This window comes from Ictidomys tridecemlineatus, chromosome 4 (genome assembly GCF_052094955.1).
Source record: "Ictidomys tridecemlineatus isolate mIctTri1 chromosome 4, mIctTri1.hap1, whole genome shotgun sequence".
Lineage (NCBI taxonomy): Eukaryota > Metazoa > Chordata > Mammalia > Rodentia > Sciuridae > Ictidomys > Ictidomys tridecemlineatus.
In genome coordinates this window covers 14,212,202-14,273,149 of record NC_135480.1, presented here as the reverse complement: position 1 = coordinate 14,273,149, position 60,948 = coordinate 14,212,202, and the positions used below count along the sequence as shown (strand labels likewise).

General features: G+C 40.6%; 4 protein-coding genes and 1 long non-coding RNA gene across 8 annotated transcripts; 2 read left to right on the top strand and 3 right to left on the bottom strand.

Annotated features, from left to right (window-relative positions):
- Positions 1 to 212: 212 nt before the first annotated feature.
- LOC144377026 (uncharacterized) lies at positions 213 to 6,385 on the bottom strand. Its single transcript, XR_013437558.1, has 2 exons — positions 6,040 to 6,385; positions 213 to 534 (listed from the first exon to the last, which is right to left on the bottom strand). It is a non-coding gene; the product is annotated as an uncharacterized LOC144377026 (long non-coding RNA).
- LOC120889972 (olfactory receptor 9Q1-like) lies at positions 2,960 to 28,784 on the top strand. 4 transcript variants are annotated; one of them, XM_078045985.1, is made up of 5 exons: positions 2,961 to 3,147; positions 3,538 to 3,625; positions 20,453 to 20,645; positions 22,043 to 22,162; positions 24,412 to 28,784. In XM_078045985.1, exon 5 carries the CDS (start codon positions 24,425 to 24,427, stop codon positions 25,358 to 25,360), a length of 936 nt encoding a protein of 311 aa, XP_077902111.1. In that variant the 5' UTR covers positions 2,961 to 3,147; positions 3,538 to 3,625; positions 20,453 to 20,645; positions 22,043 to 22,162; positions 24,412 to 24,424; the 3' UTR covers positions 25,361 to 28,784. The 4 variants fall into 4 exon arrangements, with proteins under 4 accessions (XP_077902114.1, XP_077902111.1, XP_077902113.1 ...); XM_078045988.1 differs by lacking the exon at positions 22,043 to 22,162 and having other exon boundaries at positions 2,960 to 3,147; XM_078045987.1 differs by lacking the exon at positions 3,538 to 3,625.
- LOC101974682 (olfactory receptor 9Q2) lies at positions 25,372 to 36,960 on the top strand. Its single transcript, XM_078045984.1, has 2 exons — positions 25,372 to 25,836; positions 35,383 to 36,960. The coding sequence occupies exon 2, from the start codon at positions 35,736 to 35,738 to the stop codon at positions 36,678 to 36,680; it is 945 nt and encodes a 314-aa protein (XP_077902110.1). The 5' UTR covers positions 25,372 to 25,836; positions 35,383 to 35,735; the 3' UTR covers positions 36,681 to 36,960.
- Positions 36,961 to 44,462: 7,502 nt separating this feature from the next.
- LOC101974401 (olfactory receptor 1S1) lies at positions 44,463 to 45,449 on the bottom strand. Its single transcript, XM_005331675.2, has one exon. The coding sequence runs from the start codon at positions 45,447 to 45,449 to the stop codon at positions 44,463 to 44,465; it is 987 nt and encodes a 328-aa protein (XP_005331732.1).
- A 10,593-nt stretch (positions 45,450 to 56,042) lies between these two features.
- Positions 56,043 to 57,082, bottom strand: Or10q1 (olfactory receptor family 10 subfamily Q member 1). Its single transcript, XM_005331674.3, has one exon. It carries the CDS (start codon positions 57,080 to 57,082, stop codon positions 56,123 to 56,125), a length of 960 nt encoding a protein of 319 aa, XP_005331731.2. The 3' UTR covers positions 56,043 to 56,122.
- Positions 57,083 to 60,948: the final 3,866 nt, after the last annotated feature.

The following is a 60,948-nucleotide window of genomic DNA, read 5'->3' as shown; positions in this document are numbered from 1 at the left end:
AGTGGCTTACAGTATCTATGTTTCTTGGTTAAAATTCTTCAGAGAAGAAACATGAATCAACTGACCAGTCTCAGCATTTATAATGTCCATCGCGATCATGCATTCAGATAAGGTCTGGGGCATATGACACGAACAGGGTTGCGCAGGTTTGATGTGCCTTATATATTTTTCATAGTGAGAGTCATAAAAGAAATAGACCATGCCTGGGGGTATCAATTCCAAACCATGTTTATTATACAAGCATTCAGAGTTCAAGTCCCTGATGCATCACACATCTTTGAAACCTGCCCAAAGTTCACCATAGATCTCTTGGAACGCTGCTTATTTCTAGTCATGGGTACACCGAGACCAGACTGGTAATAGCTTGGAGGAATTGAGAAATCTTCAACAGCTTCAACAGACCCTCAAACCTATAATAGATCTTCTTATTGTAGGTGGCCAGCCATGAGCCACTTATGAAGGGTGCATATACTTTGAATTTTATTCTGAAGGTGATGAAGATGTTGGAACAGGGAAAAGACATTTCAGCTTTTTCTGTAAAGAACGGACAGAAAGGAGTTTAAAAGTGAGAGTTTGAAAGCAATTGACAATAGTCTAAAACATTTTGAGAACAGCTGAGCTAGGATGGTAATGGTGGAGAAGGAGGTCAGGTTTGAGATGTTTTCTGGAGGTAGATTTAAGAAGATTTACAGATAGTATAGCTGACTTTATTTTTTAAAGATAACCACACCAAAGATACATGCACTCATACTCTCCTTGCAATATGATGTTGATATATGCCTCCATTGAGATGTGAGGGTTTATGATCCTTCCTCTCAAAACCAGGCAAATCTTAGCAGGTAGTTCAATCAATAGAATGTGGAGGAGGGGACATATGTGAATGCTGATGCTAGGTTTCTAAGATGGTTTCTGTCTGGCTCCCACTTTTGCCCAAAGAACTCAGTCACCATTTTGTGAGGAAGCCTATAGTACATGAAGAGGCCATGGGAGGAGTGTTATGGTCACAGCCCGGATAGTCCTTCAACTGTAGCCAGATATGCAAGTGAGTGAGTTAATAAAGTCCTAGCCCTTCTGCATGGTATCTGTGGCCTTGCTATGTACTGTTTGAATCCCTGAATCCAAGAACCCATGAGTGAGAATAAAAATAATTGTTGTTTGAAGCCATTGAGTTTTGGAATAATTTATTATGTGGCAATAGACAACCACAGATTAAATGTTGAATATACGAGAAAACAGGGAAGAACTGGATGTAAGGATTTTGATCAGAGGGAGCAGAACATTTTTTGTTTTCATTTTCAGTGCACTGTCGGTACACATTATAGTGAGGTTCATTTAAACATATTCATAAATGCATATAGCGTATTTTTCTCCATTTCAGTCCTCAGTATTATCCCTTCTTTTTCCCTCCTTTATCCTCCGGATCCCCTTACTCTATTCCATTGGTCTTTATTCTATTTATTTTTAAATTAGTGCACTATAGTTATATATAAAATTAGAATGCATTGGGATATGTTCACACCTGCATATAGCATAAGTTGGTCAGTTCTCCCCCTTTCCTTTTCCTTCCCCACCTCCTTTTTCATTGGTTCCCTGCTTGTACTGTACTGTTTCCCTTTTATTTAAAATATTTTTTAAAAAGTGGACTCATGTGTTCTCCCTGGGAATATGAGGTTTGAGATAGTTTCCCCCAGTACCCTCTATTCACACTGCCCTTCCTGTTTCTTGAACACAGCATGTTTACTCCCCTTCTAGCTTACAATGATGGAATCACCCGTCATATATTTTGTAATAGATGGAAGTGACCCTGGGTCACAAGTGGATTGAACCACAACTTTTTCTTAACTCAGTTTAAGCCAATTAGAATAATTTCCTGGGAATTTGGAAGTAGGTCGATAGAGTTAAGAGGTGTGCATGCAACTAAACCCAAAGCATCTAAACTTGGATTCTGTGAATTTATATATTCTGCACAGCACAGTAGGTAGAAGGTGGAGAGAGAGAGAGAGAGAGAGAGAGAGAGAGAGAGAGAGAGAGAGAGAGAGAGAGAGAGAGGGAGAGAGGGAGAGAGAGAGAGAGAGGAATACCAAGAATAAACTTATACAATAGATGGACAGGAAGTACTACCTGACTTCCTACAGAGTTTCCAACTGGAATCCTGGCTTGGGTTCTGAATAGACATTTTTTTTGGCACTGGGGGTTGAACCCAGGGGTGCTTAACCACTGAGCCACATCCCCAGCACCTTTAAAAAAATATTTTTATTTAGAGACAGGGTTGCTGAGTGTTTCTCTTTGATCTCACTATCCTCCTGCCTCTGGCTCCCTAGCCTCCGGAGTGTGCAACTGTGCCCTGACTTGAATATACATATTCTTATAATAAGATTTATTTTGCTTTGTACTTGTTGTCTTTGTTCAAGTTGTCTTTGGTGGTTTACAACAAAGGAGTCCCAGCTGACATATACAGTTAATCAGAAATTCCTTTCCTCTCCAGTAGGTGACACCAAGCTCAAGGTTCTTTGAAATGGCATTGCTAGGAGACTTCCTGGACACCCCGAGCTCTGCCTTACCTTATGGGGCCTCCTGGACACCCCAAGCGCCATCTCACTTGCTCAAGGTATAGACAGATCTTGACCTCATGGTGCTAACAGACAACCTGATACTTCATACCGATCATGCTGGTTTGGTCAAGGTGATTACATGGTTTACACATATTGTTACTACATGGGATCTTTTGGTTTACATCTTGGAGAAATAAGAAGATGAAGGAGTCCTTGAGGAAGGTTCCTAACAGTTATTCTCTGTAGCTGTGTAATGTGCTAACATGCCATTATTTTCACCAGTTACTGGTAATGAGGCGTCATTAGTAAAAAAAAGTCTCCACTTTGAGAAAATCAGCTTTCATCGCTGAGAAGTATTATGCTGTGTTTGAATGTGTTTATTGTAATGATACATAGAAATAGTGTATCCCTCCTAATGATGGGTTGTCAGGGTGTTAAAATTCAGACTGGCTTGCGACTGTACCGAGGATGTGATTAGTGAATACATGCTATTAATTGTTCCAGAGCAAAGCATAAGAAAGAGCCTTCCATCAGTGAGGCCATCTGTGTCACACTACGGAAGTTGGAAAAAGACCTTCTTGGATCTTTGTAAAAGGTAAGGCACTCAATGGAGGGTGATTTTAATTTCTGGCATTGTAATAAGCAGGAAAGTCAAAGGAAAAATACGGCTTCCTGTGCCAGCTGTTAGTACTAAGATAATTTGATGTCTTCCTTTTGAAAAGTACAAGAAAAAATGAAATAACAACTTCTGTTTCTTGAGCACTTTCTATATGCCCCATGAGGTTCTAATTCATCTGTGTAAGGTTGGTGGGTGTGAATGGCCCCGGGTAAGCTTCTAGCCCCTGCCCCCCTGTGTCCCTGCTTCAGAAGAACAGGGAAAGTCACATAATCTTCTCAGGATACAGTGCATATGGCGCTGTTCTGAAACATCGAAGGTACTCCGTGAACACAGAGCACATCACTTTTTCTATGCATTTTTCTTCAGGAGGAAGGCTGAGGTGGACAGAAAGTGAGGCAGAAGTCTTGGTCAGAGTCTACACGGCAGTGAGGGGGACAGACAATAAATACAATAAGTAAGTTATATGTTATTTTCTAGGCTATGCAAGAAAATTAGGCAAGACAATGAGAACAGGAAGTTTGAAATTTTAAGTGTCAAAGTTGAGGCCAAAATGCCACTTCTTAGAAATCATCTCCTCTGAATTTGCATCATGGTTTGGAAATGATTGATCGCATATATGGCCTTCCTATGGTATCCTATAAAGCTATTGAAGGCAGGAGATATGTGTGTCTCTCTCTCTATGTATAAATGTCAGTCCTGGCTACTAGGGCACCTTCCACAAGGAAAGATGGATGACAAAGTGACCGAGGGTGCAGATGGTTCCCACCTGTCCTGTGCCTGGTTCCTCCTATCCCAAAGGAGTTTCATCTGAACCTTCTTCTTTTCCTTTTTCTTGCCTGGACGTTTTGAAAGTCATAAAAAGTGCTTGTGCCTCTGATGCTAAGAATAATTGCCACAATTTCTCAGCTGCAGAGAGCTGGCCAAGGTTATGCCAACCTGCACACTCTGCCAGTTGCTTCTCGGGGAAATGAGCTTGTCCTACTTATTTTCCCCCTAGGGTTTCTCTTGTGTTAAAGATTAAAGGGAGAAACTCGATGAAGCACCTGACCCCAGAGAGGGCCAACTGGTGGCCACAATGGGCCTCTTCTTCTCTGCAGTGAATGGGTTTCTATTTTACCATCTCTGGGGAAAGGCTGGGTATTTACAAAGCGTCCGTTCTCCCAGGTCACAGGTGGCGAGGGTGGCAGCCTATGATCCATGACATCACTATGACAGAGGAAACTGGGAGATAGATGCTTCCTCCTGGGACAAGGCAGAACTGGAACTTCAGGCTCCCTCATCCTTCTTAACGATGGCCCAATAAAGCCCGTGGCTTTAAGAAATGAGGACTGAAGAGAAGCCTCAGGCCACGGTGTGCCATCTGTACAAAAGGAAACTCCAGTATCAGCAATAACCTCTTCCTGGAGACTCAGACCAGTCACTGGCTGGTCACAGGGCTGGCATAGAACACACAGACACAATCTTGTGCCTGAGCCAGGAGCCCCCAGCAGATGACTCCCAACCTGCTTCTGCTTGCATGGGGGATGCACATGTGGGAAGAAAAAAGAATCATTAAGTGAAACGTCTCGTCTCCAGCTTCCTGTCGTTAAGTGACTAAACTGTGATCATCTCTATAGTTTGTGTGTGCGTGCGGGGAACAGTGAAAAGCAACAGATGCGAGCGTGAAAGCTCAGAGATGGAGAGACTCACCCAGGATCACACAGCTTTAGTCAAGGATGGTGGTGGGGCTGGGCCAGGGTGTCCTGTCACCCCGAGCAGAGTTCACCTGGAGATCACCATCAGTGGATGACCAGAAGGTCATGAACAGAGAAAAAACAAGGAACAAAGGAGACACACCGGGGAAAGGGGAAGGGGGCTTCAGGGAGGAGTCTGATCCCATTCACCCTGACCACACCTGTCCTGTGCTGCCATATCAGCTTTTGGTTTTTACTTGTCCTGAGGACAATGGCTCTGTTTAACATTGACCTTGCTTCCAGTTTCTTTGTAAAAGAATATTATTTTAATTGTATATAATTTGACATAGACATACAATGTGGAATGACCACCTCAGGGTAGTTACCATTTCCATCTCTTTAAAAACATTTCATTCCAGCGAATACTAAGCCTTGCCTATGTGGCCCAGCTCTAGAATTCTGGCATGGCTTTCCTTAATTCATTAGCAAAATGTTCCAGCCACATTGCTTGTCACATTGAATTTTAAGAGAGTTCCTTTTCATCTGATTATTATTTTTCTTCTTCTTTTTTTTTTAGTTGTAGATGGACACGATACTTTTATTCATTTATTTATTTTTATATGATGCTGAGGATTGAACCCAGTGCCTCACACATTCAAGGCAAGCACTCTGCCACTGAGCCACAACCCCAGCCCTCATCTGATTATTCTTTTGCTAGATTCTGATCTCCTTGCCATCCTTGAACACACCAGGCATGATGAAACCTCAAGACTTTTGCACTTACTGTATCCTCTCCTACAATACTATTCCTCTAGATGGCTTGCTGTCTGGATCCCTCTAAAATCTTTGCTCACAGATCACCTTTTAATGAGATTTTCTCTGATCACCCTGTTTAAAATGGAAAACAAGCTCCCTGACATTCTTTTCTGCTGTACTTTTCTAGATAGCCCTTATCACCATCTAATATGTTTTCCTCTGGAATTTTAGCTTCTGTCACCCTACAAGAATGCAAGTTCATGAGGGCATAGCTCTCTGCTGTGTTCTCAGTGCTTTAAAAAAGTCCCTGGCAGGTGAAAGTACTTAGGAAATATTTGTGGAATAAGTGATGAATGAATAAACGTACAATGGCTTGTTAGAAATACCACAGTTCCTGGCACATAACATATGCTTAATTTCTGTGGAAGGGAAAACTCACTTTCTTCCTCCCAATAAGAAAGTCTTCTTCTCCATCTTGTCACAAATGGGCTCTTTAGGTAACAGGCTCTCCACATCCAGAATCCTCTGCAGACATTCTTAAGCTTGTCTGTGATTCCCCCAGTGGACTGTTTGCTTCTGTAGCTCCCTCTCCGTTCCTTTTTGAAATACGCCAGTCACTTCCCGTGACTGCTTTGATGTCTGTTTTCCCCAGGGGGCCTTGAACTTTTCAGTGGGGAAGGGTAGTGTGAGCCTTGCTTGCTGCTGTTTCTGTACCTTCAGTTCACTGCCTGGCGTCAGAGGACAGCAAATGAGTATCTGTTGATGGAAGGGACCAGGTGCCGCTAGCAGTGCCAAGGAGAGAGTAGAATACATTCTTTGACTTCAGGGTCCAGTGAGGGATGCTTTAGGGAAGTCCCTCCCCTCGTGCCTTGGTGAGTACATCATGTGGGAAATTCCTTCTTCTGAACCACTGACGTTTACAAAATTGTGCACCTTCTGGAGTTCCAAGATTAAACATAGAGATTCTGTTGTTTATTCAGCACAGGAAAATTATAAAACACTCCCTGGATTTCTCTATTTTTAAAAAATATTTTTTAGTTGCCAATAGACCTTTTTTTAAAAATTTATTTACATCTGGTACTAAGAATTGAATCCAGTGCCTCACACATGCCAGGCAAGTACTCTACCACTGAGCTATAATCCCAGCCCAAGGATTTATTTATGTTTAAAAACTGCTGTTCAGAAGTTTTTCAACTTGTAGGAAAGAGGTAGAGATGGTGGGTCACCAAAAAGCCTCATTCTAATAACATCATCACCACCACCACCACCACCACCACCACTATAACTTGATTTATCCTAATGGAAGAGATATGATTAAATGTAATGAGTGCACAGCCTGTGAATTTTCCATAATATACATTTTTTTAGGTATTTGGTTTCTTTTACAGACTTAGTTGGATTTTGTTTTACGAAAATCAGAATTTTTTTGTTTTAACAAACTTAAAGCATACATAAATATATAAAGTAAAAAAAAAAAAATAAGTGCGATTCCTTCCTTTTCAGAGATTCTGACTTTCAATCTTATCACCCAGGCACGTGATTAGTTTGTATGAGTCTGTTTATGCTCATTAAACTATTTGCTTTTTTTCTAAACAAAAATCATATCATAATTTACATCATTTTCTGATACTTTTCATTTTATGTTACAATTATGGATAACTCATCATTTGTTAATTTCAGGCATTCCTTCTCTTTTTTTAAAAAAATTAATTGTTTTAATTAGTTATACATGATAGTAGAATACATTAATGCACTTTGATACATCATACATAAATGGGATATAATTTCTCATTTTTCTGAGTGTAGGTGTTGCAGAATCATATTGGTCATGCAATCACATATATACATACAGTAATAATGTCTATTTCATTCTACTATCTTTCCTATCCTCACATCCTCTACCATCCCCTCCCATCACTTCCCTCTACCTAATTTAAGGTAATGCTATTCTTTCCTAGCCCCCTCCCTGCCTTATTTTGAATTAGCATCTGCATATTAGAGAAAACATTACGCCTTTGGTTTTATGGGATTGGCTTATTTCGCTTAGTATGATATTCTCCAACTCCAACCATTTACTGGCAAATGCCATACTTTCACTCTTCTTTAAAACTGAGTAATATTCCATTTGGTATATATATATATATATATATATATATATCACATTTTCTTTATCCATTCATCTTTTGAGGGACACTTAGGTTGGTTCCATAATCTAGCTATTGTACATTGAGCTGCTATAAACATTGATGTGGCTGCATCACTATAATATGCTGATTTTAAGTCCTTTGGGTACAAACCAAGAAATGGGTCAAGTAGTGGTTCCATTCCCAATTTTTTGAGGAATCTCCATATTTCTTTCTATACTGGTTGCACCAATTTGCAGTCCCACCAGCAATGTGTGAGTGTACCTTTTTCACCACATCCTCACCAACATTTATTGTTGCCTATATTCTTGATAATTGCCATTCTGACCATCATCCTTGAAACTCCAGTCAGAGCAATTAGACAAAAGAAAGAAATTAAAGGGATACAAATAGGTAAAGAAGAACTGAAACTATCACTATTTGCTGATGACATGATTCTATATCTAGAAGATCCAAAAAATTCCACCAGAAAACTTCTAAAAGTAATAAATGAATTCAGCAAAGAAGTAGGATATAAAATCAACACTCATAAATCAAATGCATTCCTATACATCAGTGATGAATCTGCTGAAAGAGAAATTAGAAAAACTATTCCATTCACAGGTCTCAAAAAATCAAAATACCTGGGAATCAATCTAACAAAAGAGATGAAAGACCTCTACAATGAAAACTATGGAACACTAAAGAAATAAACTGAAGAAAACCTCAGAAGATGGAAAGATCTCCCATGCTCCTGGATAGGCAGAATTAATGTTGTCAAAATGGCCACACTACCAAAAGCATTATACAGATTTAATGCAATTCCTATTAAAATCCCAGTGAAATTCTTCATAGAAATAGAAAAAGCAATCATGAAATTTATTTGGAAAAATAAGAGACCCAGAATAGCTAAAATCCTTAGCAAGAACAGTGAAGCAGGAGGCATCATAATACCAGGCATGCCTTCAACTCCAACTCCCATCAAAGCTGCATAGTGTTTCCTAGTAGGAAGGGATCTTCACGTGATACGGTTAGAAGTGGAATTGCTGATTGATGTGTCCTGTGACTATTCAGCCAAGCTAGAGCAACATTTTTTACAATTATTTTCTTTGCATAGTTTTGGTTCAGTTTGAGCCATAATAAACATTTGCATGAGAGTTGGAGGAATGAAGGAAATGAAGTAGAAGCCATATTCCTTTTAGGCTCTGAAGACCGGTGCAGGGGACCAGGGGATGGAGAGAAGGAGAATGTTGGGGCTCAGCTCCTACAGCATTATGTCTGCTGTTCCACCAGAGGACCATTCCCAGACTGCCGCCACTTCTCCTGCTAGGGGTCTTCTAAAGCTTTAATTCCTGGTATTTCCTGTCATCCTTCTCTCCCCAAAGTTTAAAAATACTTTTCTTATTTTTATAAATAAAATGATACTGAGTCATACATTACTTTTATGTGATATGCCAATTTTCTAATCACTGTTTACTGGTTTCTTTATCGATTATTTTGACACTTCATTTTCATATCATATTTCCATATTGATTTGAATTTCTTTTTAGTACTTCTTTTTTTTGTTACATGGATATATATTTTAATTCTACAGTAGTATTTAACTTAATGTGTTTAATTTCTGAGGCTTTGGAGTTGATTTTGGTTTCTGACAAGGCAAAGTATTTCATTAGCATTTTTAAAAAAGTCTCTATTTTTCTTATTTCTACAAATTTTGAGATGAACTTTAAAATCAACTTGTCGTGTTTTATCAATGGATCAGTTATCTGTTGCCAAATTTTTATGATTGCTGAAATTTTCAGCTGAGTCTATGGGTTGACTAGTGCTCTTGGTTTTGGCTGAGGAGGCTGACGTATCTGTGGACTGTGAACCAGGTTGTAGGTTGGCTACTTTTCTTCCAGATCTTTGGGAGTTTCCTGGCTGTAAGTTGTCCTTGGCTGGGAGAGCTGGATGCTCCTCCATGTGCTATCTCATCCTCCAACAAGATAGCTCATACTAGTCACACGGATCTAGAATTAGAGCTGCTCCAAAAAGGAGGTGCCTTGAAGCTAATGCTCAGAAATGGCATGCCATCCCTTCAGTGACAATCCATGGGACAAAGCCACAAAATCAGAAATATTCAGGGGTGGAGAAACAGACTCCATCTCTGGGAGGGCAAAGCTGCAACCACATTACAAAGGTCACAGTAGAGGATAACTCTTAACTCGGTCATTGATAAACCATCATTACAACACAACCGACAACATGAGTAGGGAATTCATTGGGATTTTGATTAGATTTGAATTAAAGCAATGGATTTCATTCTGACAGTTTTTTCCAAGATTGAATTTTCCCATTCAACAACATGGTATTTTTTCCCCATTGAGATATATATTTTTAAAATTTATTTATGATGCTGAGGATGGAATCCAGGGCCTCACACATGCCAGGCAAGTGCTTTACCATTAAGCCTCATCCCTAGCTCTTTCAATAGATTCTTAAAATTTTGTTTACATATAGCGGAGTATTTCTTATATTGTTTATTCCTAAATAGTAATCATAGTTTTTGTTACTGTTATGATTTAAATTTCTGTTCTACTGTGTTCTTTAATGTTATCCAAAAAAATATAACACAAACCACAAATATGACACACAAACATAATTTAAGATTCTTTTAATGTTAACAGATGAAATCAATTTTAATAACATTTTATTTAATACTATATCTAAAAAACTAGCATCTAAATGTGACATAAAAATTTTAAGGTATTCTACATTCTTTCTCATATTAAATCTTCAAAATCCAGCATTGATATTTAGAACTGAATTCTTTTTTTATATTTATTTTTTAATTGTGGTTGGACACAATACCTTGATTTTGTTTATTTATTTTTATATGGTGCTAAGGATAGAAGTCAGGGCCTTGAATGTGCTAGGCAAACGCTCTACTGCTGAACTACAACCCCAGCTCCTTAGAACTGAATTCTGACTAGCAACATATCAAGTGCTTAATAGCCACCTGTGGTTAGTTCTGCCATAACAAACAGCATGGCTGTAGGCATTTGTAGCTATTAATTTTTAATGTTTTTCTTTTACATAGATACCCCATTGATAGATTAGATTGTGATAACTCTTCAGCCAATTCTTCGGTTTTTCTACATTGACAATATATGACTTACAAAATTATGATAGTTTTCCAATTCATCAAAATATGTAACATTTTGTTTTATTTTTCTAATCTGTTGTGTTGCTTAGGACCTCAGAGTAATGTTGGGTCAGCACTGTGAGGGGAAGCTGCTTTGCTCTGCATATGAAGGTAGTCAAAATGTCTTCCGTAGCCTGCCATTCAGGGTGGCACTTGCCATTAATGTCTGGAATCCACTGTCCCTCATCAGCATAGACAAGATAGCTCCACTATTTTTTTATTAAATTATTTATTTATTCTAATCTGTTGTACATGATGACAGAATGCAATTCGTTTCATATTACACATATAGAGCCCAACTTTTCAAGTCACTGTACGCAAAGTATTTTCACACCAATTGTGTCTTCAAACATGTGCTTAGGGTAATGATGTCTAACTCATTCCTCCATCATTCTTACCCTCTTGCCTCCTCCCTTTCCCTCCCTCTCCTTTGCCCTATCTAAAGTTCCTCCATTCCTCCCATGCTCTCTGCCATGGCCATTATGAATCAGCATCCTCATATTGAAGAAAACATTTGGTCTTTGGCTTTTTGGGATTGAATATAGCTCTGCTATTAATTGCTCAAATTTGTTGTTGTTGTTGTTTGTATTTTCATGTAAAGAATAAGTGTTCAACTTTATCAAGTGCTTTTTCTTAAGGATGTATCACAAAGGACACGTGTTTTTCTCTTGTAATATGTAAAAACCTTCTCATGAATAGATGCTCTACTGTTGAGCCATCCTTACATTCTTGTAAGAAGTCACAAGCTTATATGTTGACAATAGTGAAATCAGTTTGCTAATTTTTATCCAAAGTCTTTGCAACTGGAGATAAAAGTGAGATTTTTGTATGATTTTATTTTGGTGTGCATATATGCTATCTCTGTCTGGTTTTGATATTAATGCTGTGCTAGCCATTATGTGCTCAGAAGTTTTAAAATATCATAGGGACGATCTATCCTTATAAGTTCCAAAGGTCGTTGGCATAAAACCCACAATATTTTGATGCCTTTGATGGAGGTAGGTCTTTTACTACTCTTCAACTCTGATGATGTACTTACTTTCCTATTTCTTTTGTGCTGGTTTAATAATTTTAAATTTTCTTGAGAAGTGAAGCATGACATTTAGACCTTCAACAGTTTTATGACTGTGTAGGGTATCTCTCACAGTTTTTATTACAAAATATCTTAAGCACACAGCTCATCCAGGTGTGCCCATTTCCCTTCTTCTGCAGAGATCATAACTACATTGAACTTGGAGCTAACATTCCCACACATGCTTTTGCTTATTCAGCACACATTTATGTCTCCATATCAACCCACGGTTTATTTATATTTATTTTAGAACTTCCCATCTGTTGGTGCCATGGTGTTCATAATGTTCAGCTCTCCAACAATGTTATTCATAACCATCATAAGCCTGATGCTTATGGGATTTATCCATACTGATACACATAACTTCAGGTCATATTTAATTTTTTGTCAATATGATATATTTGTGAAGTTCTTTCTTATAGTAGACTATTAACTCTACAAACTGTGTCTTCTCATTGCTCAGTCTTGGTGGCATTCTTTTGTTTTGTTTTATGTTTTTTTTCCCCCTCATTTGGACTGGCAATATATTCGTCTATTTTGTTGATTATTTCAAAGAACCAACTCATGGTTTATCAGGCCTATTTGAAATTTATCACATATGTCATTACTTTCTACTGAAAAATTTTAAACTTTCTTGTAGCTTCTTTTTGATATGAGTGTGCATGTGCTATTTGTGTATTTCCTTGTAATATATGTTCCATTTTGTTTGTTTCTTTACTTATTCATTTATTATTTATTATTGTTTTGGTACCAGGGATTGAACCTAAGGGTGTGTAAACACAGAGTCACATCCCCAGCCCTTTTTTATTTTGAGACACAGTCCCACTAGGTTGCTTACAGCCTTGCTAAATTGCTGAGACTTGCTTCTAACCTGTGATCCTCCTGCCTCAGTCTGCAGAGCCCACTGGGGATTCCAGGCAAGCACCACTGAGATTCCTAGTTCCATTTATCTTTTGATGTCCATATTGTCTAATAAAATATATTAAAAGGCCTACTTTGCCCCTCTTCTGTTGCTGCTCTGATTCACATATTTTAATATATACTTAATCAAGGTCAGTTATTTCTAAATAGTTTGTGATTTTGGGATGAGCTTTATTTTATCTCAAGAGTAACTGTTCAGGTTACTTCATTATGTCAAAATGGCTAATAATTTCTTCAGTTAGTCCTTTGTTAATTTCTCTATGCCTTATGTTGTGGTCAGAGAATGTGCGTCTCGTATGATTAGCTCACAGTTGAGTGATAAGTCGGCCAGGTATGGAATAGTAGATTGAAAGCCATTCTCTCTGACCTATGTAGACATTTTTCTTTCTTTCGGCTTCTATTATTCAGTATAGCAGATGAAAAATTTGATGGCAGTCTCCCTGTTTCCTTATAAATCACCCGTTTTTGTTTTTTGTTTTTCCCTACAGAAATGTGCAATGTACTCATTCCATCCTTGCATCTAGAAGTATGTCTTGTTTCAATATTGGCATCTTGACAATGTTCTTCAAATCTGAAGGCCTGAGATTTATTTTCTTAGACTCAAGAAAGTTTCTTTCTGTTATTTCTTTAATTTTATCTTCCTTTACCTTTTTTTTTTTTAAAACATTTTTGTGCCTCTTAACTTTTTTCACAATTCTCATTCTCCTTGGTCCCATTTTTGCTCTAAATTCTGCTCAGTGTAGCAGGTGTATAAGTTATAGTCTTAATATAGGTGTGTGAAAAAAACAACTTTAAAAGTTTGTTTTAATTAAACTCAGTCATTTTCAACTGGGGGATGTGGCGGGGGGAGGGGGTGGTGAAGCAAATCCTTTCCAATGCAGGGCCACTCTCTCACTTTCAGTTTTAAGCGAAGCCCATTCAGGATTAACACTTAGTTTGAAATTCTCCTTTTTGTTCCCTTCTTCTCCCTGGGAGCGCTTTAAAATTTCAAGGGCTTTGCCAATCACTCTGGCATTGAGATAGGACATTTGACACAGCCAGTTCCCTGTGCTCCCCTGTCCTCTGTCTAGATGCAGCTAGCTCGCTTTTTGTTCTTGGGCTGCTGCTGCCCATAGTCAGGCCACAGCTTCTCTTTTCAGATCCATGCTCTCCACGTTCTCTCTGCATGGCCCAGAGGCTCCTTTGGCTACCAGCACTCTCAGCAGTTTATTGCATGGAGGTGTTAGGGCCCTGTGAGGCTGTTTTGGCCCCTCTGCCCTGACACCCTTACCAACCATTGCTGGTGCGGGGCTCTGCTGGCATGTCAGGATTCTCAGCAAGGTTTGCCATTATCTTAGGAAGCAAGACACAAGCATCCCGTCTTCCAGATGCCTCTGAAAACAGGATGAAGACTTAGGTGGCTTTCTGATGATTTCCTCTGGGAATCATCCTGGGTTGAGGGATGTCGGACACTGGCTACTTCTTAAGAATCCAGAAAACACCTGTAATCTAATCAAGGTACCCTCTCCCCCACCCCTTACCTACAGATGACATGTCACTTTAACAAAGAGAATGACTCTATATACTTTGGATAATGATGTCCATCACATTCCACCATCCTTGCTAACCCCTTGCCCCCTCCCTTCCCCAAAGTACATATGTGAAGACATGAATTGGTGTGAACATACATTATATACAACCAGCGTTATCAAAAATTGTGCTATATATGTGTAATAAGAATTGTAATGCATTCTGCTCTCATTTATTTTTAAAAAATCAATTTAAAAATTAAATAACAACAACAACAAAAAAGAATATGATTCTATATAGTGTGAATTTTATGCTCAGTGGTATAATCTCTCCCTTGTTTTCCAGGATTGGTCTTTATATCAGAAGATCCTTTTTGGGGAATTCCAATGAAATTTTTTTTTGATTTTCAATATAGTCTCTCTTGCAATGAAAAACTTTAGCCTTAAGGCAATTTTTATCTTTAATGCATTAAAACTGACTTCAAAATTCTCTTGGCTCGTTAAGTCCATGATATATCAGGTCTATCTCTAAAGGGAAAGTATAGGACAGGTAATTGCTGTTTCTTGAAGCAGGGTAGTTAAATAAGGGCTAAAAGAAACACAGGGCATCGTGTGGTGGTGATTACAAGGATGACTGAAAGCCATTGCTTTAACACTTTTGAATGTATTATTTGATTGAAATTAGGGCCTCATCTTTGGAAATACTAGTTAGGTTTTTAGAGGGGACTGTGATTATTTTGTGGCACCGTCACCCCCCTATCTATTATGATTCCCAAGATGTCGGGCAGAGGGTGATGGATGCATGATTTAGAGTTTGACAGTTGTTGGCCCACCAATACATCACGCCTTGTCTCTCCTTTTGTTCTCAACAGTCGATTTCATGTTCTGTGACCTCCATTGCTGCTGGCACTGACCCTGAGGTTAGCGTCCTCAAGCAGCTGCTAATTCTTCTCTTTCTAGATGATTCTGCCCAGAGCAGCTGTGATCCCTTTCAACAACCAGGGCGTCTGCACATCTACAAATCACGTCTGTAGGCAGAGTCCCTTTGCCTCCTGTGTAACTGCAGCTGGGCTGGTCACTGGGACTCTGGCTTTAATCTGTGTATATAATGATTTAGGCAAGTCCCTCCCTGATAGGGGAAAAGGCTGTGGCCATGTTCTCCACAGTAGTGAGCCCCAGGTTGAACTTTCCAGTTTTATGAACTGAGGAACCAGGAAGTAAAGGAGGCCCCGAGGAAAGCTTTTAATAAAGCCACGTTCTTCTAATTATCTTCAGAGCTGTACAAAGTGTCCATCAGCACCTCCTCTGTTGTACCAACCATCTGGGCTCTCCTAATTATTTGCAAGTGTTCACTGCATACTAGGCATGGAACCAGGCCTCCCGAGGTAGGGAATCTTTCAACAAGGGAGTTTCCCAGGAAGCTTAGCACCAGGGAAGACAGTGAAAGACAGAGGCATAATAACAACAAAAATTTTCCTATTTTAATGGAGAGAAAGATTGACATATATTTGAAATCAAATTATGTAAAGGTAATGACAGGGAAGGCTGACATCAATAGTCAATTAACATTGGACTAGAGAAGAGCAAAATGGGATAGAAGGACCTCGGGAGACATTGCATGATGGAGTGATAAGAGCTCTCATCTAAAGAAAAGTTTTTCTTTTTTTAAATAATCTTTGAGGATATTTTCTTACGTAATTAGAAATGCTATATTTAGTTTGAACAATTCATAATTTTATTCTTAAGAGGGGAGTTTTATGTGAAATGCTTGGCATGGTGCCTGGCATATAATGGGCACTCAGAGAGGCTATTTCTGTGGTTATCACATCAGTTATTAGTGGGCTCTATATTCATTAGAGTCCAGATAGGTTTTTCTGCTGTCTTAAAGTAACCAGTTGGTGTGAGCTCTATAGTGTTTATTGAATGCACATAGATTCTGACCCGGAAGTCGGAAGAAAGGTTGAATTTGGGAAATTGTCTGGGAAATACCCTCTGATGCGATGAAGACCAGGGCATCTAACTCAACAGTGGCTTTACTTTCTATCTTTATTTGATTTTCTCCATGATGTTTTGAGATTGTTACTATTATCCCCCAACTTATAGATGAGGAAGTTGAAGTACAGAGATTTTGTGTACTTCCTAAGATTGCACAGATGGAAAATGATAGAGATAGGATTTAAACCCAAGCCATCTTAGACCAGAACCCTTACTCTTACCCCTTCTTTCTGGTAAACTCTAAGTGGCTACAGCATGCTAATTGAAAGAGACACGTGAGCTGGGTGGGGTGGTGCACGCCTATAATCCTAGTGACTCAGGAGGCTGAGGCAGGAGGATCCAAAGTTCCAGGCCAGCCTGGGCAACTTCATGAGACACCCAGTTTCAAACTAACACTAAAAATAAAAATGGGTGGGATGTAGCTCAGGGGTACAGCGCCCCTGGATTCAATCTCCAGTACCGCAAAAAAGAGACAGTGAAAAACAGAAACTGTTTGCATGTTTCTGGTTATGAAAAAAAAAAAATATGGTCATGGTGTTTTTTTCTCTGCCACTTGCCACTCTCCTCTTCCCGGGGGAGATGATTCATGCACTAACAGACATGTTTTCTGCTCCAGGATAAGGAGACATAGCAACACTTTACCAGGATTTCAGAATTGCTATAGACCACTGACTGCAGGTGTCTGTCACTCTTTTCCTTTTCTAATGGAAGTGCTCATTGCTGACTCATCAATGCATTTTTGAAGTTTGTGGGATGACATTAAACTTGTCTTTTAAGTTTATATTTCTTTCCTTTTTTTTTTTTTGGTATCAGGGATTGAACTCAGGGGCACTCGACCACTGAGCCACATCCTCAGCCTTATTTTGTATTTTATTTGGATATAGGGTCTCAATGCGTTGCTAAGTGCCTTGCTTTTGCTGGGAAGCTGGTTTTGAATTCGATATCCTCCTATCTCAGTATTGTGAGCCGCTGGTATTATAGGCATGCACCACTGTGCCCATCTTAGATTATAATTCTTTAGATTCAGGGGGAGTTACCTCTGGACCTGGTGAGGATTATAAGATGCCAGAGTTTCATCTCGATGATATAGTTTGTTGAAACTTGTGGTGGGGGGTATTGGGTGATGGCGAGCGTATGTTGCATGTGGCTCACGGAGGTTAGTAGGACATGAACATTTATGAACAACAGTGATGGCTGGACTAGTGTTCAGAAAATATTCATTTCACTCCTTTCCAATTGGGAATAGAATAAATTCCCCTCCTTCCCATCCTTGAGGATGCTGAGCTTGACCACACGACTTGCTTTGATGGATGGGACATCAGTAGAGTCGATACAGGAGATGTGTTTTGATAACGGGGCTTTGTCTGCTTGTATTTCTGTTATTGTTAGAAAAAGAACATTCCTTGAAAGGCTTGCTGATCCAAAGACGACATGCAAGCAGATCAGGAACATACTGCAGTCTGACAGCTTGACAAGGTGGCCAAATGCAGCTTAGGCAAGCTGAATTTTGCTGACCGTGAAACCACGAACGTGAGGGGGAAAAGACACTCATTATTGTGCACCACTGAATTTGTGGGTGTTTATTACACCACAGTAGACAACAAAGCACTCTGTGGTTAAATACTTTCGAGAATTGCTTCATAATATACTCTTTATTTTTGAGATTTATAAAGCATATGAAATAATGAAGTCTCTGGAAAGATAGTTTTTTAACTTCATTTAATTTTTTTCCAGACTTATTTGAACATTGAATCCTTTATTGGTATGTTAAAAAAAATCTTAGCTGACATTTGACCTAATTTTTCTCTGTTAAAAAGAGAATTTTTTTTTTTTTTGGTTGAAGAAAACACTCTTGAAAGATAGAGGCACATGGTGATTTATAGCATCTTGATAATGAAATTTAAGAACCTTCAATGCATGATCTAAATGGAAGAAATTTAGATATTAAAGATTTACATTATCATGCATAACAATATGAAAAGAATTTTAAATCTCTTTCTAGTCGACTGGATAGAAAGGAGTTTGGAAGACTTTGCCACCGGGAGAATATAGATATAAATAAAAGATTACCTTAGTAGAGAAAGAGATGGGGTTGGATGGTAGTAGGCAGGCTGAAGGTGAAGGTGAGGAGCAGCTGGTAATGAGTTCCTTCGGATGGAAATGGCCAGGAAACTTGCAGCACAACATTCATTATTCAGTTCTAAATTCCCCTCCCATCTGTGCAGTACTGTAAACCTCCTAAATTTTCTACAATATCTTTACTAAAAGTCTGCTGCCCATACTCTGTATTAATTTTAGAAAATGAAGAAAACAGATGAGTTGGGTGCGGTGGTACACACCTATAATCCCAGACTTAGGAGTTTGAGGCAAGAGAATCATGAGCTCAAGGACAGCCTGGGCAACTTAATGAGTTGTCTCAAAAAATAAAATAAAATAAAATAAAAAACGGTTGGGATGTGGCTGAGTGGTGAAGCACCCGGGTTGCATCTCCAGTACTGCAAAAATAAAACAACAAAACCCCAAACCAAACAAAAAGCAAACAGGTCATGTTTCACTCTTGGAGTGCTGTGGTGCAGAGAAGGGTGAACACAATCATGGGAAATGTGCACAAATATAAATAATGTATTAGTGGAAGCAGGATGAGGAGGAGCCATGCAAATGTAATAGTGAACCCTTGCATGCCCTCAAAATTTTGAGGAGGGTTCTAGACTTTATACTGCACAAAGGGTAGGAAAGGTAGCAGAGATGTTAGCCTGAACATTAGTTTGCGCAGATATCTGTGTGCTCTTGTGCATTTCCTGGCATCTCTTGCAGTTATGTTGAGCGCATGTGACTTGCTTCTGGTCACTGGGATGTTGGGGTGAAGAAGATCGCTTCCAGGCTGTCCTTGGTTCTCCTCTACAGTCTTCCCTTTGCTGTGTCCTGCACTAGCTATCTCCAAGTCCACCGGCTCCAAAGGGCATAGCTATGAGACTCAGCACCGCCTAAACCACACTGTGTTTTTCATGAATTAGAAATAAGTTTATTTTGCAAGTCACATTGTGTTACTGTTATTTGTTAACACAGGATAACTGGGAAGACTTTTTCATTTCGAGAGCTCTGACATGCATATGCATGAGAGTGTTCGTGATCATTAAAAAAAAAAATCCCCTTGGGCAGAAGGGGCTGTGACCAGGGCAGAATCCTCTAGCAACCAGGGTGTGCAGGACAGACAAAATGTGCTGTATGACCTGAACCCCTTTCTAGTCCTAGTCCTCTGTTTACTCTTCAGTACAATGAGGAGTCTCATTCTCTCTCTATTGCATAGGGCTCTTGTGAAGATAGATGAAGGGAATGATTTGAAATGGTTAAAGTCACTCTTCAAGTATTGATCTTATTATGTTGACTTTCTTGCATTTTTTTTTTTACACAGATTACAGAGAGAAAAGAAATGAAAATCCCTAGGTGATGGAAAGGCTCTTTCTCCAAGGAAAAGTCTGTTCCTTGGAAGCTCTCTGGTCTTGCTGTCCCATTTCAACACATTTCCCAGCACCAGTGCAACTGTCGAACCATGATGGGATTGAGGCCAAGGGAAAAATCAGTAATGCTGTGTGGCCTTTATTTACAATTTTTATATTTGTTTATCTTAGACTATATTGCATTGATTTCGATTTTTTAAAGTATCATGCTATCTTCTATACTGAGGTTTTTGTTTCCACTTTATTTTTTGCACTTGAACCAACACCTATATACTTCATCCTGAGTCCTGGACTTGACTTGCCTCATATAGGTTGAGTATTGCTAATATAAAAATTTGAAATTCAAGTTTTTGAGTACCCACCTGAGGACACAAGTGGAAAATTTCACACTGAGTCATGTGACAGGTCACAGTCAAAACATAGGTGTATTAAAAATACTGTATAAAATCAACTTTAGGCTGTGTGCATAAGACATACCTGAAACATAAATGAATTTCAGACTTAGATATGTGTCCTATCTTCTATATATTTCACGATGTACATGCAAATATTTGAAAGTCTGAAAATGTCTGATTTCTGATATGTCCCCAGCATTTTGGAATCTGTACCATTCTGAGCTGTCATCAAAGTGCCACTCATTGCATCAGGAGTCGTCCCTGGGATCATCTAACGGTGGATGTTTGGTCATGCGGATCCCTCTTCCTACAGAGCTTGTCAACATTCCTCCATCCTAGCAGACTGTCAAAGCCCATCTCTGGGTAGCCTTCCCTGATCTCCTCCACCTGTAAGTAACTGCACCCTACACTGACTCCCCATGGCGCATGATTCACATTTTGCTTAACAGTTTAGTACTTGTCATCTTGAACGATAGATGATTATCTCACCTATTTGTTTGCCTATTTCCAACAGGCAGATATTGTGTGTCTGTTTTGTAGGTGTGTTTCATTTTTTAAAAGTTTTGTTTGTTCTTTTAGTTACACATGACAGTGTATTTTGACATGTACACAAACATGAAGTATGTCTTATTCTAATTATTCTTCATTTAGAATTCTTAGCACAGTGGTGAATCGATGGACCAGGCGGCCCCATTTTCTCTTGGTTTCATTAATTGTCAAAGAGGAGATTTATTCTGTTCTTTCTCATCTTGTTTTCTTTTATGAATTGAGAACTGTTGAAATTCAATTTAGCAAAATGCTTATGGATTGGAGGTTAAAAAAAAACTTATGGTGTCAAAGAGGTGGAGAACTGGCAAAGGCCATATCAATAAGAAGAACTTGCCCAATCCCCCTCTGGATAACATCCCAGGCTTTTGTTTTCCTTCTGGTTTCATTTGTGTTTAAAGGAAAAAAAAAAAAAAGGCGTGTGGGGTGGGGTGGGGTGGGGGAGCTTAATGAAACCTCTGACTCCCAGAAAGGACAAAGAAATGACACAATGAATGCATCCTGTTGAGGTCTCTCTGCAGGGTGCTGGGTTGACCCTCCTAATTCTGTGGATCAAAGCCTTCCTCTGTCAGAATACAGCCACACTGGTGAGGGTGACAATTGGCATCCTTTGTGACCTTGCTGTGATTGGAGAAGTTAAAGCCAGAGACATTTAGTTCCTCCTGGGACTATGCAGAATTGAGATTGTTAATTTTAGACTCCACTCTGGGTATTTGTTAGGGCTTTGGGAGTTGGGACTGGGAGGGAAGGCTTCTTTCCTCCTAAGTGAGAGCTACCAGGTGCTTTGTGAGGAGTCCACGGGAGCAATAATTGTCTTTCCTTAGAGATCACTTTACTGCCTGGGGACCTCAGGGCTTTTCTAGCAAATATTAGTGTGTCTTCCTAAGGGGATATGTGTTGGAGCGGGGTGTCTTCCTCTGCCTGGAATAGAACAAAAGCAAGGGTGAAGAGTGTATCCTAACCAGACCTAGCAGGTCATGGAAACAAAGAGGAAGAGAAGAGAGTCCTTGACAGAACAGTACTGCCTAGAAGGTTCTTGAGAACCATACAGTCCAGAAACCGTCGGGCAGCTAAGGCATTATTGTCCCCACGTTGATTCATACATTGCAGGCGTGTGTGTGAGGGGGTGTGGGAGGAGAGAAGGACACTGAGGATCCAAGAGCCTGGCTCGGATCATAACTGAGCAGACATGGAAGTGCAAACGGATCCACCCCGACCTCCTGCTGTTCCGTGCACACAGGTCCCTCCACGCCCGTGGGACCCTTCTCCAAAGAGCGAAAGAGAAATGACCTTTTAGAGACTAAGGAAAAATAGTGGACAAAGAAGAGGACCAGCCAGTTAAAGCCAAAGTGGAATTCAGGTGAGAGAACTGACCTGGTTCTTCTGGTTCTTTGTTCAATTCAGGTCACCAGATCCAATTTCCTTTATTTACCACGTTCCCCAATAGGTCAGTCCAACACTGCTCTACTGCCAAAGTCTTATGCTTTAAAGATGATCAATGCCTGCTCTATCCTGTTACACTGTAAGTCTGCCAAAGGACGTTCTATCCCTTAGTCCAAAAGCCTCCACCAGCCTTCAGGTACTCACAGGCTGCAGTGCAGGCATCTGTGCTTGTTGATTTAATGGTGGGCCCTTCCTGAGTAGGGGCTGTTGGAAGGGCCCTGGGAAGCATGGGAAATCTCATTGCATGGTAAACAGCACTTCTGGGTGCAGCTTTGGCCCTAATGAGAGTTCCTTCATTTACTAGCTGTGCAGTCTTCTCCATCTTACCTAAACTCTTTTGTCTCAGTTTCCTCATCTGTAGAATAAGGATAAGAACATCTCCTTTTTCATAAAGTGATTATGGGGATTAAGTGAATTAGTATGCAAATCACATAGAGTGGTGTGTATATTGTTTTCTGTTATTAAGAGCAATAGGAAAAAAGAAAATTAGAGTTTTCTTTCTTGTTTTAGATATTGTTTTTGACAAATGCTGAATGTTTTCTCTGATATAAGGAGGCTGACTCATAGTGGGGTAGGGAGGGGGAGCATGAGAGGAATAGACGAACTCTAGATAGGGCAGAGGGGTGGGAGGGGAAGGGAGGGGGCATGGGGTTAGCAAGGATGGCGGAGTGTGATGAACATTATTATCCAAAGTACATGTATAAAGACATGAATTGGTGTCAACATACTTTATATACAACCAGAGATATGAAAAATTGTGCTCTATATGTGTAATAAGAATTGTAATGCATTCCTCTGTCATTTATTTTTAAAAAAATCAATAAAAAGAAAAAAAATATTGTTTTTGAGATAGAGTCTTACTCTGTTGCCAAGGAGGCTGGACTTGAACTCATGCACTGAAAAAACTCTCCCTTCTTAGCCTCCCCGGTGGCTGGGATTACAGGCAAGACTATATAGTTAAAAAAAAATCATTTTTTTTGGTAAAAACCAAGAAGGTTAAATATGATAACAGATATTAAGTAAACATATTGTTAGTTTGAAGATAGACATGTAAACTCAAGAATGGCTTAATGACCTTCATGATTGTTCATCAATTTTAGTTAGTTTTATTCTTAGGCATTTTCTGTTTGCCAACAGAAAAAAAGTCAATAAAATAAAAGAAAAAATAAAACTTGAACATGTGCATGGTGTCTTTCCATTTGCAAGGGGCTTCATATCTTGTTTGATGGTTTTTCTATGGAAACATGTCAAGCCCTTGCCATGTGCTGACCTCCAAGGGCCCTGCACTGACTGGAGGAGGTGACCCCAGAGACTTTAAGAGTACTCCTGAGCTGAGGTTTGAAGGCAGCCCAAGAGTTGGCAAGAACCCATGGGTGAGAAGGATAAGGTATTCCAGGCAGGTGTTCTGCCAAAAGCACAGAGATGTGAGAGAACATGGTGGGTCAGAGAAATCCTGCTAACTCAGTGTGTCTGAGAGATTGTGGGAGGGTTAGGTGTGACCATGGGTGCAAGGTCTCAGAAGTAAGAAGGGGCATAAGGAAGTAAATGGAGGAGATTCCAGGGGAGTATCCCCGTACTAGGGAGTCTGAGCAACACCCTATCCACGACGGGACACCATGGCAGGGTTTTTAACAGGGGAACGTGATATGATCAAAGTCTTAAAAATACTGAGATTTTTAACGGATGTTTCAAGAGTGCACAAGAAGTGAATCTAAAGGCAGGGAGAACAGTCAGTTCCATGGCTGCTGTTAATGCAGACAAGAGATGAAGAGGATTGGAAATAAAGGAGGACCTGCAGTCACGGAGGAAAAGGGTGGCCTCAGAGTAGGTGAGAGATGATCAGTCTGCTCCTGCTGGAGCCATAGGCAAATTTTGGCTCAGAGTGATTATCTGACTCTCAGAACTCACACAGCTCTTTGGCAGTGGAAGTGGGAGAATATGCACCCCTATTCTGGAAATGTATACCTGTATCTTTCTTTCTTGATATAATCAGATGACTCTAGGCCACGGAACTTGCTTGAAGGCTGGAGTTCAGATAGGTCATTTCTGAAACCCCTCATAGCACCTGCCATGATCTGTCCACGGTGCATGTTTAGTAAATAAGTAGACATGCAGGGAAATCCTTTTTGCAGCTTCCTAACTTGCTTTTCGTGCTTATCCCCTCAGGCACCACTGGCTCATGGCAGAGACCAATGTCACCTTAGTGACCGAATTCCTCCTGATCGCATTCACTGAGTATCCTGAACGGGCATTCCCGCTTTTCCTCTTGTTCTTGTGTATCTATCTCATCACTCTGTCGGGGAACTTGGGGATGATCATTCTCATCCGCATGGACCGCCGACTCCACACCCCGATGTACTTCCTTCTGCGTCACCTCTCTTTCATGGACATCTGTTACTCGTCCGTCACCGTTCCCCAGACAATGGCCGTGCTGTTGGAGCACGGGGCAGCCTTATCCCACACACGCTGTGCCGCTCAGTTCTTCCTCTTCACCTTCTTTGGTTCCATTGACTGCTACCTCCTGGCCATCATGGCCTACGACCGCTATGTGGCCGTGTGCCAACCGCTGCTCTATGTCACCATCATGACGCAGAAGGCCCAGCTGGGTTTTGTGTCCGGGGCTTACGTGGCCGGTCTCTTCAGCGCCTTGGTGCGGACCGTCTCAGCCTTCACTCTCTCCTTCTGCGGGGACGGTGAGATCGACTTCATTTTCTGTGACCTCCCTCCTCTGTTGAAGCTGGCCTGTGGGGACAGCTACACCCAGGAAGTGGTCATTATCGTGTTCGCCATTTTTGTCCTCCCCGCTTGCATGGTGGTCATCTTGGTGTCCTACCTGTTCATCATCGTGGCCATCGTGAGGATCCCTTCCGCTGGAGGCCGGGCCAAGACCTTCTCTACCTGTGCCTCCCACCTCACGGCAGTGTCCCTCTTCTTTGGCACCCTCATCTTCATGTACCTGAGGGATAACTCTGGCCAGTCCTCGGAAAAAGACAGGGTGGTGTCTGTGTTCTACACGACCGTGATTCCCATGTTGAACCCCCTCATCTACAGCCTGAGGAACAAGGAAGTGAAGGAGGCACTCAGGAATACCCTCAGCAGGATCCAGCTGTCCTAACCTTGGAGAAGTCTCGGGGTCACCCACTCCGTAGGGCCAGTTAGAGCAGGTAAAATGTTCGAGTGAGGCCCTCAGGGTACACAGCATAAAGAGAACCAGGACTTTCAGCACCAGGGAGAGGAAGGAAGGGAAGGAAAAGTTGGGCTGAGAAGAGAGTGGAATAAGAGCTATGACTCCCAGGACAAGTGGCAAAAGAATCTGAAATTAAATCTCGGGTCATCCAGATAGGGCACACCTCACTGGTCTGTGATTGTAGAACAAGATTCTATTCACTTTGCAAAAATTTCTATGGAAGATTTCCACTGTACAGAAAAGTTAAAGATAATCTATAGTAAGCTCCTAACACTCAGTACTTGGATTCTGTCATCGCTAATATTTGGCTGTATTTACTTCATCCCGTATGGATAGTCCACCCATTAATTCATCTATCCATCAATTCTTCCATCAACCAGCCATGTGGTTTGAATAATTTCAAGGTGAGTTGCAGACATTGGCATTGTCCTTCATCCTTATGCACCTCAGAGTCCATGCCATCAATTAGGATTTGATATTTAGATTCTATTTATTTTTAATGACTGAGTTAAGGTAGTTTGGTGGCCCAGTTACTAAAGCTGACCCCGCTGAATGAATCCTTCAGATCCTGGTTGTGGTTCCCAGGGATGCTTCACACGAATCTCTAGATGACAGCCACCCGTGATAACCTGCCTGTCAGTTGCTCTCAGCACTGGAAACACACCCTATTATTTCTTCTATCCCACCTATCTCAGCTCCCTAGTCATGTTGCAGACCTGAGAAGCCACTTGGTGAATTTTCACTATTCCCACTGTCCATAATGGTATCACATGCATGGGCTCTGTGTTCTCAGAGCTTCGGTTCACAGGGAGGCAGAGCATTGCTGCATTCCCTGGAGGGGTGGTGGGGAGGCATCCCAGCCTGTCCTGCTTCTCTGTATGCTGCACCACCTCAGGCTGCACCCAAAGCCTCCTAAAGGGTATTGGTTCTTGATCTTCACTTCTCCAAACACAGGTACCTTGCCTCAGTCAGTTTCCAGTTGCATGGGAAACTGACTCAGTCCCATCTATTCATTTTTTGCTCATTTTCTTTGATTGTTCATTTCCCAAACTCAAACTCCTTCTCTCCCTGCCACCTGGAATACCGAATAAACAAGATCCCGGTTGAACAAACGATGTGCAGAATTCTGGGAGGTGGAGGATGACGGTATCTAAGAAACAGATGATTCAAAACTCAGCTCCACAGAACAGTAACAGGATTTCAAAGTGGAAGAAGCAGATTTTATGAAAGGTGGAAGATTCAGAGAACACAGCCCCAGGGATACTCAATTTGAGATCACATAGTAAAATACAACACATAGAAATCTTCAAAGACATTATGTTTCTTTTAGAGGAAAGGATATTTTAAAACAAACATTATAATTTTTATAAGAAACATTTTAAATTTTAATAGAGTTTTGTCTGAGTATTGATGCTTAGGCTGCAAATGCATAGCTCCATCAAAGGGCGTGCTTAACATATAATTCAAGTGTCCGTGTGTTACAGTGGTAGACAACCTTAAGAAAGAAGTTGGAGATCTTTAGTTAGTCATAGGAATTTCCCTTCTTGTTATGGTTTTTATATGAAATGTACCCCAAGAAGCTCATGTGTGAGACAATGCAAGAAAACTTAGAGGTGAAATGATTGGGTTAGGAGAGCCTTAACCTCATCAGTGTGATATCCTGATAGGGATTAACCTGGTGGTGACTGCAGGCAGGTAGGGTGTGGCTGGAGGAGGTGGGTCCCTGGGGATGTGCCCTTTGGTGTTTATATTTTGTCTGTGGTGAGGAGAGCTCTTTCTCCTCGTTGGTGGTCATCCGCCATTATGTTCTGCCTCACCTTGGGCCCAGAGCAGATGAAACTGGCGGTCTATGGACTGAGAACTCGGATGCTGTGAGCATCAAAACAAACATCTCCTCCTTTAATTGTTCTCGTCAGGTCTTTTGGTCACAGCAGTGTAAAAGTTGACCCAAACACTCTTGATTTAAAAAGGCAATATTGAGTCTTGGAAAAAAGCAGTACACGGAAGAGTTATTTGCTCCCTTAGAATCTACCAGAAGGCAGGGGGTACATGATGAATGGAAAGGGAGTACCAAGAGAAGGAGTTGTCAGGTCCAAGGATGCACTTCACTGCCTCCTTCTGGTTAAATTATAAGCAGGAACTTGAAGACTTCTATTCAAGATAAAAGGGTTAAGTGAGAAGGTTGTAGGAACTTATGAAACTCCAAGTTGTAGGTAAGACTCCATTTACTTTTTTTTTTTTTTACTACAAAAAGAGCTAAGCAAAAGTTGAAAAATGCATTCTATTTATATATGAAAGGGGACATGAGGCTCAGTTAGGAATAAATTAAGAGTAGTTGATAATAGGGAGGTCAGTGGGTTGTCGCTTGGGTATGGTGTTAGTATTTCTGTACCTCTCTCTGCACATTGTGTTGAACTTATTTAAAAAATCTGTGGTTGTTTTTCTTTAGTTATTTTGATACTAAAAGTTCTGCTTTAATAGAAAACGCATGATTGCTGATAACTCATTAAAAATCTGCTTTTGAATTACAAATAGAATCATAACAGGATCCAGCAATACCAATTCTGGGTATATATTTAATAGAATTGAAATCATCATCTCCAACATCTGTCCACCCCTGTCCCCATGTTGATTGCATCCAAGAGGTAGAGGCAACCCAAATGTCCATTGATAGATGAATGGATAAAGAAAAGGTGATATATATACACACACACACACACACACACACACACACACACACACACACACACACACAAGGGATACTATTCAGCTCCATGAAAAAAGGAAATCCTACCATTTGTGACAACATGGATGAATATAGAGGACAATATGCTCAGTGATTTAAGCAAGCCACAGAAAAACCAATACTGCAGAACTCCACTTACATGAAGTATTGAACCTGGTCACACTCATAGAAAAAGAGAGTAGGATGGTGGTTCCTAGGGTCAGGAGGAACTGGGGAATTGTTTATGGGTATAGTTACAGTAAGACAAATAAGCAAGACACATAAGTTCTAGAGATCTGTTGTACAACATAGTACTTATAGTTAATGATATGATAGTGTATGCTTTATACTATGTTAAGAAGAAAGGGCTTATCGTAAATGTTCTCACCATAAAACCAATCAACCAACAAAAACAAAACAAAATACAACACAACAATAACAATAACAACAAACAACCCAGAATACAACAACAAAAAAAGAAAATCCAAAAAAGAACATGAGAAAAAGTTTGCACCTTGATTGTAGTGTTATGAGTAAATTTATATGTCCAAACTCAGTAAAATGTTTACATCAAGTAAATGCAATGTTTTTGTGTACCTGTTATAACTCAATAAAGTTTAAATTCTGCTTTTGGATATAAATGCTTAGGGAAAACCAGGCCATTCAGATCAGGAAACACCATCTACTGGGAAGTTTTGAATGTGGCTATAATATCTAAAAGGAGACGAAAAAGATCTTCTGATGTGAGAGCATGGAAATCCAGCTCAACGAGGGGATGAGGGACATAGTGCCGCACCTGCACCCTGCCTGTCTCATACCTGGCCCTCCTGTGGCTCCGCACATCACCTTCCTCAGGTGTCTGCCAAGGAGAGCTTCACTTTTAGGTTACGGACCTTTGGAAGCTGTCAAAGAAGGGGTTTGTTGGTGTCAGGTAGGGTCTTAGAAGACCCTCCCACCATTTTTCACCCACACATGAATGAGATGTTCTGAGGACCACAGTGGAAGAGAAAAAGGCCACGGTCTTTGCAGGGAAGCGCAAATCAGCAGATTTTATTTTATTTTGGTGGCAAAAGATGTGAGCAATGTGACATGATTCCGAGGTGCCAAGAAAGGGCCTAGTTCCTTTTTAAATTCCTTTTTTCCCCCAAATCCTTTGCTTGACATTTGCCTGCTTGACCTTTCCTGGAGAACGCAGGATATGGTGGAAAGAGGGCTGAGTGATGACCGCTACCAACCAGCTGTGTGTCCTTCCACAAAGGAATCTGCTAGTTCTGTATTTCATTTTCTTCGTCTGCAAAATAAGGCAGAAAGTTGAATAAGGGAATTCTAAGGATCCTTCTGTGGCCTGAGAGTTCATATATCTATTGGGGATTTTTATTTCACCAGCACTGGGGCTCAGACCTATGGGATAGGCAAACACTCCCACTGAGCTACATCCCCAGCCCTCTGTTTGGGCTTTAACTTTGATGACATTTAAGTCACTTGAGAAGGGACCTTTTTGCCAGCCACAAAAGGACTGTCTCAGAACTCTTCCCAGGGATGGGTTTGGATGGGGAGAGAACATTTGAGAACCAGGCAATTAAGTCCAGGAATGGGGGCCAAGTTCCAGGAAGGAATGTCCAGAGACAAAATTTCTACACATTTTATTCACTCTAGAGGGTCAAGCAGAAAACTTAGCAGCAGCGGTCTTTCCAATGCCTTGTTGATGGCAGATAGGATGTGAACGTGAACTTTTAAAGCACCCACAAGAGGTAGACCTTTCAGTTCTGCCACCTGTCACCTCTGTCAATCTCTGTGCAGCCACCAGCTCTGTGGAATTCCTAAAGCACAGGGCAGTGGCAATTGCTCTGACCCTCCCTGCCATTTTGTGGTGAAGATCTATAATTTTGTATTCTCAGAGCAGCATCTTTCTAATCTTGGAAATGCCCCTTCCTTAATTCTGACCAAGTGGTTCACAGGAGAACTTCCATCTCCCTAGTCTAAATACCATCCTAAATACCATCCTTCTAGTCTTCACTGATTGGCCAACATGGGCCAATCCCTGTCTCCCATTTCTTGGCCTTCTGCCATCCGAAAGGTTCTTTTTTGTTTTAATTTTGCACTATAACAACTGGTTTTCATCTTCTTTGTGGTATGTAAAGTATGGGAACAACCAGAGAGATTTTCCCCCTCCCTGATTTGTGGAAGAAGTAGGTTTAGGAAGAAAATAAAGCTGATATTCAAGAGAAAATCACAGACAAAAGAGAAATTGCTCAATTCAGGAGTTGCTGGTCTCAGTTGTACCCCAGGCTTAGCGGCATCCTGGCCCATCCTCTAAATGATGTTGAGAAATTTCTGGTGTACACTTGAAGAATTCAGGATATTCCGGTAAATTCTGTGTGTTCGAGTTATACTAGGTTCTGGGCTTCTGTCATTTGCAACTAAGATCTCATTAAGAAACCTAAGGGCTATAGGTCATTCTCCCTCATGGTCTCATTCTCCAGGCCCATAAAGTGAAGGGTGGGACTGGATTCTTGAGTTCCTTCTGACTCCACCCTTCTGTGAGGTTCAGATGTAGAGACTCTGAGAAAACTTTGAGAAACCTTATAATGAAACAATTGAAGAAACTGTCTTGGGACTATTTGCCTCTGGGAGTGTTTTGGGCTAGGGGGCAGATATGCATTGAATTGCATCAGGATGAATTAACATGATTATCTGGTCATCTTTATTTGGGGCATCTTCTTTGTTTGTGAGCAATAAGGGCCCATTGGGTAAAGTGCTGGATTATCAGTCATAGATGACACTCAACTTAATTGAGCCAACCACTAACAATCTTCCTATTTGGTGGCCTGGAACAGTTTGCCTGTGAATCGGAAAGCCTGGGTCATTTGACCTCTAATATTCCTATTAGTTCTAATAGCTGTGAGAGACTATAAAAATCCTGCAGTTCTAGAACATATAAAGCTAAAGCAGGAATACCAATAATGAATTGACAGAGAAGTTTTTGTGGCAGGATAAGTCCTTCCAAAGTCCTTCCAAGGCAAATTTATTGGTACTAGGTGTCCCTCAGCCTTAAATTGGCATGAGATCCACCCAAGTATTGATGGGGAAAGATAGTGACCATGGATCATAAAGTGAGAATTGAAGATATGTCCTTCTTATATCCTTCCTAGTATCCCCTCCAAGTCACAAGTCACAACTTCTGGGCTCCAGGGAACAGATATCCACTTGGAGCAAATCTTCTTTTTGGAAGAAGAGAGGGTTATTCTTTGCAACCAACTCAGATCAGGTCTTGGCCTTGTCTGATCTACTATGTCTAGGAAGGTGAGACTACATGTGAATAGGTGGATCCGAGTCCTTGCCATCAGCAGTGGCTGTGGTGATAGTCTGCAGAATACAGCAGGAACCCAGGAAAGTACCCAAGAATTTCCTATCACTATCTACTCACCTGTAGCTTCATGCCATCTCTAAGCCAAGACCCCTTTCTTTCCAAAAGTCTAGAAGGAAAATACAGACATGCAAGAATCCCTCAACCATTTCCAATTGTGGAATTTGGAGACCATTTTGTGAGTGTTTGCAGTATGGTATAGGAGTTAAGAGTGCTCATTCTGAGCTGGACTGCAGGATTCAAACCTTTGCCTCTTTCTGTGGGAATATTGGGTATCCACTCAAGCACTCATCTCTTATAAATGGGAGTCATAATAGTATGCAAGTCATGGGATCACTGTGTGGATTAAATGAGCTAGTGTATCCACCAATCAATCCATCCATCAATCATCTATTTTAGAAGAGTGAAGAGGCGTGCTGTATAGATAGTAAGCAGTTAAAATAGTCTTTGCTATTATTATCTTGTTGGATTTTCCTTCAAAATTGTATTCAGAGATGGAAGGAAAAAATAATCTAAACTTCTTTTACTTTACTTTTATGGGTCCTAATACAATGTGTGAAAATGTGACGAGAACTCATTTTGGAGGTTCATTTTCTAGAGCCGGCCACAGGGTGGCTGAATCAGCTTAATAATCATTTTAGTTTGCTTTTATATTAAGCCATTGAAGTTCATTTCATTTAACAGACACATGATAAGTGTATTTGTTTATGTGTATGATGTGATGTTTTGATCAAAATGAACATTGTGGAAAGATGCAATCAACCTAATTAAGTAAGTTGAATTCATTCAACTTAATTCAATGCTTCCTGAAAGCAGGGTTTCAGTTTCCTCTGCAGCCTGGGGAAGGGGTGGGTATGTCCAGGGCTGTTCATGAAGTAGAACTGAGGGACTCAGCCATGGGACCCACTTCCTGGTGGAAGAGGACACCTTTCTTAAAGGACAAGGTGGTGTCACTTCCATAGCTCCTGGGGGACCTGTCTGGAAAGGTGTTCTTCCCCCAGATTCCCTCCCAATTCCTTTCCCAGTAGGAACAATTGCTCTTGGGAGAAACCAGTCTCACAGAGACTTTAAGGAGCCAGATCCTGAGATGAATCATTAGGAGACGCTGTTTCTTAGAATAATTGCTGCTTTGCTGCTTGGCATTGGGACAGTTTCTGAGCTTCTTTAGAGTTTTACTAAAGAGCATCCGTCCTTAGGAACTCTGGTTTTGTGGGATGCTAATAAAAAAGAAGTTCTGTGACTAAATAATTCAGAAAAATCATGGTTTAGATAAAGTTGATGAGGTTTCTTAATTATAGGACTTCACCTATCTTCAAATGTGCTGTAATTCAATATGACTTTCCATATAGGAATATAGCATAATGTGGTTTCCAAGCTCAAGATGTCCCAAGACACCTGATGGTATGCAGGAGCCTTCTGTTAGTAGTTCTAAACCTTGCTGCACATTGCAATCACCAGGGAATAATGTCTGGCTCCTATACTCAGATACTCTGATTTAATTATTCAGGGGTACAACTGGGGCCTTGGGATTTTATTATTATTTTTAATTAAAAAGAATTTTTTTTTGGTACCAGGGATTGAACCCACAGGCACCTCACTACTGAGCCAGATCCCCAGCCCTTTCTATTTTTAATTTTGAGACAGGGTCTCACTAAGTTGCTGAGGGCCTCCCTAAATTGCTGAGGCTGGCTTTGAATTTCAGTCCTCCTGCCTCAGACTCCTGAGCTGCTGAGATTACAGGAACGTGCCACTGCCCCTGGCTGTGCCTTGGGGTTTTAGAAACTCCCCAGGAGATTCTTATATGCAGCATAGCTTGAGAATTACTTCCCTGAAGTTGTCTTGTGTTGAGCAACTTCCGGATGGGCTTAGTTGACAGAGTGTTGGCCTGCTTTGAGTTATTGTTTTGCCACCAAGAACCTTCCTGGTTATCTCTGTATCTAGTTTTTAAAAATTTTTCATAAGACAGAAAAACATCAAAACTCTCTCAGTGCTCCTACAAGGAAGGAAGACATCACTGGGACTTTGGAGCAATCAGGCTCTTCAAGAACATGTCTTTATTATTTTCATTTGGTTTATGGCACAGGGTTCCTTTGCAGCCTGGGGAAGGGGTGGCAGAAGGTCAAGTGGGGCAAGAGCTCCCCAAAATGCTCCTCTAGGCACTGTCTCTAGATATAGTTTTTGAGGATTAATTCTATCAGGTCGCCTGGGGTGCCCATTAACAATGTAGCTTCCTGCTCCCCATGAGAGCTGCACTGTCCCCAAACCCATCGTGTGGGACACTGGTGCTCACGTGGTAGACAAATTCCCCGGGTAGCTCTTATGCATCCTGAGGTTTCAGAACCAGAGCCCTGGTGCAGAATGTGGTCATCATCAAGTGGGTTCTGTTTCTCTGAAGGAAGTCTGTTCACAGCTCACTCGCACCTGCCTCTGTCACATGCTATCTTGTGACGCCCCACTTGCACCATCCTCTGCTTCTGCCACATGTCAACGTTCAGTCACCAGTTCCAGCCGGTCCCGGTGATGGAGAGCAAAAGTGCATGCTACTGAGACATAGGAAGGCTCTAAGGACAAAGCAGGAAGGAGGCAAGACTAGAAATGAGCCCCATCAGACCCTGCTGAGGGATGGCAAGACACGGGAGGGGGCTTTGGGAGTTTGAAATGAAAGAGAAATCTTCAAAGGTATTAGAGCCCTTGTTAGGAAGTCAGGAAATCACCTTCCCCTGGAGAGTCACCTCAGGAACCAATTAGAGGTACCATGCTGGGGCGGTGAATATAAGAAGTGCCACCAGCAGGGGTGAGGGCTGGAGAGGAAGCAGGGGGAGAAAGGCTGGTCTCCTAGCTCTGCTAACTTGGGATCGGTCTGCAAAACCTCCCAGGAAATGCTAGTGTCAGAGAGGTATTGCTTTGTCAAGGGTGAGAAGAGAGATTCCACGAAGTGAGAACAGGGGATAGAGGTACTAGAAATGACCCATGCCAATCAGGTTGCTGTGACTGTGGACACAGGCTGCACCATTGCTTACTGAAAGGGAACACAGGCAAGGTAATTAAGCCCAGGGAGGAAATGTGACTTGCCCAGGGTTTCACACTTGATGTGGATGAACCAGAACCCAAGTGTCCTCTGGATTCCCAGGTTACAGGCAGAGGAAACAGCAAACAGAGGATGAAGACACCTGCAAAGTGGAATTTGGGTAAGGACAGTTCAAGCCCAGCTGATGGCCTGCAGGGCCAACTTCTTGTCTTTGTTACTATCCTTTTCCGGTGAGCTCAGCATTGGCCTGACTGCTGGTGCCCAAGCTATTCAAACATGACCAAGGTGCTCCTGACAGCCTTGTGCTAGAACTCCATCAAGGACCTCCAAATCTATTAACCCAGACTCCTGTCCAGTAGCACTCTGACAACATCAGACTGCAAAAGCATTTCTGCTTCCTCCTGATTTCAAATTTGTATGCTGTTTATTATCAAGTTTCTTCCTTTATTAGAGTCTTTGGGAATAACTGAAAAATGCGTCTGGAGCTTTTTTAGGTGCCTAAAGGAGCTTATGTTTGCTGTTGTTTCCAGGGTTAATGCTAGTGTGTGTATATATTTATATAAAGCCTCAGTAAACCAGCCAGCTCTAATGAGGATAACAGCTGTTTGTTAAACATTCATGTTTGTAAACTGAGAATAGATTTATTCCTATAAGCAGAGCCCGTTGCTGATTGCTAATGAGTGTTTTTTTGGTTTGTGCTCTTTTGTTCATAGAATATTAATTTTCCTTCCTTAAAGTTTTCACTTGAAATTGCAAATAGCCCACATATATCCGTAGAATGCTTTTCACTTTTCAATGTGCATTTACATCTGTTTTAATTTATGCATTAGCTCCTAAGCAGGGCAGATACTACGATCACCTTTTGGCAGAGGAAGAAATTGAGGTCGAGAGAGGTTAAGTGCCTTGGTCACATCAAACAGCTAATTGGAAAGCGAGTTGCAAATACAAGATCTGACTTGTAACCTAGAGAATCACTTGCTTTCCATTCCTACTATAATAGAACCATTCATCACTTGTTATATTACCGCGAATTCCAAACTTGCTCCTATCACCCTGAGATGGCAAAGCGTGCTGAAGTCAAATGACGACATGTCAGACACTCAATTTAAGCTTTATTACTTGAAATGACTTGAACTTCTCTGGAGGGGTCTCCTCCTCTGGCTCCTGGTGAAGCGCCAAGTGGATGGCTGAGGTGAATCACACCTTGGTGACTGAGTTCTTCCTCGTGGCCTTCACTGAGCACCCCGAGTGGGGGCTTCCCCTCTCCCTGGTGTTTTTGAGCTTCTATCTCACCACTCTGCTGGGGAACGCTGGGCTGATCCTCCTGATCCGCAAAGACCGCCGACTCCACACTCCCATGTACTTCTTCCTCAGTCACCTGGCCTTCGTGGACATCTGCTACTCCTCTGTCATCGTCCCTCAGATGCTGGCCGTGCTGTGGGAACACGGCCTGGCCATCTCCCAAGCTCGCTGTGCCGCTCAGTTCTTCCTCTTCACCTTCTTTGCTTCCATTGACTGCTACCTCCTGGCCATCATGGCCTACGACCGCTACGTGGCCGTGTGCCAGCCGCTGCTCTACGTCACCATCATGACCGAGAAGGCCCGCGTGGGCTTGGTCGCCGGGGCTTATGTGGCCGGTTTTGCCAGTGGCTTCATTCGCACGGTGACAGCCTTCACTCTCTCCTTCTGCGGGAACAATGAGATTGACTTCATTTTCTGTGACCTCCCTCCTCTGCTGAAACTCACTTGTGGGGACAGCTACACCCAGGAAGTGGTGATTGTCGCGTTCGCCATTTTCGTGATGCCTGCCTGCATCCTGGTCATCTTGGTGTCCTACCTGTTTATCATCGTGGCCGTCCTGAGGATGCGCTCGGCCGGAGGCCGGGCCAAGACCTTCTCCACCTGCACCTCCCACCTCACTGCTGTGGCTCTCTTCTTTGGAACCCTCATCTTCATGTATCTGCGGGATAATTCAGGCCAGTCCTCGGAGGGCGACAGGGTGGTGTCTGTGCTCTACACGGTGGTCACTCCAATGCTGAACCCCCTCATCTATAGCCTGAGGAATAAGGAGGTCAAGGAGGCAGTTACGAAATTCTTGAGCAGATCAAAGGTTTCCAGAAGGCCCTAGCCAGACCCCTGTGAAATATGTCATTTCTCAAATGTCACCTTCTCAGGTGACATTCCTTCTTCCTGCACTATTCTAGTAAAAACTGCACCTCATTACACTCTGACTTATTATTCTATGTAATGTTTGTCATAACTGGACATACTAGATGTTTTATGTGCTTGAGATTGTCTGACACTCACTACTGGAAAGGAATTGACATGAGACAAACATGTTTTCATACCCAGGGCTCAGCAAAGAGTGGAGCACATAAAAAGCCCTCAATAAATAGTTGTTGAATGAATGAAGCTTCAGTGTCTACCTTCGAATTCCATCTTCGTCAGTCCTTAGTTTCTTATCTGCCCCATGGGTTTACTTACTTAAATAAATCTTTTTGTTTTTTTTTGAGCATCTTATGTACAAATGGGTAGGGACCATGTTTGTCTTTATTCACTAATATCTGCTGGCCCCAGTGCATTCCCTGGGACAGAAGTACATGATGAATTGGGAAAAAATATTTGGAAAAATCATGAAGCTGTCTACAAAGGAAACTTCTGTTTTGTTCAAAGGGATTTTCCAAATCCCATCATTTCTTCTCCTTTTGTTTTCCTTCTTTCTCTGTGGCTTGAAATGATAATAATAAAGACTGTAATAATATTAATATATAGCAACTAACGTTTATTCGATATTACCTTCCAGAAATAATAGGAGATTTGCTACAGGAATTACCTTATTTAATTTGTAAGATATCCTTATAAGGCACACTCTCTTATTATTCCTGCTTTACAGGTGGACGAAGCACTTAAGCTTAGAGAGGTTGAGCTGTTTTCCCAAGGTCAGCAAGCAAATGGTAGAGTGCCACTTCCACCCAGCCAGAGTCCAAGCTCTTAATTGCCATACCTCCTGTCTCTAGCTGTGATCTACTGCCTGCTCTAAATCACTCAGCCCAGAATTTATTGTTATTGTACTTTTCTTTTTCCTTTTATCTGGTGGATAAAAGGTAAAAGTCCAATCTTCTGGAAGTAGAAGGAAGTTGGCATCATTCATTTTATAGCCCAAGTGCTAGTGCTGTGTAATGTGACTGAGTGTGTGTGTGTGTGTGTGTGTGTGTGTGTGTGTGTGCACGCTCGCACGTGCACATATAGTTGTGCATGAGAAAGTGAGGTGTGCAGATTAAACAAATGGCAGCTTTCAAACTCTAAAAGGTAAAGATATAGGGGAAAAAAAACTGTGCAGGTGGCCACAACATTGGAGTTCACCTGTCAGCTTTCGTGTCTTTGCATCGAACACCTAAAAACTGCTGAATGGGGTGAAAACAATCCAAGGTTTGGCCTTGTTTCAAATATCAACTGCTATGTAAGTGTTCCCTCAACACACTGGCTTCCTGTGAGTGTTAGATGTGTTTATGTTGTAGAAAAGTCTTTGAATTTGGCATCATTGTATCCAGTTTATTATTTCTTAGCTGTAAGGCTTCAGATTAGTTAGTGCCTTTCAACCTGCTTCTCATCTATGAAATTCTACTTACAGAGCACTTACCCTGCGTGGGCTTTCCATGTATCATTTATTCTTAAAACCAACTGGGTGCTTGTGGAGTAGGAGTGTGCTGATTAAGCTCTATAACCATCCATACATATTACTAAAATGATCATCCAGGTTCCAGAACACAAAGAGCTGATCTGTGGGCCTTTTTATTTCAGAACTGTCTGGAATAGTCCCTCCTGGTCCCATGAGCTTTGGAGGTAGACACTTCTACAAGTGGAGAGTTCACGAATAATTTTTAAACTTAACTCTTAAGTTAATGCATCCTAAGCACATGCAAGGCACTATGCTAAAAGCTTTACATGAATCATTGATTTTAGTCCTAGCAACTGTAATGGAAAATAATTATTATTGACTCCACTTAGCAAAAGAAAAAAAAAAAACCCACTAAGACCAGAAAGGTAATGTGACTGAACTGACTGAACTGAAAGTACGTAGCAAGAAAGTGGCAGACGATGAAGGTTCTGCTCTGAGGCCTTTCACTCCAAAGTGCCTCCTCTTAACTGATATCTGCCTGCCCTGCCCTTTCTTTCTCCAAGGCCCCACATCCTTGAGATTTTCTTCAGAGTTGTCCGGGTTTCAGTTGCACTCTTGTTCTCAATGTTCTGTCACTGTGGGCTGCAGTGGGGACATTTTTGAGACTGACATAAATGCCAAGTTCATGAAACTTACCTAGGCACCTCCCATGGGACAATGTGGAAGGTCTGGGGGTATTTTCAGCTCCCTCAGAAAGAGCAGGATTGGTTCAGCGGAACTATGCCTACCAAAGCCTTCCCAGAAAGACCTGTTCTGTCAAAGCTTTTTCCAATAAACAGCTAATCAATATGGTGCCACCATGCAGTCACCAACCTTGCCTTCAAATCTTCTTTTTTGGGCTTAAGGAATCATTGAAGGAATTGAGATTACTTTCCAAATATGATCATTGCTATTTCTTACTATTTAATACTATGTACAAGTATAGAATGGAATATTTATGTATATATAATTCATTACTTTTGGTTCTATGATCATCAACATAAGATATATTCGAAGGATGTGTCTAAAATCCTTTCTGATTTGCTGACTTAAAAAATGGCTTTGTTGAGGTTTAATTGGCATGCAATAAATTGTATATTTAAACAATTTACCATTTGATATGTTTTAACAAATGAATATGTTCATAAAACTCTCACCATAATCAAGATAATGAATGTATACATCACCCTTAAAAGTTTTCTTATGCCCTACTGTACTTCATCCCTTGTGGCCTTTCCTACTACTCTTTCTTCACATCCCAGAAAAACACTCATCTGCTTTTTGCCATAATACATGAATTTGAATTTCTTAGAAACTTGTGTAAATTTTGTATAAAAGGAATAATGTATGTTTTTTTTCAACTAGCATGATTATTTCAAGAATCATTAACATTGTTGCATATGTCAACAATTTACTTCTTATTGCTCAGTATTATTACATCATACGATATACCATGTTTGTTTATCTATGTATCTGTTTATGGACTTTTGGGTCATTTCCGGTTTTTGGCTATTATAAATTGTCAATGGAAAACCTTTGACTAGAGATTTACTTTCCCCTCTCTTAAGTATATACCTAGGGGTAGAACGGTTGGGTCATAAAGTAGATGCATGTATAACTTTCTAGGAATCTGCTGAAATTGTTTTCCAAAGTAGTTGTATCGCTTACCATTTGCATCAACAATGCTCTCAGTGCATAAGAATTCCACTTACTCCAAATTCTCATGGACACTTGGCATGCCTAGACCTTTCTTAAAAATCATATTAAGAAAAGATAACAGAAAATCTACCCCTTAATCAATTTTAGAAAAATAAGTGAGGGAGGAGAATTCCATGAAAATAGAAGGGTGATCAGTGGAGCAGAGAAAGGGGATTGATAGGGGAGAAGGAGGGATGGGAAAAGCTCCCTCATGGGATCAAGGACCCCACCAAAGAAGACAGCTGAGGCGAATTGCTGGGATAACTCAGGTCCCCAAAGCAGCACTCTCTGAAGTGGCTCCTGGGCACATTGCAAGCTGTCTCGTTCCTCTGTGATAGTGAGTGCACATTTTCCTTTCATCAACTGTCTTTTGGATGGTGGAGTCTTTGAATAAGAGCTTAAGTGTCTTTTCATACCTGTTGGGCATTTGCGAATCTTCTTTGGAGAAATGTCTGTTGCCCACTTAAAAACATTTGATGTAAATATTTAAGTGACAAATAAAGATGGTATGCATTCAGGGTGACAGTGGGATGACTTTCACTGAGTTCCCTTTGCATATCTGCCCCAAATTAGTTGTTCATGTATGTGGAGACCTATTTCTGGACTCTATATTCCATTCCAATGATCTCTCTGTTTTTGTACCATACCACATGTTGAATACTGATGTATCTCAATTTCAATTAGTGCTAGTCCTTAAACTTCACTATTCTCATGGCCATTTCAGGTATTCTATGCCCTTTGAACTTCCATATAATTTTTAAAAACCAGACTTTCAATCTTTACAAAAAATGGGCTGGGGATGTGGCTTAAGCGGTAACGCGCTCGCCTGGCATGCCTGGGGCACTGGGTTCAATCTTCAGCACCACATAAAAAATAAAATAAAGATGTTGTGTCCACCAAAAACTGAAAAATAAATATTAAACATTCTCTCTCTCTCTCTCAAAAAAATCTTTACAAAAAATGTTTATTGAAATTTTGATTGGAATTGCAATGTTGAATAGAAGTGTGGAGGGGATATAAATTCCTGTTCCTGATCTTAGAGGAAAACTTTCAGTTCTTCACCATTCATTATGAGGATTTCTCATCAGGTTAAGGGAGTTCTGTTTGATTTCTAGTTTGTTGAGAGTTTTTTTTTTAATGTCAGAAATGGATTTTTGGATTTTTTTCATAAGATTTTATGCATCCATGAGATATCCTTTTGTTTTTTAAATTTTGTTTGTTAATATGTTGAACACACTGTTTGCTTTTGGAATGTATATTTATTCATGTATTTCTGGATAATCTATACTTGGTCAATAGTGTATTATTCTCTTTATTATGAGAGAAAAATAGAAGATATTTTCGATCATTCTTGAGTAGTTAAAAAGGCCACAGATAATATTGCCTAAAGCTGTATGCTAATTTAATTCCATTTATTTATTTAAAAAATTTCTGATTGACACATATTATTGCACACATTTGTACAGTGTGATATTTCCATGCATTATACAATATGTATATCAAGTCAAGGTAATTAAAATTTCTGTTTCCTTACCACTATTTTGTGTTTTGAGACTGCAAGCTCCTCTCTTCTGGTAATTCATAAAATATATAATAGGTTATTGTCAATTATAAAAGAGGTTTGTGTTCTGAGTTATTGACAGTCCTTTGTTAAAAGGAGAATAGAGCAAATGAAAGGAAGACATGTGAGATGTTTGTATCTCCTTACAAATCTGTCTGCAGAAGTCAGTGTCATTTTGATTTCAATGCTGAGGTTGAAAGACAGCTAGGGATGATAGCAAATTAGAAAGTATTTGTAACAGTGGATCTGAAACAGTTTTTCTCTTCTTGGAAAAATTCATTTGTCTTTCTGGGCATTATGTTATTCTGTTCTTAAAGATCAGAGTCTTCCAGGGCTTTGTCAGAATCTTTCTCTCTAGTCACAGGTGATTTCATTCAGCCGTATGTACCAAGCAGTCCTTCTATAAATACTTAATATAAAATTCCTTGCCATGCCGTGACCTACAAGACTCCACCTGGATGGGTTCCTAACCACCTGCATGGCTGTCTCTATTTCCTTCTCCTCCTCATTCTACCCTAGGGCTATCTGCTGCCTGTCCCTTGAGAAGCAACCCTGTCCCTATGTAGGTATCTTTTAAATTCACTCTTCCCTTGTCTTGAAAGTGTCTCCAGATCTTCTCTTGGCTCACTCCTTTGTTTTATTCAGTTTTCTGCTCAAATGCCTAGTGGAGGTGTCCCCCAACTCCTAATCCTCCCTACTTAAAACATGCCTTCCACCCTATTTCATTATCTTCCCCCAACCCTGCTTACTTCTGTCTGCCTTGTTTTATAGTCATCGTTTATTCATTTACAAGCTCACTGCCTCCTGAACTATGAGGTAAGAGTCAAGAAAGCAGAGACACTGCCCCTATTTCCTTCTGACTCCCACAGGTACTCATAAATTTTGCTTAGTGAGTGTTTGCAAGCTTTTTATACATGTAGATTTTATAGATCACTCAATATCCAAATATATAGATTTTTTTTGGTCTTTATAGGCATCCATCTTACATTTGCATTACAGTTAGATGGCAGAGGTTTCTCTTAATTTATTGATCAAATCACAAATTGGCTATTCTCAGGCATGGCTAGAGCAAGAGTAATATACCATTCATTTGACTGTGCTGTGCAAAAATCTTATGCTTCCTTAATGACACGAATTACTGGCCAAACATTGCCTTTGCTTAGCAATGTAAAATTATTTTTAATCTTTCTCTGGTTTGGTAGTGCTTGAGGTCATGCATGGTGAGACATTTATTCTCTTAGTCCTGTGGTTAGACGCAGAGACTGGTAAACAGAAGGTTCTCAATAGATGTTTGTTGACGATGACAAATTGAGGTCTAAGGATTATGCAAGCATCTAGATACACATCTCGACTTCTCCTCTGTGAAGATTTGTCAAGGTCCTCATAAGAGTTTGTGACTCTCTCTTCTTTCCCAGTTATCTTCTATGTTCTAATCCTAATTCTAATCCATGTTCTTGAGCAAGCTCCCAATTGGCATATGAGTCTATATCTGGCCAAATCAGCTTTCCTGTTCCTTACTCCCTGCCTTCCAGTCTCCTGTGGAACCTCAAATCCAAAGGCAATAGACAGAACAGGTCACAGGGATAGAGACCAATTTAACCCAAATCTCTTGGGGTAGCCCTCTGTGTTTTCCAAACATGAGTGCCTGATTCCTTCTCTAGAGAGGCTGGGTCAGCATGTCCAGGGTGGGTTTTGGGATGAAAGTAGTAAAACATGGCTGGTAACATTTCTTTTAACATCAGAGAAGACTGAAAGTTTGAACCTTGTTCAAAGCCTTCTTGCAACTAATCTTTATAATTGATGAGTAATCTGTATTTGCTGAGATGCAGTTGCACCAGCAAATGAGCATCAGTCACACACCTCTGAGGGTCTTTTGTGATTAACAGGGTATAATGCCTAAGGAGCTCTAGGCTTAATATTTTCCAGAACTGTGGTGGCTCATATCAGTGCTCTCTCAGGACCGTTCATGGAACAACTGGGATATTTAAAAAGCATGCCTAGGGATCAGGTGATCTCCACTGAACTGCTTTATGTGACTATCCTGATTATTTTCTTAAAATTCAGTAAAATTGACTCAGGGGGAGTTAAAAAGCCTGAATCCACACTACTGCATCTGGACCAAGGAAAAAAGGCATTGTAGGATCTAAAGATGTGAATTTTAGAAAAAATTTTCCCCAGTAACTCTGATGCACAAGCAGCCTAGACCAATCACCTTATTTTGTAGATAAGAAAATAGGCTCAAGAAGGTGAACTGGCATGCTTTAAGGTTAATAGCAACTTGGGGACAGAGTCAGGACCATCACTGATAACTTCTGTATATACATTTCCATGGTTTTCTATGGAAATAATTGAAGTCACCTGGAATCACATTTTTCAAAATGTATTCTGTGCAACACTAGTTCCACAAACCACCCTGAGATGAATTAGTTTCTGTATTATTGAATCAGTTCAGTTTTGAGAAGTGCTGCAAAATTAATATTAGTTGAAAACTCAGAGAAGTTCGCTAGTTCATAACATTTTGCCTCACTTAACTCAGACTTGCCCCAAATTATTTGAAAGTGGGAATATTCCTTTTTTTTTTTTTTTTACAACTATTAAACATCTCACTGAATAGAACTTTGGCAAACACACTTTGGGGAAAAACTACCTAGAAAACACATTAAATAAATGATTAATAGTAACTGGCTTCAAAGCTGCAAAAACTAGACTCTAGGCATTACATGTACCAACTAGTGTCTAAGTTATTAAAATTTTACACCAGAGTTTGGAGATTGCAATCAAGATGTGTGTTGTTGTTGGGACAACAATCTGTATGTGGGGTGAAGGATCTTGTTTTCAAGGTCAGAACTATCTGGGAAATCACCGACCCTTCAGAGTTGGTGGATAGGAGGCAGCTATCTGGAAGTTCATCAAAAGTTGAACCATCCCCTCTCTGTCACAAACTCTGGGCTCCATCATCCACCTGGCCGTGAAGATCAAAGGAACTCAGATGCTCATGGTATCAAAGGAAGTAACCTTCTTTTATTGATGAGCTTCCTCAGAGTTCCTTTCATATCCTGGTTCCTCAGGCTATAGATGAAGGGGTTCATCATGGGTACCACCACAGTGAACAGGACTGCCCCAATCTTGTCTGTGTCCTCAGGGTGAGTGGACGAAGGGAAAAAGTAAACCCCCACAATGGTCCCATAGAAGAGCAGGACCACGGTCAGGTGAGAGCTGCAGGTGGAGAAGGCTTTCCACTTCCCCTCTGCGGATGAGATTCTCAGGACAGCCCTGACGATGCAGGCGTAGGAAAAGAAGATGAGGGCAAAGGGGAAGCTGATAACCGATAAGCCCACGGTAAACAACACAAGCTCGTTGATCACGGTGTCTGTGCAGGACAGTTTGAGCAGAGGGGCCAAGTCACAGAAGAAGTGTGGGAGAGCGTTGCTGTCACAGAAGACCAGTCGAGTGAGCAGAAGGGTGTGTGTCAGGGCTACCAGATTACTGAGGAGCCAGGGGATGACAGTGAGCAAAACACAGAGCCTGGAATGCATGATGGTCGTGTAGGTCAGAGGGTGGCAGATAGCCACAAAGCGGTCATAGGCCATGACCCCCAGGAGGAAATTGTCGATGACGACAAACACGATGGAGAAGTACATCTGTGTGATGCAGCTCTCATAGGAGATGGATTGACTCTTGGTCTGAATATTCATCAGCATTTTGGGGACCGAGGTGGAAGTGGAGGAAATGTCGGCAAAGGATAGGTTGGCCAGGAACAGATACATGGGGGTGTGCAGGTATGAATCCAAGCCCACGGCCAGGATGATGAGTCCATTCCCAAGCACAATGACCAGGTACATACCCAGGAACAGCACAAAGAGGAGATTCTGCTGCTCAGCTTTGTTGGAGAGTCCCAGGAGGATGAATTCAGATATGGTGGTGTGGTTTCCTTGATGCATAGTTCTGTGATCCTGAAGAATGGAACACAAAGTCTTCATACCCCCGTAAGAAATAACAAAATGGTACCCCTCAGCCTTTTCAGTGAGTCGGGGCACCTCCTCTAAACTGAAGGAGAAAGAAGTTCCTTCTACTTAGTAGAAAGGCTACTTACTGAGAAACTATCTCAGCAGTGCAGAGACTTAGGAAATGCCTCAAGAAAAAGACAGCACATGATAGATAATTCTCAATTAACAGTTTTAGACTCTAATAGAATTATGAATGTGATTTTTCCAGGTAGTTCTGAGTATTGCTTAAATCTCCCAAACTGAGGACCACAGATGAAGCGCACCCCATGTTCCAAAGATGCGAGATACCCCTATAGGAATTACTTAAGAATGAACAAACTCATCCAAAGGCTGTTTCCACTGTTCACTGCATCCTTTCAATCTAAGGAGATAGCATTTTGAAAGGTTAAGAATTCAGGGAAGAAGAAGCAACCCAACATGAGAATCCTCATAGAGGCATACTGTGTGTGACCGCTCCTTCCCATCAGTTAGGGGAGGACTCCGAAAGAACTGCACTCGGGGAATGAATGCAAGAAGGGATGACCAGAACTCGGCTTCACTGGCACCTTCGTTTAGGTGATCCATGAGAATTTAGAGGATTCATGTGAACTTTCAGGCTTGTAGCTCTCCCTTCTAAAAGTGGAAGCTCACTGGATCAGCTCACGATAGCAGGGCAGAGTGAAAAATGGGGGTTAGTAGGAAAACCGTGCACCCCCACTTATGGCCGGGCAGGAGTCTGTGAAGTGAGTGATACAGGGGGTCATTGGAACTCAAGCCACTCTGTTGGGATTCCAGCTATGAAACAGCGTGCTAGGTGGAGGTGGCTGTAGCAGGACGACACCAGAGACAGCTCTCTTATGAAAGGGATGAAGGTGAAAAGTTATTGCCCTTCTCAGGGAACTGCATAATAGAGTAGTCTGAAAAGGACACCTTGGAAGAACCCAAGAATGGTCTCATGAAGAAACATGTCTGACACATGGGAGGCACCAGCGGCTGGGTGTGTCATGGCAATAGACTTGGACCAGCCCACCTTGCCCCCCCCCCCCCCCCCGCCCAACTCTCATTTGTCCTTCCTGGCTCTATAAAGCTGAAAAAGAAAAGAAAGGAGGACCCAGACAACCACAATGACAATGACAATGGCGGCCATGTGATGGGGATGTGGGGTTAAAGAACGTGGGAAGAACAGCTGCCTCTGGTTTGTAGATCTCCGAGCTGTACATCAGATGTGAGCTGCGGAGAGAGGACCCTGGCTTTGAAGTGGATGTAAAATGAAAGGATTAAATTGGGCCAGGCTTGGCTGGGCTTGGCTTTTTAACACCTGGCAGTAGGTCTTCAGTGCCAAAGTAAAAGTCATTGTTAAACCATAAGTGACCCAGAAAACTGCCAGGACTCGCGTGGTATCACCAAAGACTGGGAAGGGAGCGTGGATTAGTGACTTACTGGAAAGGATATCAGTGTGAGAACCAAGCGGGGGTTGATTGCCATCTTTCTACTCTCCTTTTATAGTCACCCTCTCATTTTTCCTCTTTCTTCTCTTGTCTCCCAAGCCCTTTGTCTCTCAAAGGTTTTCTTTTTTTTTTTTCATTCCCATGGAGTGCTCAGGAAACAGTGAATCTCCACCTCGGGGATTCTGGAAAACTAAAGGTCCATGGAGCTTTGAGAAGCCTGGCTTACAAATCAAACAGGGGAGGGGAGGTTCCACAACAAAACTAAAATGAGAGAAGGGACAACTGTGCCTAAGATACAGACTGGTCTGAGGGGGTCTTGTGGTTCCAGGTCTCGGGCTGGATTGGGCTTCACTAGAAAGGGGGCTTGTGTGTTTTTGAGTGTTGATCTCCAGTCTCTCCTTCCTGTTCCCCCTCTCCCAGCCACACACTGTTCTGAGTCCTTGAAGGGACCAGCTGGTTAAGTAAGACCAGTTGCTAAATTTTAAAAAGATTCACCTCTGAATGTCGGTAAGATCTCAGGACGTTACAGGAGTCTGGACTCAGAAGCTTTCTTGTAGCAGATGGGGCCTGGGGGCAGCTGTCATGCACTTCACAGAGCTGCTGAGTTCTTGCTCTGAGCACAGAGCTGCTGAGTTCTTGCTCTGAGCGTCGGCGTTAATGGAGTCGTGGTGTTGGGCTCACGGGGGACATTGAGCTCCTTCTGAGTCCTTTGGGATAACATCCCTCAAGTGTTTCCCTAGAGACAAATATTCACATCCTGCCCTTGATGAGGTGAATGGGGACTAGACAGGCAGCTCTGCTTTTCCTGCCTGTTTTTGTTCCTCTGTGTGATTTCCTATTTGTAATTTGGCTGGATATTGCTCTTCAGAGCAAGCCAATTACTGACTTGTGTGAGTCTCATGTTCCTGGGGAGAGGATAGCATCTCAAAAGCCCCTTCTCTGTTTTCTCTCTAGAGCCTGCTGGAGGGGACACTTAGTAAACCCTGGAGAACTGGTTTGCATTCTTTTGCTAGTGACTTTGACTCCAACGAGATGCCATCCCCTGTGGAAGGGTGTAGACCATGACCTCTGAGCACTCCATGGTTGTCAACATTAGAAGGGAGTCCGAGACCCAGTAAGCAAAGGAAATGGATGTGTGCTAATAATATTGACAAGAAACATTGAAATCATATTTAGTGGTTCAAAATACATTGGGAAATCTGAACAACAACAACAACAACAACAAAAACAACCCAAAATGGACAGGAATGAAAGAAGCTGCACAGCTGAATGAATACTTCTCTTCTTCTAATCCATACATGTGTCTCATAACATGGTGCAGTTATTTCTCACTCAAACCAAGAGCACGTATTCTCTTCTAAACAGCAAGCAACTCAACATGGTTTCATGACATGGATTAAATAACATATATTCTTGACTAGTATTTAAAATAATGAGTTAATGGGGAAGAAACTAAAGGCAAGTTATTCTTTCTTTCTATCTGCGCATCAACTCTTCCCACATAAAATTCTTCTTCTCTTCTGGACTATCTATCTATCTATCTATCTATCTATCTATCTATCTATCTATCTATCTATCTATTTATCTATCTATCTATCTATCTACATGTCTAGTCACAGAAAGGAAATGTGGGTAGAGTTAGTATCTTTTTTGTTGGCAATTGGTCCATGAGGGATATTTATCAGTCACTTCTCTTACTGTTTTAAGACGGGCCCAAAGCAAGAATTTAAGTCTTGGTATTTTATTGAAAGGAAAAACCTCAGAGGGGTTAGGAGGAGGAATACAGTCCTCTGAGGCTACGGTAAAGGCAATAAAATGTAACACAATGCATTACTCCAAGAATCATTGTTTACCACAGGCATGGAAGAGCCAGAGAAGGTTATTCCTCAGATATGTTCACTCAGAGTGTATTTGTTATGGAAGGAGAAGTCACAGCCCGGAGAGGTCTACAGAGGGGAGATAGGAAGGCATCTTTATATGGTCTTTCCTTCTCATCTCCTGTCTTCCACTAGCTAAGGTTCACTCCATGTCTTGAGCTTCCACCTTGCATTCTCTGGCCACTTGGTAGCCACACAAGAAGTTAGGAACCTTGCTCCACAATATACGTCTCTCACTCTGAGTCTAGAAGAGAAAGGGAATTTTGTGCGGGAAGAGTTGATGCACAGGCTCAATGTCACTGGCTCAGAGAAGTTAGGAAGAGGAAGCAGGCTTTGAGAGGTGGGTGGTGTTGTTAGAAAGAGGAGGGACATGTGTGTGCAAGGCAGTTCACCACTCGTGCTACCTGGATTGGCTCATGCTGTCCCATCCACAGTACAGTGTGGTGACTCCAGTTTCTTAGGAGAATGAAAATATTTGAATGGGGAAGCAAAACTCTCAGCTAATACGGAGAAATGTTCCTTAATATTTTATTTATTATTGCTCAGATACTACCTTAGGAGCCTTTGTAGACTTTTATCCTGGATTCTTTTCACAACCTCACCTCCATGACATTAAATACTTAGGGGAAACAATTTTTTTTTTCAGATGGCATTGAGCTTTGGAGAGAAACACATTATGACAATATCTAAGATTTTTTTTCTCCCCTGTAGGATTAAATTTGGGCCATGTGGATGTGAACTTGTCCCTGTTGAGAAGGCATTGTCTAGAGTCTCCCGCAAGTGGTGCTCTGTCTTGATCAAAAGTGCCGAGGCAGGACACTGTCCACATGCATTCCAGAATCTTCACCTCCATGGCTGTCACCAGGGCTCTGATGGACATTCTCCACTCTGTCTTCCATCCCTCACACTTCAGCTCACAGTTGACCAGTGTTGGTCTTTGGGAGTTGGACCTTTTTCCCTGAAGGATCTCAATTCTTATGGCCCTGATCTTGCTGGGTTTTGGTTGTGATCATTGCTTATCACAGTTTATAGTTTTTTTTAAAATTTTTATTGTTGGCTGTTCAAAACATTACATAGTTCTTGACATATCATATTTCACACTTTGATTCAAGTGGGTTATGAACTCCCATTTTTACCCCGTATACAGATTGCAGAATCACATCGGTTACACTTCCATTGATTTACATATTGCCATACTCGTGTCTGTTGTATTCTGCTGCCTTTCCTATCCTCTACTATCCCCTCTCCCCTCCCCTCCCCTCCCCTCTTCTCTCTCTGCCCCCTCTACTGTAATTCATTTCTCCCCCTTGTATTTTTTTCCCTTTCCCCTCACTTCCTCTTGTATGTAATTTTGTATAACCCTGAGGGTCTCCTTCCAATTCCATGCAATTTCCCTTCTCTCTCCCTTTCCCTCCCACCTCTCATCCCTGTTTAATGTTAATCTTCTTCTCATGCTCTTCGTCCCTACTCTGTTCTTAGTTATTCTCCTTATATCAAAGAAGACATTTGGCATTTGTTTTTTAGGGATTGGCTAGCTTTACCTAGCATAATCTGCTCTAATGCCATCCATTTCCCTGTAAATTCTATGATTTTGTCATTTTTTAATGCAGAGTAATACTCCATTGTGTATAAATGCCACATTTTTTTTTTATCCATTCGTCTATTGAAGGGCATCTGGGTTGGTTCCACAGTCTTGCTATTGTGAATTGTGCTGCTATGAACATCGATGTAGCAGTGTCCCTGTAGTATGCTCTTTTTAGGTCTTTAGGGAATAGACCAAGAAGGGGAATACTCCTCACACTTCAGATAAAGCCCTAATATCCAGAGTATACAAAGAACTCAAAAAATTAGACAATAAGATAACAAATAACCCAATCAACAAATGGGCCAAGGACCTGAACATTTACTTCTCAGAGGAGGACAATCAATCAATCAACAAGTACATGAAAAAATGTTCGCCATCTCTAGCAGTCAGAGAAATGCAAATCAAAACCACCCTAAGATACCATCTCACTCCAGTAAGATTGGCAGCCATTATGAAGTCAAACAACAACAAGTGCTGGTGAGGATGTGGGGAAAAGAGTACTCTTGTACATTGCTGGTGGGACTGCAAATTGGTGCGGCCAATTTGGAAAGCAGTATGGAGATTTCTTGGAAAGCTGGGAATGGAACCACAGTTTATAATTTGGAATTACTCTGGTTCAGGATTTCAGGAATGAGAAGCCACAGTTGCCTAAATTGGACTTTGGGTGTGAGAGAGAAGGGTCACCCCTGCTGTTATCCATTGGCTCCTGAATCTGTGTTTTAGCTATGAAGGATGCCATACTGCTTATCTGAGGTTGGCTGGAAGAATATGCACAATCCAGAAGGACACTACCCAACTCACAAGATATTGCTTCCTGCTTGGTACCTTAGATGGTTTAATTAGATTGCTCCATTGTTCTATCAAATGGATTATGTGATAGAAGGATGAATTCTGTGGTCATGAGTTCATTGCTACACCATCTTTGGCCTAAAAAGATTTCCTTGGTCCCAGGCAGTTTGTGTGAGATGTTCTTATAATGACAGTTTAGACATTCTGTGTATGCTTGGATTGTGCTGGCAGAATCCTGTAGACAGGAATGGCAAACCCACATCTAGCTGTGCTGGAATGTATATGTCAACTTAGCTAAGGTAGGGAAATGATTTCTCCATAGCCCTCTTCCTTGTGCTATTTTAGGAATAGAATTAGCCAAAGGAAGAGCTTTTTAAAAATTTGTAAGGATTAAGTTCAGCAGAAATCATTACTCTCAAGAGGTCATATTTTAGAGCATCACATGGTGATAGATAAGGGATGAAGTTGCCCAGCAGGGCCAAGTTGTTGCTACTCTCCTGTGCTCTGTATTCAGCACATCTTCCTGGTCTTCCTGGGAGACAGCACCTATGGAGAGTGGGTGAGGGTCAGGGATATAGAACATCCAGGTGCAGGCAGAAAGAGGGTGTATTGTCTGCAAAGAATTTAACACAGCAACAAAAATAACAAAAAGACAGCCTACCTTTCATTATCACCTTGTGCCTGCAAAGCTAACATTGTCAGTGCTGAGCTTAACAGGGCAGAGCACACTCTTTGCTCCCTGTTCTTAGGATCCCCCTTCTGCCCCTTTCTGTATGTCTCTGAGGATAACTTTCCACAAGAGTAGACCTAGATGTACCTTGTTTTTTTATGATGGCATAATGCACGATTTCTTTATTCTCATATTAAAGGGTTATCAGATTGCTTCTAACTTTTCCACTTACAAATAATGGAGAACTGAAATAGTTCTAGATATTTTTATGCACCTCTGCAGATATTTCTTTAGGATAGATACTTAAAAGTAACACAACCAGAGACTGGGGATGTAGGAGTAGAGGGGGAGTAGAGAAGTTATCAATGGGTCTTAAATTGCAATCAGGCAGGAATAAGAAACTCTGGGCTGCTCTTGCACAGTAGGGTGGCTGTAGATAATAATTATGTACTGTATATCTCAAAAAGCTAGAAGGAAGAATCTTGACTGTTTTCACCATAAAGATATAGGAAAAGATGGATATACTTAACTAAATATTACATAATGTATATACATTATCAAACTATTACATACTATTCCATTAGTATGTATACTCTACATTTTTACATATCAGTTAAAAAAATAAAAAAGTCATAAAAGGTCATGCACAAGTAAATATATTTTTTAAAGACATTTAATAGATATTGCCCCCCAAAATTTAATAGATATTGCCAAACTTCTCTCCCAAATTATGGTATAGAATCTACATTTACAATAGTTACAAGCCTCTGTTTCCCCACATCTTTATGCATATCAGATATGTTTAATCAGATTGGCTAAAATACTTACCCATAAGTCTTTCTAATTTATTTCATTATGTGCAAGCTTGTGAGTACATATATTTTGTTTATGGCTCATTCATATTTTATTTTCTATAGATTACTTGTTATCTTTTCACTATTGTTTCCTATTAGTTTATGCTTTATTTTGATTTATAAATGATTTTATATTATGAATGGAAATCTTTTGTTTTATATATATATATATATATATAGAGAGAGAGAGAGAGAGACATGATACATCTATCTTCTCAGTCATGTTTATAATTCAGTTTTAAAACATAATATCTTTCTCATAATAATTCAATTTTTTACATAATCAGAGCTCTCAGTTTTCCCTGTTGTGGAAACTGCTCTCTATGGAATGAAGTTAACTTTCTAATGAAGTTAAAAAGCATTCTTAAAATTGTTGTAACTTTCTTGTCATTATGAAAGGTATTTGTAATTTGTTTAATAATTATAAATGTTAGGTTTATCAGCATATACCAAACACATTAGACTATAATGAGTAGCCAAACATGGAATACTCATCTTAGGAATTTTAGGTAGTATTTCAAACACAGACATTCCAATACCCCAGAAAGATTAACAGCATGAAGCATGACACAGATTACACATCAAAATGTTAATTCAAGGACTTATTTGCTTCCAAAACATGTTGTTTCTTAGAACACCACTCACAGGGTTTACACAAAATAAACATACACATATATATGTATATATATAATATTATATATACATATACTGTATGTATATATATTTTTTGCTTTCAAAACTTGTTGTTTTTTAGATCACCACTCATGGGGTTCACACAAAATCATATATATGTTAAGAGAAATGAGCTAGGCACAGAAAGACAAATAACACAAGGTATCATATACGTGAAGGATAAAAAACATCAAATTCATAGAGACAGAGGCTGGGAAGTAGCTGGATTGAAGAAATATTGGCCAAAGGATGCAAAATTTCAGTTAGACAGGAGGAATAAGTTCAAGAGATGTATATCAAGATGACTACAGTAATAACAATATACTGTATATTTGGAAATTGATAAGAAAATCAATTTTAAGTGTTGCTAAAAAGGGGTAACTGAGGCAATGCATATGTTAAGTAGCTGATGTAATTGTTCCACAACTGTAGCTATATCAAAACCATGTTGCCTATACCACGAATGTGCAAAATTTATTAATTAAAAATAAATAAAAGAAGCAGAAAAGGAGCAAAGAAAAGAGGGGCTTTATTTTATTTATCTCAAATTTATGCAGGAAGGTAGCTGGGAGAGCCCACTAATTCAAGTTGAAAGGATCAAGCAACCCCTAAGGGCCTTCTTTGCTATAGAGTATTATTTCATCCTCTTCTTTTTGAGTTCCAAGTTAATTTCCTGTATGATTTGTTACATTAAACAGAGAATGAAAGGAAGCATGAAAATACAGTTGCAAACTTCTCTTTTGATGGTATTTCAGACAATGCCTGACACAATGTGTACAAATATAATTGATGCCTTATGTTCTGATCTGACTTGGCCTGGATAGGCTGATAAGCAGCCTGTCGACCAGGGAGTTTTATTCTTCTCCTGCAGCATTTACTTGGAAGCAAAAGCATTTCTAACATATTTTCAAATCTGTGGCTGTCCCCAGAATAAGTAACACTTTGTAGTTCTTCTCCTTATCCCCATGTGAAATCAGCTTAAAAATTAAATGCATCAAAAGCAGTTTTGAAGGAAAAAAGGAGCCCAAAGAAACAGTCCTAAACTAGAAAAAATACAAAAATGGCTTCAAGCTGTGATGATGGGAGGTCTGCATGCCAAATCAATCTATATGAACCTCCAATTTCTTTTAAAAAATTTTATTGGTCCGATTATAAGAACACAGGCTTGCTTTAGAAAATGTGGAAAATGCATCAAGAACTAAAGAAGCAAAATTTTAAAAAGCATCCTACAAGGCACAGATAATGACTATTAACTTTTTGGTGTATTTCTATTTAATATTACACACCTATATTTTTACAAAAGTGGGCTTCTCGTGCTGGGAATATAGATCACTTACCCAGCAAGCACAAAGCCTGGGTTCCATACCCAGCACTGCCAAAAATGAACAAAGAAAATTAGGTTCCTATGGTAAATACAGGTTTGAATCTTAATTTTCTCATTTATACATATAATGATAAAACTTGCCCTGAATTATTAAATATTATTCTAAATATAATTGTAAGTCTGCTTCATTTTTGTATATCATATTATCAATTTTGTAGTTCTTAATTGCTTTCCATTTTATAGATTTTAATTGCTTTTTATTTGATGTTTATGTAAGCAGCAGCCTTATATTTTGGATTTTGTTTGAAAATTTACTGAGATGATGTTTTTAGAGTACAACCTTGCATGAAATCAAAGGATTAAAAACTTTTCAAGACCTTTGTCATACTTAATCATATGGCATTCAGAAAATTTATACCAACTTCTTAGGTCAGTTTTTAATACTTGCAAGCAGATACTCTCACTTTCTTCCAGGTCTGGTTCACTGGAATCAGCTGTTGGGGCTGGACCCTCCCATAGCTGTTTCGCAAGATATAATTCCTGGGAGGAGTTGTCCCCAGAGCCCTCTTCACCTTGCTGTTCCTCAGGGTGTGCATGAGAAAGTGGAGCAGGATGTCTGCTGTGAACACCAGAGATGGATGTGGATTCTACTTGAGCGTTTATCTGGAACTGGGTCACAGGTACCTGAAGATCGTGGTTCCACTGGAGAGTTCTGAAGTGGGAGGAACAGTAGCGCCACCTGCTGAGTAGATCTATGAGCAGCAGCCATTATGAAGGTGTGAAGAAGGCAGAGCGCCAAAGGCCTGCGTGAGAACCACCAGTAGGGGGCGCTCACGCAGGCCGTGCTGCCAATCATCAGCGGTTGTCCTTAATACCCTCCTAAGGCTGGGAATCTGAGGTGCTTAGTCAATGAAAACTAATTCTGTGGTTGATCTGCCCCCGTCCTGGCATGGCAAAATGAAAGAAAATGAAGACAACCAGTTGGGATGTATGGAATGAATGAAATTCATACATAAGCTACGAATTTACCATTACCTTTAACACAGTAAAACACATTTGAGTAAAATGTGTCTTTATGAATTTTCCTTTCTTAAGAAAACTTTCACGGGATAAAATCAATATCATTATCTCCTCAGGAGGATGCGTCTACAGGTACCAACCTTTATTCACTGCAGGAGGGTTCCTGATACAGTAATTACTTGGGTGGCTGAGAATCTTTAAAGTAGAACTAAGTAGAGGTCCTACATTGGAAGAAATTCAGTTCAGAAATCCAATCTTATTTAAAGCACTTTAAAAAAAATGAGTGTAGGTTTTGGAAATAAGGCACAACAACAACAACAACAACAATCCAAACACCGAGTTTGGGAAAGTAAACATTTTTAATTCGAGTTGTCATTGAGAGTTGATTGACATACCACGGACAGATGCCCACCCCAACCCCTGGGCCTTCAGCTGGACTCAGGGGCTGCTTTACTGAGGATGGCATGCCTCAGAGCACCTTTCACATCCTTGTTCCTAAGGGTATAAATCAAAGGGTTGAGTAAGGGGGTAACAAAGGTGTAGACCAGGGCGATCTGGCGGTCCTCGTCCTCCGAGGTGCTGGACCGCGGCCGCAGGTAGACCAGGCTGCAGCAGCCGTACTGCAGCAGGACCACGGTGAGGTGCGAGGAGCAGGTGGAGAAGGCGCGGCGCCGGCCCTCGGCGGAACGGATGCGCAGGATGGCGGAGGCGATGAACACGTAGGAGACGCAGATGAGCAGGAAGGGGACGGTCAGCACCAGGATGCCCACGACGTAGAGCACGGCCTGGTGCACGCGGATGTCGGCACAGGCCAGGCGCAGCACCGGGGGCACGTCGCAGAGGAAGTGGTTGATCTCCCGGCGGCGCCCGCAGAAAGGCAGGGTGAAGATGAGGGCGGTGAGCTGCAGCGAGAGGACCAGGGCCAGGCCCACGGAGCCCGCCACCATCTGGACGCACAGCTTGTGGGTCATGAGGAGGGTGTAGTGCAGCGGGTGGCAGATGGCCACGTACCGATCGTAGGCCATGACGGCCAAGAGGAAGCAGTCGGTGCTGCCCAGGGTGACGAAGAAGAACATCTGGGCCCCGCAGCCGGCTAAGGAGATGGGCTTCTGGGCCTCCCAAATGTTAGAGAGCATCAAGGGCACCACCACAGAGGTGTAGCAGATTTCCAGGGAGGACAGGGTGGACAGGAAGAAATACATGGGGGTGCGCAGCGAGCTGTGTGTGCACACCACGCAGACGATGGCTGTGTTGCCGCAGAGGATCAGCAAGTAGAGGAGGAGGAAGAGGAGGAAGAGCAGGACCCGGAGCGCAGGGACAGCGGTGAACACGCGGAACACGAACTCGGTGGGGCCGGACTGGTTGAGCCCAGGGCTCCAAGCCGACATGCCCTCGGCCAAAGGAACCAAGGGCAAGTGGCGAGCGCTGGTTGGTTGAGTGGCTTCACGGCCTGCACACAACAGGGATTTAAATCTGAGTTTTGACTTGGAATTACCTTTTTACTTATCTGGTTTCCAACCACGATGCTCGGGAATGAATTCATCACAGGGGTCTGGCATGTTTTTCCTTGGAAATTTTTATGAATGGGGTAGACACTCCTCTGTGGAAGATTCTGGTGAGGAGACATGGAGATATTTCTGGTGAAATGTCTTAGAACAAAACAAAACAAAACGCTCTGGTATTTTAAATCCAATTGACAGAGAGTTAGCATTGAATTAATTACATAGTTGTAGATATTTTTATAATTAGATAAATGGGTGCTTCACATTTTGGTAAGCATTCTTATTGAAATACAAAATGTACACAGAAGAGTTCCCAGATCCTATGTATATGACTTTTTTTTTTTTTTTTTTTTTGCACAGTAAATATACCACTATACCATTAGGAAGGTTAAAAAATAGGAACAATTCCAAGAACCTACAAGCAATCTTCCTTATCTCCTCACAAAAGTAATGACGGTTGCCTTTTATCACAGCTTAGTTTAACTATGTCTCAATTTACATGTGTAAGGATAAAGCATGGATTTTATTGTAACTGGTTCAACACCTTGTCTTCAGAGGTTATTCTTGTTGTTCTGTGTAACAATACTCTTCTTTCCATTACTTAATGAAAGAACATACCCATTATAGTAGGTTATTCATGAGTTGTTCCTTTATACTCAGTTGTTTTGCCTCCAAATAAAACTAGGCAAACATCTTTTATTCCAATACTTTCTGATACATACTCTTCTTTTATTCCAATTCTTTCTGATATATGCTCTTCATACACTTCCTCTTATTTAAAAATTTTCTTTAAATTTCCAACCAGGAACCTAATAAACTTTTGGTCTTGGACAAATTTGAATGACAAAGTACTGAACAGCCAAGTTAAAATTAAATTGCAGCTTTCTGAGATAAGAAAAAGATGGTAAGAAACCTACAAATGCAATAGAAGGATTGAATTATGCGTTAGGACAATCAGGAGGATAAGAAAGGATTTTATAAGCATCTGGGAATGGGGAAAATGCCCATAAATTAAGCACTTTCAGATTGGACTACAACTTTATTTTTAATAATAAAAAAGATCTAAGAGACAACAGAGCGCTGTCTACAAGAGTTTAAAGAAAAACAAATTGTGAAAGAACAGGCTTTAGTGATTTATGTTCAAAAGCAGCAGAAAGACTTTTCCAGATTTACAAGGGCTTAGGAAACATATCCTAGCAAATACAATTAAAACAACCCCTCGACAAAGGCTCTGGGTTGCTGAGTGATTAATCAGAACATATAATTCAAGACTGGGAAAGTTGTAATGTAAAATAATATGCTCTGAAAAAAAATCACATAGTAAATAATATATTTAACATTAAGAGTTCAATGCAAACAAATAAAAAATTGCCAAGAATAATTATTTAAAATATACATAATATAATTTTTTAAAGGTAAATAAATTATGCATATTTAAAACTATAATTTGTATAATTAGGTAATTGATAGAGAGGGATAAGAGAAATAAAAGTATGCTAATGTCCTCAACCTATATAAAGAAGGATTCCAGAGGTATTTCATTTAGCTGTGACTAACGAGAGAAGTATTTACCCAAACGTGTATTTCTGAATAATCATAAATAATGTAAAACTCAGCATACTCATTTTAAACAGTCAGATGATTCTTAAAAAGTAAATATAGCACAGAGCAAAAAGTTGAAAATGAAGGAAAATGTGAGCAAGCATATAAAGTAGCTTCAAATAAGCTGAGAAAAGTAAATATTTCAGTTATGAAAATAAGTTTAAATGGGGCTTATATTCTATTAAAGACAGACTGTCACATTCACACATGAAAAAGTCCAAACCAGTGTGAGCATGGTGATATAGAAAGACTAGCATTGCTTTTGTTTGTCTTTATGTCTTCTGATCTAACCAATGCAGTTGAACAAAAGAGGTGCAGAGGATTTGACTATACAATAGGATTGATTGAAAAAAGCAAGATCAATAAGATATTTATTCTTTTGATTAGCCCCCAAATACAATGTAGCAGAGGGTCTTTCAACTCTTCACTTAACTGATGTGACAAATCAACTCAGGTTCCTCCTTCCCTCTGTATGACATAGGACATGTTTTCCACGATGTACCGAGCACCAGGGGCCTTAGCTCCCTCTGCAGCAGCTCTGAGGATTCCCACATCCACACATCGATTTGTACATCCACCAGCAAGCTACATTTTCCTCAAAACTGTTCATATCATGCATACTAATTTCTAAAGTCATAAAAATTTATTAAATGCTATAAAAATCAAATAATGAAAACTATCATTTGAATGTTTGAGAAATACTTTAACTAGTATAAGCTGCTATAAATGGCTGTGGGATAAGATGTGAGACAGACCACTATAAAAAGTTAGGAGGGGAAAATGAGAAAAGTTTGTATAATTTTATATTCACATTGGACATGAGTCTAATTTTCAATTCCGTGTTCAGAAAGTTAAAACTGGAATTAGTACTTGATTGTTGTAAGAAAGGCTTTGACTTCATGTAACGTAAAACTAATAGTAAATTTCTTGGCATTAGATCAAAAAGTTGATGAGCAAATGCCCATTTGAATGGTTTCAGTTAATTTACTTTTAGTTTTATGATTCCACTAAAAATAATTATCTTTAATTTTAAATTAAAAATGCATACCTAGTAACGATGGGTACTGCTGGGTCAATGGGATAGAGATCTTTCTGTTGATGACTGAAACTTTTCTGTATTTACAAATTTTGTCATGAACATATACAATTTTGCAGTTATGTAGTGACTTAAAAATCTTCCTTCAACATTTGTTATTTCAACAAAATATTAGGAAGGAAGACCAGTGGGGTGTCAATGGCTTAGGGTTTTTTGTATTCAGTTAAATTTGGGTTTGAACCCAGTCCCCTCTCTTGTTAATATGATTTTCATATTGACCATGTTATTTGGCCCCTTAATGTATATAGGAGACTCGAATATGGAGCATTATAAGGAATTTAGAAAGATTAAATGTTTCAGAAGTATAATGTTCCTGAGACATAACAGTGTCTGGTGGATATATCTGCTCCTCTGCCTCTTTTCTCAGGATGGTGTAATTTCCTTAGATTCTTACCCTTTAATCCTTATCTTTTCTGGAATAAGGAATGAGGCTTCTCTAGAGCTACATCCTCTTAGGTCTTCCAGTTGCTCTGTGGATCCTTGAATAATAAGAGAAACAGTAAAAGAAAAGGAAGAAGAATAAACAAAACAGAAGAGAGATTTCAGCCAAACAATTGTCATTATATGTCATCAAAACCAAGTAAATTAGAACTGGACTCAAGAAAACATTTAAAATGATCCAGTCTTACTAAGACATGAGCACCAAATGAGCAATGTTGTACCTGAAGAGAAACAGTCAAAATCTTTTGTGCAAAACATACCTAATCTGTGGTTCAAGCAAAATGTAGGTTTAGGAGCCTGAAGTTTGCCAGGACAAGATGTGACAAGGTGATATAGCAAAGAAAAAGGACATGTATTCAAGATAAGGCTGTCACATTAAAAACATACATATTTGAAAATAAATGTTTTCCTCTCATTTTCAAAGGGGTTTGGCCTACTCTAATGATTTCATCTCATTCAAACTATTCCTGAACTCCTTTGGAAATTATTTTCTTTTTTAAAAAAATTGTTTTTAGGTTTAAGTGGAACACAATATCTTTATTTTACCTTTATGTGGTGCTGAGGATCGAACCCAGTGCCTCATGCATGCCAGGTGAGCATTCTACCCCAGCCC

Bases quoted from the DNA above. Each gene is read 5' to 3' on its own strand.
- LOC101974401 (XM_005331675.2), bottom strand. From the start codon at position 45,449: ATGAAGACTTTGTGTTCCATTCTTCAGGATCACAGAACTATGCATCAA.
- LOC120889972 (XM_078045988.1), top strand. From the start codon at position 24,425: ATGGCAGAGACCAATGTCACCTTAGTGACCGAATTCCTCCTGATCGCA.
- LOC101974682 (XM_078045984.1), top strand. From the start codon at position 35,736: ATGGCTGAGGTGAATCACACCTTGGTGACTGAGTTCTTCCTCGTGGCC.
- Or10q1 (XM_005331674.3), bottom strand. From the start codon at position 57,082: ATGTCGGCTTGGAGCCCTGGGCTCAACCAGTCCGGCCCCACCGAGTTC.